The sequence below is a fragment of the Odontesthes bonariensis genome, chromosome 10 (assembly GCF_027942865.1).
Source record: "Odontesthes bonariensis isolate fOdoBon6 chromosome 10, fOdoBon6.hap1, whole genome shotgun sequence".
In the NCBI taxonomy this organism is placed as follows: domain Eukaryota; kingdom Metazoa; phylum Chordata; class Actinopteri; order Atheriniformes; family Atherinopsidae; genus Odontesthes; species Odontesthes bonariensis.
The window spans coordinates 35,639,867-35,711,955 of record NC_134515.1 but is presented as its reverse complement, the minus strand read 5'-3'; the positions used below and the strand labels follow the sequence as shown (position 1 = coordinate 35,711,955).

The following is a 72,089-nucleotide window of genomic DNA, read 5'->3' as shown; positions in this document are numbered from 1 at the left end:
GATGATGGACTTAACAAAACAGTTGATACTGGGTTATGCCTTAAAGAAAAGATGCATTAAAACACCTGAAACAGAGCCAATCAGTTTAAAGCCATCGGCTGAGACAAAAGCTAAAAAGCCCAAAGAAGAATCTCTGACCAAAATGTTAAGTAGTCTAGCTGTGGTGTTCGTTAAACATGCACACCAAGTGATGGAACAAGCCGCTGACAAACTTAAAACTCGGTCACAGAAAAAGCCACAGTTTCAGGAGGAAACCAAATTCCTCCAACACCAACTTAAAGCCACTGAGAGGGCATCCAGCCAAGCTAATGCCCAAGTAACAGAGTTAACAACACAGGTTGAAAACTCCAACCAACAAATTATTCAACTCAATGAAAACAACAAAAAGCTTGAACAGCTACTTCAAAACTGCCAACAAGAGTTGATTTCAACCCAAGTCCAACTGAAGAAGGTGGACCAAGCACAAAAACAGTCCCAGCAATCTCTACATGTGGTTCTGCAGAAAGTGCAGGATTTAACAGCCAAAGTGCCAACTGATGACAAGCATCTTAATGTTGAGCAGGAACAAATGCAGCTGTTGACAGAACAGCTAAGCAAAGCTAAGGATGAGCAAACCGCCGCTCATCCACAGCAGGAACACCTATCAGATAAACCAGAAGGTGTTGAGATAGACCTACGTCAGTCTTTGGAGACTGGACATGAACAGGAAACACATGGCTTCCCCCAGGAAGACAGAGGGAACCCTTTTCCTGAAGTGAAAACAGCCTACAAGAGCTCAATTATTTCACCCCCGTCTTCAACGACAACAAATTCTTTCGGATCTGAAAAGATCGTTTATGATCCAGGTAAACCGGATCAATCATTTCCTACTCTAGGACCCCACGTTCCACAAGCTCCTTCTGACGAAGAGCTTGACAAAATTGCTCGCCATGTGCCCAGATTCGAACCGACTCTTGGGACGCCACATGACACCCGAGCATATTTGGACGACATTGATTTCTTCCTGCGAAGGTTTCCAAACGCATCAGTTGACAACAAATTCTACTTGATTAAGGTTACATCTAGCCGCGAAGTCAGTAGATTCATTGAACGTCAACCCGATTACATCCGGAACGACTATACACTCCTCTGCCAAACACTCGAACGCGAGTTTTCAGACGAGCTGACCCCATCTGGCTTAACCGCTGCCATGATGGTTAAACAGGGACGGAATGAGCTGCCTCAGCAGTATTATTACCGCCTCCTCAAAGCTTATTTTGGTTTCAGCAACAAGGTAGGAATGGAAGAAGACATGAGTTTCAAAACTCTTTTCCTTCAAAACCTCCATCCAACCACCAGCTATCACTTAGGAGTTATAGCTAACCCTCACACTGCTACCATTCAGCAGCCACGTGAATGGGCCAGTCTAGGTTTCCAAAAACATAGAAAAGCTAAACAGCCAGAACCCATCACCACACAGACCCAGAACCCTGGTTCTTGGTCCCCAGAGTTAGAAGTGGGACAAGGTGGCAGACCTCCAGCAGAGGTCCCCCACTGGCCACATTCTCAACGGCCTAAGAAAGGCTCCAAACACAACTATTCCAAATCCTCACGGCCCAGCCATGAACCAACTCACTGCCACAGTGAAAACCACAGTGTTCATTCAAACCCGCAAAAAGACATGTCTTTTCAAAATCGACATGACCAGCAATCCGCTCGAAACCGCAACTGCAATTATAGACTTCGGTCTCGCTATAAACCATCACACACTGCATGGTCACAACCATCACCAGATCAGAAAACAACTGAGATGAGCAGAGTCATCGACAAGGACCACATCAAATCTCAGCAATGGTCTAGTGAAATAAGTGCCATCAGTCAAGATGATATTGATAGCCTGAAAAGTCTGCTACTAAAAGAAAAGAAAAAGTTCAGAACCCAACCGTGCTAACAGAGACTTAGAAATGCTAGCCTGTTCCTGGAGGTAGGACCATACACTCCAACAAACATTCTAGTAACCCCGAATACCAAACCTTTAACCATAGCTAACTCTTAAAGGAAGCAAAGAAGCTTACCCTCAAAATATCACTTACCCAATCACGATAAAACTACTCCGTAGTATCATGATGCCTCAAGATTGAATCCAGGACACCTCAGTGTTCAAAACTTCAATTTTCAAGTCTATCATCATCTGGTGACACATTCAACTTACCTTATTTCACCCATGTGACATCTACAAATGGGGGAAACTGGTCTACAACTGAATTAAAAGCAAATTAGCAGTGAAACACTGACAACAGCTTTCACCATGGATCCTTTTAGTTAGAATATCACTCGTTGCTACTGTACAGTGAAGCCCTGTCCAGGACCGCCGCCGCGACAAATATGTTACACATTACTGTTCGTATAAGTCCTGCGAATATGCTCACACTCAGGTAGTAAACGTGCTCATTTCCTAACTATTAAGAAACACCACATTCCTAGATCATGACTCTAACAATGAGTAAAATTCTCCCCTAACATTGATCTTTTTCCAAAAGAAATCGGCATGCTTTTTACTAGGATTTTCCATTTGAAATTATATAGGCTTAGAAACCTTTACTTATGAACATTATCTTTAGCTATTAGACATTTACTACATAGGTTAAGTAAGCTTAACAAAATTACGTTTATAGCCATTGTTGTGTCAGAATTGTATTAGGCTGTCTCGAGACACCCACCATAACCCTCTTGAGAGTCCTAGCAACCACCAGACTCGGACACACTGGACTTCTTCACCTGCGATTCGGATCAGCCACGAGTTCAGATCCGATTCGAATGGGGGAATGTAGCAGTCACAGTGCCGTGTGGATTAAGAGTTTTTCAAACTTTGACAAAACCAACATTCCTGTGGGGGATGTTTACGTATGTGGATATAAACCAGATCTTCATTTTCTTTCCACAAAGGAAAAAGAGACAGAAACTGCCTAATTTACAACACCCTTAAGAGCTTTTGGGGAGTCGAACTCACTCTTGGAAAAGTGGGAGACTTACTATCTTATCTAGACCATAACTCGAAAGTTGACACTTTAACACCGCTTTTCACCAGCAAACCGACCAGATGGCTACACATGAACTGAGAAGACTCACTTTTAGTCGAATCTTAAAACTATATTAAATGTGTTTGATAACCGTGTACAATTTCTTTCAGGTTTCCAGCTTGATCACAAGACGCATATAGAGACAATTTGTACGATTCTGGCTTAAATATTGACAAAGAACTGATTTTGGTGGAAAACGCCCAACCTGCCTGATGGAACCACATTGCCCCCTAGTGGTCTGCAGTGTTGATTAGTTGAACATTTAAATCCCAGAGGACTCAGTAAAATGGACAATATATGCAACTAGTAACTTCTAACGATGTCCCTTCGGTATCTATTTGGTATTTGTTTAGTGTCCCCATTGTTAACACAGAAATTAGCATTGTGACTCACTATTCATATGTCACGATTTCATAGATATTCATCTGAATTTTGAAAGTCATAATTGTCTTTATCATGTGTGTTATTTTGATGTCTTTATATTACAAGTCTATGTTATATCTTTAATCTGCATATCTTAACAAGATGTGGTGTTTTCAGAATCAACGAGACAAATGTTCTATGAGATGGGAGTAATGGAGAAACACAGAGTTCTTTGTCTCATCCAGAAATCCCCCTATAGCACAGATCACCTTACAGAGACATGCACACAGTTCAAGCATGTCATTGGCTGAAAAAGTAGTGTAAGCCCCGCCTCCGAGAGTCAAAACCCGGTGCCCCGCGAAATACACTTCTCTTGCTCTTGCCCTCTTGCCTTCTTGCCTCTCTCGCTTTCTTGCCTCTTGTTCCAGAAGGGTTCCAACACAGAGTTTCAGAAGGAAGAAAAGAGAAGAACAATGGAGAATTGATCAGATGAGTTGCTCAGAGAGATTTGAAGAGCGCGGAAAGATGAGAGTATGAGCCGTGGAGAAGACGACGGAAGGGAGGAAGGAGAAGGACGGAGCAGGACCCAAAGAAAGAGGAGAGGATGAAGCCCCCCCATGACCAAAGAAGGACCCAAAGAAAGACGAGGAAGACCCGAACAAAGAAACAGATTGAAATACTCTGAAGATGCACGTTTTACGTGTTTTTGTTCGTCCCTCGTCATCCACGTCCTTCTACGTCGCACGTCCTAACCTCCGCTGTTTCACGCCATCATCACCTTTTCCTACCAAGAAAGCCAACTCCAAGCAACCTTTTATTAATCTTCTGTGAACTTAAGTTCACTTCATCAGAGAAAGCAGCAACGGACCAACTCTGACACAACGATGGATTTGATCATCCCACAGTAAAGCCCTCGACATCATCGTCCCCGTTTCCCTGTGAAGAGAAGCAACTGAGAAGCTAAAAAGGTCAGCCACCACAGCCAGGAAGGCCCAGAGAGCGGAAGAGAAGTCCCCTCGGACCCCGCGTGGCCGCTACCATGGTCCGAACCGACTGAACAGAACTTCAGCACAGTAAGACCGACCCGTTTTCACCTTAAAGTGGGTTTGATGGATGTCTCGAGGCTTTCACAGAATGATAAATTAATCCGAAATGTCAGTATTTAGATTCAAATAGTCAGCCAACCCAAACTATTTGAATACATCCAGTATCTCCCCATTCCCCATATTTTATTTTATATTCACTAAGTGTTTTATATAATCACCCATATTCAATGCATCTCCTGTTTGTTTAAAGGTTCATGTCTAAGATCATATCATTGTAATAAACAGTTCATATATCTATATATATGTTATAATCACAGATTGTGTCGTATGCTTTCTTTACGTAATGTCTGTCCAACCAAACGAGAACTTCACGAAAGTAGCGAGATATGAGACTGATTATTAATTGATTATTAATTGATTATTAATTGAATATTAATTTAACACCAGGATCGTAAGATTTCGAACAGTTTTCCTACCTGACTGTGACTTAAAATTAAGTCAAAACCTAGGTTGGTGGTGCCCCTGAATTCGAGGTAAGGTTTATTTGAGACTGTAAGAACATCTCATAAATCCTTATATTTAATAGGTATATAAATACCCGGTAACGCTACAGTATCATCAGCATAGCAATGGAAATTTATGCCATGCTGTCTAATAATGTTACCTAATGGAAGCATGTATAAAGTGAAAAGAATCGGTCCAAGCACAGAACCCTGAGGAACTCCATGACTTACTCTGGTGTGTGAGGAAGATTCTTCATTTACAAGAACAAACTGAAATCTATCAGATAAATATGACTTAAACCAGCCTAATGCAGTTCCTTTAATCCCAATAACATGTTCAAGTCTGTGTAATAAGATACTGTGATCGACCGTATCAAATGCAGCACTGAGATCCAACAGGACAAGCACAGACACAAGTCCGCTATCAGAGGCTAAGAGGAGATCATTGGTAACTTTCAGCAGTGCAGTTTCTGTGCTATGATGCACTCTGAATCCTGACTGAAACTCTTCAAACAGATTATTTCTGTAAGTGATCACAAAGCTGAGCTGCAACTATTTTTTCAAGAACTTTAGACATAAAAGGGAGATTGGATATAGGTCTATAATGAGCCAACACTCCTGAGTCAAGAGTAGGTTTTTTAAGAAAAGGTTTAATTACAGCAACCTTAAAAGTCTGAGGTACATATCCTGTCAACAAAGACAGATTGATCAAATCCAATATGGAAGTGTCAATTAATGGGAAAACCTCCTTGAACAGTCTGGTTGGGATTGGGTCTAAAACACAAGTTGATGGTTTAGAAGAGACTATTGCTGTCGTTAGTTCAGAGAGATCAACTGGGCAGAAGCCGTCTAAATACAAATCAGGTTCTAAAGATACCTCTAAAGCTGCTGTACTTGATGATACATCACTGATAATAGTGGGAAGGACTCCATCAATCATCTCTCTGATAGAAACAATTTTATTAATAAAAAAGCTCATGAAATCATCACTGCTCAGAGTTAAAGGAATAACTGGCTCAGCAGAGCTCGGACTCTTAGTCAGCCTGGCTACAGTGCTGAAAAGAAACCTGGGATTATTCTTATTCTCTTCAATCAATGATGAATAATAAGCAGTTCTAGCTTTACGAAGGGCTTTCTTATACATTGTTAAACTATCTTTCCAGACTAATTGAGACTCTTCTAAATTAGAGGAACGCCACTGTCTCTCCAGCTTTCTTGCAGTCTGCTTTAAAGCACGCAGCTGTGAATTATACCAAGGAGCCAACCTCTTCTGACTGATTACCTTCCTTTTCAGAGGGGCAACATTGTCCAGTGCTGTACGCATTGAAACTATAGTGCTGTCAACAAGAGAGTCAAGTGCTGCTGGAGTAAAGTTTAGGTAGTCGTCCTCTATCATATCTGCACATGGCAGTGAAGAAAAGGATGATGGAATTAATTCTTTAAATCTGGTTACAGCATCCTCTGATAGACACCTTCTATACGTAAATTTCTTCTCAGAAACTGTATAGTCAAGTAATGTAAACTCAAAGGTTATCAGAAAATGGTCATATAAGACAGGGTTATGAGGGAACACTGTTAACTGTTCACTCTCAATGCCATAAGTCAGCACAAGATCAAGGGTGTGATTAAGGCAGTGAGTCGGTCCGTGAACACTCTGAGAAAATCCAATAGAGTCCAATATAGAATTAAAGTTCATATTCAGGCTGTCATTTTCAACATCTACATGAATATTAAAGTCACCCACTACAATGACTTTATCTGTACTCAGCACTAACTGGGATAAAAACTCTGAGAATTCAGACAGAAACTCAGAATAAGGGCCAGGTGGACGATACACAACAACAAACACAAGAGGTTTCTGGGATTTCCACTTTGCGTGGGAAAAACTGAGAATCAGAGATTCAAAAGAGCTCAAACTAATCTTGGGTCTGGGACTGATTAGTAACCCTGATCTGAAAATAGCTGCCACTCCTCCTCCTCTGCCTGTGGTTCGAGGAACGTGAACATTTAAACAGTCAGAGGGAGTTGCTTCATTAATGCTAACATGATCCTCCTGCTGCAGCCAGGTTTCTGTAAGACAAAATATATCAATATGATGATCACAAATCAACTCATTCACTAACAGAGACTTCGAAAGGAGAGATCTGATATTCAGCAAACCACATTTAATAGTTTGATGTTTTTGTTCAGTTAAAGTTTTTGTTTTAATAATTTCTTTTTGCACAAGAGGATTTGCTCCTTTTGTGTTAATCGATTGGGTGGGTAGCAGCAGGTGGGAAGCTGCAGAGAAGTGTGTAAGACTACAACTCTGCATCCTGGTCTGAACCCTGGGTTGTCATGTTTTAGGGTGGCAAATAAATTCATCCATATTTCTAGAAATGAGAGCTGCTCCTTCCAAAGTGGGATGGATGCCGTCTCTCCTCATCAGACCAGGTTTTCTCCAGAAAGAATGCCAATTATCTATGTAGCCCACGTTGTTTGCTGGACACCATCTAGACAGCCAGCGATTGTAGGACGACATGCGGCTAAACATGTCATCACTGGTCAGATTTGGCAGGGGTCCAGAGAAAACTACGGAGTCCGACATTGTTTTGGCAAAATTACACACCGATGCAACATTAATTTTTGTGACCTCCGATTGGCGTAACCGAGTGTCATTAACGCCGACGTGAATAACTATTTTACCATATTTACGTTTATCCTTAGCCAGCAGTTTTAAATAGGATTCTATGTCGCCCGCTCTGGCCCCTGGAATGCATTTGACCAGGGCTCTCAAGTTTTCAAGTTTGCTTGGAGTGAGATTCGGGCGGGGCAGGGGCCGGGCCGTGTGCGCGCGGGGGGGGGGGTTCTTTCGTTTTTTTTTTTGGGGGGGGGGGGGGGGGGGGGGGCTGGTCCCTTGCAGTATTCCATCGCCATAAACTAGCTAAAGAACAATTGTTTTATTTATACCAAAATCACAAATCTTCACTTTTACACTAAATTCTGCTATATTTTAAAATAAATTGTTTTAGGTATGCAAAGTCTTAACAAACAAAATTTTTTTATGAGTGTTGTTGTAAGTGTTTGTGGCAGATTTTGATGCTTGATGACTGATATTGGGGGCTCCCATTTAAAGCACTGTGGCTCAATGTCAGCCATTTTCACAGTCATGATGGATGACAGAGTTCCATTCAGAGCCAAAGTGTTCCTGGTCTTGGTTTTATTGAGCCCCACCATGGAAAAAACCCTCTCTGCATCAGCATTTCAGTGTGGCAGAACTAATACCAGTTTGGCAATTGTAGATAGCCTTATTGGGAATCTGTTCATACCAGTCACCTTTGAAAAGAATTAACCACGGAAGCCTAATTACACTCCTACATATTTTTCATTTTTCATTAAGTTGCTCATGTCAAAGGGTGTGTGCTGAATATTTAGGTCTACTACTCCAACGAACACTTTAATCGGCAGGTATTGGTCTTTTACAAGGAGTAGGAAAACTATAGTAACTAACAAAAGATTAAAATAAATGAAGATATGACCTGCTGATGATCCTGACGGTTCTCTTCCACCTCCAGCTCGTCTACAACTTCTGCACGCATTCAGAGCATAATAGGCTATGTCCGCTGTGCATTCATGGAACGCGTGCTTGCAGCTGAAAGCTATTTCAGACCTCACCCGGCAACAAGAAATTCTGTTTTCTGATTGGCTGAGAAATTCTATTTTGTGATTTTCCGATGGGTTGCTAAATCAAGACAGCTGTACCAGAGCTATAGTTCTGAGCTGTACGAGCGCACCTGCCATTGACTCGTTTATAGTATAGGCCATTATAATTTCTGTGCGACGAAGTTGATAATTTCTCAGCGTGAAAAATGGCATGTGTGGCGTGTGAGCGTGTGAACTTGTTGAAATGCGTGTGTCTCACGCTCATTGCGTGAGACTTGAGAGTCCTGATTTGACTATGGCCGCTGGTGTCTCTAATGCCACGTTTCTGACTATAGAGCTGCCAATTACCAGGGTTTTGTCCTCAGCGGGTGTGTCGCTGAGTGGGGAAAATCTGTTTGAAGCTTGGACAGGTCGATGGTGAACAACGGGCTTGACTTTAGAGCTATGCCTCTTCCTGACAGTCACCCAGCCACGTTGTAATCCTGGCTGCTCAGGTTCTGCTAGGGGGAGGCTAATTGAGCTAGCTACGCTAGGTGGCTCCACACTGGCAAAAGGGACCTGGCTCGCTATCGGTTGATTTTCAACAGTGCAGAGCCGAGCTTCCAATTCAGATAACCTCGCCTCCAAAACTACAAAAAGACTACATTTGTTACATGTACCATTATCGCTAAAGGAGGCAGAGGAGTAACTAAACATCTGACACACGGAGCAGGTGAAAGCAGGAGAAGGAGGAAGAGAACCGGTAGCCATGCTACGCTAGAGAACCAGACACACCGTTAAAAAGTGAGAATAAAGATCTGTAGGAGTGTGTTAGAACAGAACGGTAAGCTATAGAGTTTAACTATGCAAAATTGTGTAAGTTATAGATCGAAATAAAGTGATTATCAGTACTCCAAGCGGAGCAAGAAATTCCACAGTGCACAAGCAAGGTAACAGGAAGTGATGCAACACGTCTTACCGCAAAGCGTCACAGCGTCAGATCTGCAAGGGACCAGATACATGAACATTCCAATGCAATGCGGACCAAACTCTGACACCGGTCATACAGAGACCGAACAGCCCATATCAAGGAGTCCGGCACTCCATACTCCCGGAGCACCCCCCACAAGAGTCCCCGAGGGACACGGTTGAACGCCTTCTCCAAGTCCACAAAACACATGTAGACTGGTTGGGCGAACTCCCATGCACCCTCCAGGATCCTGCCGAGGGTATAGAACTGGTCCACTGTTCCACGGCCAGGACGAAAACCACACTGCACCTCCTGAATCCGAGATTCGACTATCCGGCGGATCCTCCTCTCCAGTACCCCCGAAAAGACCTTACATGGGAGGCTGAGGAGTGTGATTCCCCTATAGTTGGAACACACCCTCCGGTCCCCCTTTTTAAAGAGGGGGACCACCACCCCGATCTGCCAGTCCAGAGGCACTGCCCCCGATGTCCACGTGATGCTGCAGAGGCGTGTCAACCAAGACAGCCCCACAACATCCAGAGCCTTGAGGAACTCAGGACGGACCTCATCCACCCCGGGGCCTTGCCACCGAGGAGTTTTTTGACCACCTCGGCAACCTCAGCCCCAGAAATGGGAGGCCCCACATCCGAGCTCCCCAACTCTGCTTCCTCATCGGAAGGCGTGTCGGTAGGATTGAGGAGGCCCTCGAAGTATTCCCCCCACCGACTCACGACGTCCCTAGTTGAAGTCAGCAGAGCCCCGCCCTCACCATACACGGTGTTGATGGTGCACCGCTTTTCCCCCCTGAGCCGCCGGATGGTGGACCAGAAACTCCTCGAGGGCGTCCGGAAGTCGTTCTCCATGGCCTCCCCGAACTCCTCCCAAGCCCGAGTTTTTGCCTCAGCAACCCCCGAGGCTGCGTTCCGCTTGGCCTGTCGGTACCCATCAGCTGCTTCCAGAGTCCCACTGGCCAAAAAGGAACAGTGTTCACTAACTAGGAATTTGCTGCGGCGTAAGGTGCAAACATGTAACAGGGATATAATGATAGAAAATAAAGAATAAAAATATATGTATATAAAATGTACAGGGTGTGTACAACAATACACAGTAACCAATATACAGAGCAACAACAGTGCAGCTTCGTTAGTGCAATTTTAATGATGGTAAAGTAAAGTAAAGTGACTGGGGCAGGTTATGAGGTGATTATGAAGTGTTTATAAGTCTGACTGCAAGGGGGAAAAAACTGTTTTTGTGACGGGAGGTTCTGGTCCAAATGGACCGAAGCCTCCTGCAGGAGGGGAGTGGTTCAAATAGTCCATGTGCAGGGTGAGAAGGGTCAGCTGTGATCCGACCTGCTCGCCCCTTAGTCCTGGAGACGTGCAGGTCATGGATCGATGGGAGGCTGCAGCCGATCACCTTCTCAGCGGAGCGCACAACTCGCTGCCGTCTGTGTCTGTCCCTGGCAGAGGCCCCGGGATACCACACCGTGATGGAGGAGCAGAGGATGGACTCGATGATGGCCGTGTAGAACTGCACCATCAGCTGGGCCGGCAGCTTGGCCTTCCTCAGCTGTCGCAGGAAGTACATCCTCTGCTGGGCCTCCTAGGGAGCTGATGGTCGACTCCCACTTGAGGTCCTGGGTGATGGTGGTGCCGAGGAACCGGTGACAGTCCGCAGTGGTGATGGGGGGTGTCAGTGAGGGCGAGGGGGGGCAGGGGGGCTGTGGATTTCCTGAAGTCTACGACCATCTCGACTGTCTTCTGAGCGTTGAGCTCCAGGTTGTTGCTGCTGCACCAGGTCACCAGCCGGTCCACCTCCCTCCTGTAGGCAGTCTCATCGCCGCCCGAGATGAGTCCGATGAGGGTGGTGTCATCCAGTGTTGTGCCAGTTCACAGCTTTTCTGAACTAGTTCAAGTTCAGTTCATACATGCTCAAAGTGAACAGTTCACATTTAAAGTTCACAATTTTAATTCTGAACTAGTTCAAAGTTCAGTTCATTTTACTTTTTTCGTGAGATATTCAAATAAATACTTTTTTTCACACTACGAGCTAGAAATCACTATACGTTCTTTGAAACTGCTCATTGTAGACATTTGCTCATGACACTGCAATTGTGGGTTTCTTACCAGGTGATGAAACTTGCAGCAGTACAGACAAGGTAGACCAGTTCTATACTTAGTGCAATGAAATCTACCAGCATTTAATTAAAAAAAGAATATATAATATGAAATGCCGTCGGGGTCTTGGTTTGCAAGAGTGTAAAATTGTTTTAAATGTTCATAAGGAGAATCGGTGTCTGTCTCCGTGCCATCACTTCCACTAGCCTTTTTTTTTAATTGCAGCGCGCTCTCTCTCTCTCTCTCTCTCTCTCTCGCTCGCTCGCTCCTCCAGCCCTCCGCGCTCTCGTCCATTGCCTGCTACGCGCCGTTGCTATGCCTACCCCGCTCTGCTGCAATTCATCACGGGTAAAGTCGTGCGGAAGCCAGAATGTTATTCAACTATTCTCAGCCGGACACTACGTTGCCCGCAATGCATTGCGCACACAATGTCAAAACCATTTCTGTCTGGTGATACATGATTTAAGCGGCACCAGCGAGAATACAGGAGGGAGGAACTTTCTCTCGTTGCGTTTCAAAAGAGAAAACAGATGTCACTCAGTTTTCAATGGAAAACAAATTCCAACGTTCATTTACAGTGATGTCTGCCGTTCATGACACATAATGTGAACTAATTCGCGTTCAAGTTCTTTATTAAAAAATGTGTTGCGTTCAGTTCAACGTTCACGAAAAAATGAGCGTGTTCAATGAACGCGTTCTTTTGAACTCGTTCACACACAACACTGGTGTCATCCGCAAACTTAAAGGATAAGACCGGTTTTTTGACATTGGGCCCTTGATTTCACATTATAACATGATGTTCTACTCACCCCTGCTTGTTGTTGGTCATTTGGAGCTGTTCCGAAGATATTCGAGAGGCGTCTGGCTGCTCTCTTGAGATATTCGGCCATGAAACGGTTTCCTATGGGCAAGTTTATACAGGCACAAACTATGCTGTTTATAATTTATTAATTACTGTACACTAGCACTGATAACGTGGAGGGGCGGCGCTTACTTAAAAAAATCCGGGTTACTAATTTTGAATTTTAGCCGAATGAATAAATAGGCAGCAGGTCTGTGGGCTGTCTGTGGTAGTAGCACCACGATGACGTCAGTAACACCCACTTTACGACAAAAATTCAAAATTACAGTAACCCGGATTTTTTTAAGTAAGCGACGCACCTCCACGTTATCAGTGCCAGTGTAGAGTAATTAATAAATTATAAACAGCATAGTTTGTGCCTGTATAAACTTGCCCATAGGAAACCGTTTCATGGCCGAATATCTCAAGAAAGCAGCCAGACGCCTCTCGAATATCTTCGGAACAGCTCCAAATGACCAACAACAAGCAGGGGTGAGTAGAACATCATGTTATAATGTGAAATCAAGGGCCCAATGTCAAAAAACCGGTCTTATCCTTTAAGAAGCTTAACGGAGTCATGGCTGGAGGTGCAACAGTTAGTATACAGGGAGAAGAGTAGAGGTGAAAGTACACAGCCCTGTGGAGATCCTGTGCTTAAGGTCCGAGTTGCAGAGACACTCTTCCCCAGCCGCACGCGCTGACTCCGGTCCGTTAGGAAGTCTGTGATCCACCTGCAGGTGGAGTCAGGCACGGAGAGCACAGAGAGCTTGTCCTGGAGCAGAGTGGGAAGAATCATGTTAAATGCAGAGCTGAAATCCACAAACAGGATCCTGGCGTAGGTTCCTGGGGAGTCCAGATGCTGCAGGATGAAGTGCAGGGCCAGGTTTATGGCGTCGTCTACAGACCTGTTGGCTCTGTAGGCAAACTGCAGAGGGTCCAGGAGAGGGTTGATGATGGATTTGAGGTGGGATAAAACCAGACGTTCAAAAGTCTTCATGACTACAGATGTAAGAGCCACAGGCCTGTAGTCATTGAGTCCTGTGACATGTGGTTTCTTGGGGACAGGGACAATGATGGAGGACTTGAAACAGGTTTGGACGTGGCATGACTCCAGGGAAGAGTTGAAGATCCCTGTGAAGACCGGGGTCAGCTCCTCAGCACAGTGTCTCAAGGTGGAGGGAGACACAGAGTCAGGGCCCGCAGCCTTGTGTGGATTCAGCCTCCTGAACAGCCTGTTCACGTTCTCTTCTCGGACTGAGAGGGCAGAGGGGGGAGGGGGGCAATCCAAGGTGGATGAGTTCAGGGTGGTGTAAGGGGTGGGGAGGGGTGAGAGGGCAGAGGGGGCAGGGGGGCAATCCAAAGTGGTTGAGATCGGAGTGGTGTGGGGGGTGGGGAGGGGTGAGTCCATAGCCCCTTTCACACTGCCGAATAACCCGCGTTTAATTCGCGAATTTAGAGTGTCCGCTGTTGTGTTCACACTGCCGACCCGGGCTGCCGCGTCAACTCGACTCGCCTTTCGACCCGCGTCGGACCCTAGTCTTTTTGCCGAGCCGAGTTTGATGTGAACACAATTGACGCGGGTCGGACGTGGGCGTGACTTGAGGAGTTTAAAAGACAGAATGGACAGCTGATTCAGAACAACAGCGACAGGTGAGGACAAGTTTTACTCTGTTTTAGCCTACATCAAGTTCGAGACATTTTTTAATATGGCCAACTGGGGAGACAAGGAGGTCCGCGAGCTCCTCAGCCCCCGAGCAGAGGACGTTATTTACCGCCACATTTCGGGGACGGTGAAAGATGGACCTCTGCTGGAAGGGCTGGCGAGAAAGATGGGAGAGCTCGGTTTCCCACGCAGCAAGACGCACCGTAAAGTAACATCTCCATGAACTGCATTGCAAAAATGAGTTCTCAAGGTGTCCCGCCATCGTTTGTTTGAAAAATTTGATGCAGACAGGTGTATTTAAAGTGATACTCCGGAGTAGATTCAACCTGGGGTCATTTGAACCGTGATATCCAGCCAAGTAGCCCACCTGCAGTTTTTTCGATATTGGCTGAACATCAGCTGAGTTACAGAGTTATCCCGAATAGCTTCGTACAAGGGTTAATGGATCCTGGTCCGTATCTCCAAAATTACCACACTAAAATCACATGCCATGACACCAAACTTCTACAGTAGTACAAATATGGTCTGTACTCACCAAACGATGCATTTGGAAGTTTGAAAATAGTCCAGGAGTTTATTATTATCAACACAAGCCTGATAGCTTCTCTGCAGCTAAAGCTGCGTCGACGTCACTTCAGAGAGCTGGGAGCTTCAAAATAAGATGAAGGTTGATCTACTACTGTAGACAACAAAGCAAGGCTGCTCAGTTTCTCCATTGATAAAATAACTTCACAACTCTACAACATAAAAATTCATAAAAAAACATGTAGAATATAGCATATACTTTGTTGTCTACAGTAGTAGATCAACCCTCATCTTACTTTGAAGCTCCCAGCTCTCTGAAGTGACGTCGATGCAGCTTTAGCTGCAGAGAAGCTATCAGGCTTGTGTTGATAATAATAAACTCCTGGACTATTTTCAAACTTCCAAATGCATCGTTTGGTGAGTACAGACCATATTTGTACTACTGTAGAAGTTTGGTGTCATGGCATGTGATTTTAGTGTGGTCATTTTGGAGATACGGACCAGGATCCATTAACCCTTGTACGAAGCTATTCGGGATAACTCAGTAACTCAGCTGATGTTCAGCCAATATCGAAAAAACTGCGGGTGGGCTACTTGGCTGGATATCACGGTTCAAATGACCCCAGGTTGAATCTACTCCGGAGTATCACTTTAACCCTACCTCCGGCGCATGGCTTGTGACTACGTCATTGTACACGCCCAGCATTTTATGTGTTTCGTGTGACGCTCTGCCACTAGGCAACTCCCCCTGAACTCGGCTTCAGGCGACACGGGTCACCCTGACACGCCAAGCGTTCACATTGCTCGACGCGGGTCGAAGGTGCAATTTGGACCCGCTAAGGTAGCGGGTCGCAGTGTGAAAGGGGCTCATGACTTCAAAGCGTGAGTAGAAGTCGTTCAGGTCGTTGGCCAGTTTCAGATCGTCTGAGGAATGAAGTGCTCTGGACTTGTAGTTGGTGATCTCTTTCAGCCCCCTCCATACAGTGGCAGAGTCGTTAGCAGAGAACCGCTGCTCCAGACGTGCATTGTACCTGGATCTAGCCTTCGACATTACCCTGCTAAATCCATACTTCGCACCTCTGTAGCTGTCTCCGTCTCCCTCTCTGAAAGCAACCTCCTTCTGTCGACGGAGCTGTCTGAGTTTTGGTGTGAACCAGGGTTTATCATTGTTGAAGAAGACTCTGGAGCGTGATGGGATGATGCTGTCTTCACAGAAGTGTATGTATGACGTCACGGTGTCCGTGTATTCGTCTAAGCTGTCTGTAGAGGCCTTGAACATGTCCCAGTCTGTGGTGTCCAAAGCACGTGCGTAGCTCCTCCACAGCTTCACTGGTCCACTTTTTAGAAGTCCTCACTACAGGCTTTGAGAGCTTGAGTCTCTGCCTGTACGCGGGGATCAGGTGGACCATGACGTGGTCTGAGAGTCCCAAAGCCGCGCGGGGCACAGCACGATAAGCACCCCTCACTGTAGTGTAACAGTGATCCAACGTGTTCCCCTCTCTGGTCGGGCATGTGACAAACTGTTTGTACCTTGGTAGTTCATGACTGAGATTCCCTTTGTTAAAATCTCCGAGGATTATAACTAGGGAGTCCGGAAAAGACCGCTCCACGCACATAATCTGGTCCGCAAGAGCACGCTCAGCCTCGTGCACGTCCGCGCTCGGCAGGATGTAAACAGCGGCCAGAATGAATGAGGAGAACTCACGTGGAGAGTAGAACGGTTTGCAGTTAATGAAGAGATATTCCAGAGAAGGAGAGCAATGCTGGGAGATCACTGTCACATCGGAGCACCAGGCGTTGTTGATGTAGAAGCAGACTCCTCCACCTTTTGTTTTTCCTCCGGAGAGTTCCCGCTGTCTGTCAGCGCGGAGGAGCTGGAATCCCTCGAGATGGAGTGCGCAGTCCGGGGTCTGTGCGTTTAACCACGTCTCCGTGAAGCACAACACACAAGAGGAGGAAAAGTCACTGTTCCTTCTCATCAGCAGCGCTATCTCGTCCATTTTGTTTTGGAGTGAGCGGACGGTGGAGAGAAAAATCCCAGGTAAGGCCGTGCGGGTCCCCCTGTTCGCGAAGGCGCACGAGCGCACCAGCTCGCTTCAGCGACGTCTCGCTCTTTTGGCCAAAAAGTGCACTAGTTCTGCTACAGGCCCAAGAAAAACTGGTGAAATGTCCATAGGGGTTGTTGCTCTGATATTTAGAAGCTCCTCACGAGTGTAGGAGCACGAAGACACACGAAAAATGCACAAAAATAGACAAAACAGGGAGCACCAGAACGCCAGGGCGACCGTACGTGGCGCCATCTTGTTCCAAGATGGCGCAGTAAACACAAGCAGTGTTTACTGCTGCATCTCTTTCCCACACATCATTGGACTTTTTTTTAAATGCTACTTAGGAGATTAACTCATATCATATTATATTATACTGCTGCTACTGCTTATGCACTTCTGGTTCCATGCAATCTGAATTTCGTCGCCTGTACCAGTGAAATGTGCGATGACGATAAAATTGCATCGAATCTTAAACTTTAACCAATGAGTAATATTTGTTCAAAGCAAGCCAAATTTCAGTGTGTGTCTATCGGCTGCACACACACCAGCTGGGTGTAATGCTGATAGGATCCATATATCTGATTAAATTTGGACAAGTATTTAAATATGTCTGAATGAAAGAACAAAATGGTTTGCCCATCACGTTGCTCTTATCTTAATGAACATGTAGAAGAATAACTTTTTATATAGCACCTTTCCCAGATAAAAATCACAAAGTGCTTTACACAGTAAAACAAAATTGCAAAGAGAAAACAAGTTCATATATAGATACAAAAAGTGACATCGGGCCCATCAACTAAAAGCCTGTCTAAAGAAGAATGTCTTCTTTAGTATGCATGAAAGCATAATTACTGACAAGTATTCAGACTTTCGAGTGCTAAAACAGCGATGTAAAAATATCATACACAAGGTTCAACAATGAAGGTGTTGCTTAAAGGCCTACAGAAAGCTGACACTACACCCAATACATAATGATAATACATACACAGAGGAACAATAATGATCATTGGACCCTACACCAAAACATTTCATAAACGCATGAAATTTGCGATTTTGAATTTGCCGCTTGGAAATCCTTCCTGGAATTCCAGACTGGGGGCGGGACTTCCGTGTGACGTCACAGGTGCCATGGGTTTTCCTGGCTGCCGCTTTGTAGTATGCTTGTTGAGTGGTGAAGGCAATAAAACGTTGGGTTCATTGCAGTTTTTATTGCGAGTAGATGTACGAAGTGCTGCGGGTGCGTGTGTTGCCCTCAGCAGCTCACACCACCGGGGACAGAGGAGGCAGAGAGTGTCTGTGTCTCCCTGTCCGCCTGCCTCCTCTCTGGTGAAATCAGCCGGAGCCATCCCGCCGTGTTGAGCTCCCTGTGGTGCGGACGCTCAGGGGGAATCCACCTGGCGGAGAGCGGACACACCGCGGGATGGTTGCCCTGAAATCAGCCGGCAGAGCGTGTGTCCACGTCGGGGCTCTTGATGATCGCTCTGCCGAGATTTCCACTCTCCACCTGGCGGAGAGTGTGTCCGCTCTCCGCCAGGTGGATTCCTGTCCGCACCGCAGGGAGCTGAACACGGCGGGATGGCTCCGGCTGATTTCACCAGAGAGGAGGCAGGCGAACAGGGAGACACAGACACAAGACCGCGGGTCTCTCTGCTTCCTCTGTCCCCGGTGGTGTGAGCTGCTGCTGCTGAGGATAACACACGCACTTCGTACATCTACTCGCAATAAAAATTGCACTGAACCCAACGTTTTATGTTTCCAAGCGACGTCCCGCGGCACACATCGAAATTTGCCGTGAAGAAGCTGTCCAGGTCTGGCAAACTGCTGGCTTCGCTACTAGAACTACTGGTGATTGTTCCAGCAGCTGTCACTCGCGACGTCACGCACCTGTCGTTCCAGTTTGCCAAATTCGAGTCAAATGTGGTGATAGTTTATTGGGCCTAATCAGGACTATCCAGGGGCCTAAAATTATTTTAAAATCATAAAAAAATTCCATGGTATATAAGGAATCGATCTGCTATTTCAGTTTTGTGCAAAAAAATCACCTTTCTGTAGGCCTTTAAGAAGAAATTCAGTAGGATTAGAAAAATACACCTAAATTGATAAAGGTAGAAATGAAAAAAAGTCCATGTGACTCTTAAAGAACTAAAGCTGAACTAACTGTGTTCTTTTTTGGTTGTAAATCTCTAAATTACCGAAGGCATGCAAAGGAGAAGCACATTCATAAAGCCAAAAACCAAAAAGGATGATTAACTCCGGATGATTTATTGGGAACCGACTGATCTGTTGCGATGTAGTACGATTAGTCTCGTACCTCCCGCACTGTTTAAAGAATCGCTGTCCAACAAAAGGCGAAACCCTTTTTTTGTTTGAACAAACTGGAGAGGGATGATCCGTTTTTGTAACGTTGTATTAATTACCGACATCAATTTACACATAGAACTGCTACCTGCAGCTGCCGTGTAACCAGACTTCCGCATTTCCATGCTTCTTAAACGTGACCAACATAAGTCATGTGACGGCAAACTGACCAATAAGAGTGGCCAATTGGCAGTAAGTCCACAGCCCTTTTACATACAGCCGTTTCGCTTCCAATTCGCCCCATTATACAAAATTTGGCTGCAGTTCAGTTGATTTTGTCTGGGGGCGCTGGCGAGCGAGTGCAGAATGAGATTGGCCATAGGGCTGGCGCTAATAACTCAAAAAATGTCCCCGCTAGCGGCTGAAACCTGAAAATATTACTGTGATTTCTGACAGAGGGATGTGGATTTATATCAAAAGTACAATAACCTGGGAGTTATATCTTTCTGTTTTCTTACAGGTCTGGCATTTGCGAGTCAGTCTCCGCTAGCATCTAGCTAACGGAATCTGAAGAACGCACGGCCATCTGCCTAATTGAGTGGTATGAAAAAGTTTGGGCACCCTTTTAGAAAATCATTTCATCGGTTTATCTCTCGTTGAGCTTTTGAAGCAGCAATTTCATTTCAACATATGTTAAACCATAGGGAAAGACAAACATTGCAGTTGTGAAATCGTTTTAATAGGTGTAATTCTCTCAGATTACTTATCTACCTTGTAGCCTATAGACAGCCTGATTCAAATCTATTCATACATTTTCAATGATTGTAAGATCTCAAGATTGGTATGGCCATTTCAAGACATTGTACTTGTACTTTTGCATCAACTCCTGGTTGAATTTTGATCAAATGCAATGCAATCACTGTCCTGCTAGAAGCTCCAAACTCGGCACAGCTTAAACAGCTTAAACTTTGTGACTGACTAACATTCTCTCTAAAAATCTGCTGATTTTTTGAAAAAATTAGCAAAGCCCACAACTTTAAAATGTTTTATAGTACCTATTCTAGCCACGCAGACCCATAACAGGATACACGAGCTGAAATCTGTAACTATTTGAGCTAACACCTCTCTGCTAGCTCAGCGCTAGGACTGACCGTGCCGTAAAGTGATGTCACTCGTGATGCAATACTGACAATAAATGTGTATTTTAAAAAAATCTAGTGAGTCTAAAAAATCAAACCAAGTGCCGTTTGAAAGGATAATTTATCCTGCCTTTAGGAAAATTAAAATGAAAAAATATAAAAAATTCTATCCAAAGCAATGGCTGCATCTCAGGTGGATCTCATAGTATCACCAGAGAGTTCTGCCTGCTCTGCACTGCTTCGTTGGCGCCGCCCTAGAGTGCAGTACTATGGAGGTAGATTTGTTTCTTTATTATTCAATCAAAAAAAAGGTTGCTTCAATCAAAAAATATATTTTCAATCAAAAAAACCCGTTTCAATCAAAGAAAAAAAGTGTTTGAATGCAAAAATATATTTGAGACTCAAAAAAATGCATTTGAACACTATTTTTTTTTGCTTGAAAATGTTTTTTTTGATAGAAGTGAAGGTTTTTTTGTTTGAAGCAACTTTTTTGATTGAAGTATTGTTGTTTTGTGTTTGGGCCATATTATGGGTAGGACATTTGTGTCTTTATAATTCAATCAAAAAAGAAGTTGCTTCAAACAAACAAAAAATATTTTCAATAAAAAAAATCACTTCAATCAAAAAATAAACCTTTTCAATCATAGAAAAAATGTTTTTGAATGCAAAAAAATATTTGAGACTCGAAAAATTGCACTTGAACACTTTTTTTTTGATTGAAAATGTTTTCTTTGATTGAAGTAATCTTTTTTGTGTTTGGACCATGTTATGGGTAGGACATTTGTGTCTTAATTATTCAATCCCAAAAAAGTTGCTTCAATCAAAAAAAAAACATTTTCAATCAAAAAAAAAATATTTTCAATCAAAGAAAAAACTGTTTAAATGCAAAAAAAAAAAAAATCATTTGAAGTGTTTTTTTTTTTGATTGAACTTTCTTTTTTTTTGAATGAAGTGAAAAAAGTTTTGAAGTCGTTTTTTTTTTAAATCATTTTGACACAAACGTACCGCAGTGGGCGGGTGCTTCCCCATTGGTCAGACATGTTTGAGTGACAAGTGTCTACACCAACGACGTCTTTCTGACAAGCAAGTCATGGTCGCCACTCGCCAGCGAGCCAGGAAGCAGTGGTCAGGCAGTGGTGGAGTTGTTGGTAAGTAGATAAAACCGTATTAAAATGATTGGTGTCACGTTATTAGCCTACCTAATAACGTGACACCAATCATTTTAATACGGTTAAAAACTCTTTGATTTTTTTAAGTATCATTAATAATAAATGAAGAACAAATAAGCATACCAAAATAAATACATACATAAGTAGTTTAAATAATAAATGGAGAGAGAGAGAGAGAGAGAGAGAGAGAGAGAATATACCAGGGGACATGAACAATGAGGATTACACTGAGTTAAAGATTTCAAAGTGGGAGACTAGATTTATAGTTTTGATAGCTTTCTTGTTATTAGAGGATATTGACTTGAAATACATCTGGAGTTCTATCATGAAAGCACAAAAATTGGGTTTCACTTTGGCAAATTTACATTTGTGGATGTAATACTTAGCATGAATTAAAATGAGATTAATTCAAAAATATTCTTTTTCAGTCTGAGCATCACTCTTTATAAAACCAAAAATGACATTTTGCAGAAGGAGCTCAAAATCACAGCATATATTATCTAAAATAAATCTACAAATATCTTGCCACAGCTTACGGGTATATTCACATTTCCAAAACAGATGAATAATGGTCTCAGTATGAGTGTCACAAAAGGCACACTTCAGATCAAGATCAACAAAATTGAATTTGATAAAGAATGATTTAACCGGGTAACATCTATGAATAATTTTGAATGACACTTCTTTAACCTTATTAAGCACAAAGAAATTTTGAGGAAGAGACCAAATTTTATCCCAGCATAAATCATTTACACAACTATTCCAGTGGGATTTGTATTTACCGGCAGTTTGCTTTCACCGGAATGGAGGCGTGGCCTCATGTGCCACTGTCTTCTATAGGGAGACGGAGCATGCGCAGTGATCCGAACTCTTATGAAACACCGTAATGAAGCACAGAGTACATCCAGATCTGGAGCATCTCGAGCTGTCGCTGCTGGCACGTAGTCTGCCTACAACACTTCCTTGCCTATCCGAACGGACGTAGGAAATGATTTTTTCTTCGGGCTTGACATAAATATCGCCTTTAGTGAGCCAGCACAAGGTAAGACGAGTCTTTCTGTCAGCTTTGGTTGTTTTAGGTTGATGGGAAACCAGCTACACTTCTATAAACAGCGCCACCGGTTACACAAGCATCGCAACGATGACCCCGTTTTGGTCGGCGTAGATTTTGTTTCCTTGCTGAGGAACTTCCAGTTACTTTGACTTTTTTTGCATCTGTTTAAATCCAAAAGGCCAATTTAAGATGTGAAGCATGTCTTACTTGTACTATTAGTTGGTATTGATTGTGAAGTTCATGGTATCAGTCCTCCATACAGTATAGACACGGTGACCTAATTTTCATTTGGAGAAGTAATGAGAGTCTGAACTGTTGCCTGGCACTTCTGATAAAAGCCAATTCTTTAAGGAAAGGGTAAGAAAGAAAAAGATTATTCGACGACTTTTTCAACTGTATTGTTGTTCATTGGGAAGTGCATACAAGAATTTATTAAATATCCAGAAATAGTTTTGGTGGGTGCCCTGGCGATGGTGTAGTCCTGTAAACTCATTTGATTAAAACAATAACAATAAAACGTTTTGAATAATTGATATAATGGTCTGTCAATTGACAACAGCCATCGAGGCCATCTTCATACTGTAGATTTGTATATAGCTAATGTTTATTCACTATTTTTATTTTATTCTATTCTATTTGCTTGTTTTTACTTTGATTTTTTAACATATCTTTATATTGTATGCTGCTGCAACACAATCATTTCCCAAATTGGGATGAATAAAGTACTTATCTATCTATCTAGCGTGAAATTATAAGCCTCGAGTGATTTTAACATCTGTCACATTAAGAATTGCTTGAAAAAGAGACTTTTCACAGGGCGTTGCAACTGTTGTAAATGTGTGAATTGCCAAATAAGATGCACACTAATGACATGCTTTTCATGTCTCTAACCAGTCAGTCAGTCAGTCTGTCTGTCATCCTTAAATATGAAGCTTGTTGGTTTGATCCTCCCACCCGCCTGGTGTTTACATGTATAGAGAAATAAGCACTGCATATAAAGAATACACAGGCTAAGGAGAAGTACTGTGGGGTTGTGTAAATCGAAAACATGCAACAAGTTTAAAGATGTCAGAAGAGTGAACCGTGTAATCCATGTCCATCAAACTTACTGTGACATATAGTCGTATCAGTTATGGAAACAGCAACTCATTTTATTATTCCCAGGCAATAATGATGACACATTATATAGATGTCAATGTTGAAAACTCCTGCATAAGATGCATCCACACTGCCTAATACCGCTTCAGACTCACTGGGCAGGACTAAGTTGTTGCAGTAAGAGGTTGGGCCAGTAGAAAGCTATCAGGGCTTAGCGCTACATGTGCAGTAGGGCTACAGTAACGGATTGCTGCTGAAAGTGTAGGTGATATGTGATGACTAAAGAATGACTGTGAAGCACCGACCAACTGAGAGCAAGTTAGCAGTGTGGAGCATTTCTTATCATTAAAATGATTCATTAAACTGTTGTCATCATCATGTATCCTGTGTTATTTAGCTCTTTAAGTTTTTAAAGGCCCTTAAAGTCTTTTTCTTTCTTGTGCGTGTGCTTATTGCAGTTGTACACGTCCCTGTTCTTTATCTTCATAATGCTTTGGAAACACTGGTCTCTTGTTGATTTATCGTGACTTGTTCAGTCTGTAACACAGACACATTTTGGTAGATCTAGTGATGAGTCCTTCTGGCAACCCAAACGTCACGCCGTTCTGCGAATTAGCCATTTGAACCAGCAGCCACACGTCTGTCAGGGACACTCTGTTTGTCTGCTGCCATCAGCTGTTCGGGTTCCCGTCCTTGCTTCTAAATCCACATGGGTGATGGAATCTCACTTTGTCACTGACCAATAAATGTGCTGCGAGCTCCTTTTGCAGAGAGAAATAACAGACTGGTCCGAGGGAGAGGATAAGAGTTTTATATGGTTGCACAGTCACCAGACGGATAACAGATGACTATATGGAGCCCGGTGTCCTGGTTAGGGAGTGGAAAATGAAATGAAAAAGGATTTCTGGCCAAACTAAATGCGTTATTACTTTACCCATGCTCCAACTCTCCAGTAAGTGTCTGGAATTTTGTATTTGGCAGGCAGATAAATATCACTGAAAACATGCTTTTACTTCATCATGGTTGGTGGAGGATTTTAACACATGTTTGGCATCAAAAGGCAGCAGAAATGTAACAGATAAATCTTTTTGTCTCACCTGTTGCACTGACTAGATAAGTTGACGCCATAGAATTAGCCTAATAGAATGAATGAATGAATGAAAACTTTTATTGCGGACTCAATGTTCCATAAAAAACACATAAAACAGACAGTACAACACAAACACCAGGTAATTAGGACACAAACACATACAAACATCTATACCAGTGCTTCCACATTTCAGAGAAGTATCTCGTATCACTCTGCAAAAATTACAAATAAAGTGCTAGCACTTGTCCATCTTGGTAGCTTCAGAAAAATCCTAAAGGCATCATTATATGCCACCTGCAGCTTCTTCAGCTTACCTGCATGGTATTTACACCATAGGTTTGCTGTATAAAAAGGAGTGCAGTAGGCTCTGAAGAGATTGACCTTAACTTCATCTGTGCACATATGGAACCTGCGTGCCAACATATTAGCTTGTGCATACAATTTACGACACTGACGCTGGATATCTTCATCATCACACAGGTCATCAGTGATGATGTGACCCAGATACCGCACTTTACTCACTACATCAAGGGAGTCGTTTGATAAAGAAAACAAGGGAAAGTTTTGTTTTTGGTCCTCCTTAGTTCTCACAATAACAATTACACTTTTTTTATGATTGAACTTGATGTCAAATAAAAGTCCATATCTGGAGCACACATTAAGCAATTGCTGTAGCCCAGCACTATATGGGGACATAATAACCAGGTCATCAGCATAAATGAGATGATTAATTATCCTGTCACCCACCATACACCCAGTTTCACACTGCTTAAGATTTTTGGATAGATCATCCATATATACATTTAATCAAACCGGGGATAGAATACCACCCTGTCTCACCCCATTAGTTACATAGAAGGGTGTAGATATACTACCACCCCATCTTATTTGCATGGTTTGATTGATATACCAGAATTGCAGGATCCTAATCAGGTAGGATGGTGTACCTCGCTGTTGAAGTTTGCGATATAATTTCCCATGGTTTATTCTGTCAAAGGCCTTAGAAGCATCTAGAAAGCACAGAAAAACAGTAGAACTATGTCTTCTGTACTTGTTTATGATTTCTTTGAGAGCATAGATACACTGGTCAGTTCCAAGTTTGCTCTTAAAGCCAAACTGGTTGTCTGTGGTTTCAACATAATCACTGAGCCTAACTAAAATAATCATCTCTACCACCTTAGAAATAATGCTAGCCAGGCATTCGATCTGTTTTAGTGCATTCTGGTTTAGCTGCTTCTGACATTGAGCCAAACACGTCCATAATCCAAAACAATCGCACTGCGCCACACGAGGTTACCTGTTACAGATCGGCACAGATCACAGCCAGTATTCTTTATTATAGTTGCTTGAAACTTTTTTTGGCAGGTTAAAACTGTTTTTATTTTTTTCATTTGCTTGTTTCTTTCACTTTTTTCATAGTTCCTCTTTTAGGTGACGTATAATAATCTCTTTTTGTTGTATGTGGGCTTTGTCCTGCTTCTGCTTCTACTAATAAACTATGTAAAAGCTGACATTTTGTGACAAAAGCCTGTGCTCGATATAAAAGCCTTCTCAGTTTTTCTTTGTGTAGATGATCCTGTGGATGCAGATCAAAGACAGAAATTTAAAGTTGACATAGGAGGTGGTCAGTGGTCCAAAGCTGGACTTAAACCAGGGTCAGTGTGTGCTATCGAGCCAGCTGAGCTCACATGCATACTGCTCTTTTTTTTGCAACGACACAGGTGACATTTCAGATTCTCCCTGATCAGTAGTCCAGAAGCCGTAGTTGGACAGATTGTGGTGTTAAAAACTTAACTTTTTATGTTGCTATGTTTGCAGATTAGAGTTGAAATTGACTTGAGGGTCTCTCCAGAGCCAAATGCCTAAAAGTCTTTGTGCTGACAACAGAAACTGTTTCTATTCTGAGCACATCACACACTCTTGGCTACTGATACAATGTGGACTCTCCTGCTGAGAGACATTCAGTTTTGTACCAGCGGTGATTGTATTGTTGAACTTACACCGTCGCATTCTGTTTGGTGATTAAAGTAGTTTCATTCAGCCATATAAAGAAGCTTTTCTTGCAACCACACAGTCATTTCCAGATGTTCAGTGTTTGACTGTTTGAGTATTCTGCTTTTCATCGATCCTCCTCAGAACAAGATGACCCCGAATTCCATCCACTGGTTCCGGAAGGGACTCCGTCTCCATGATAATCCCGCACTGCAGGAGGCAGTGCAGGGGGCCGGCACAGTGCGTTGTGTTTACTTCCTGGACCCATGGTTTGCAGGCTCCTCCAACGTCGGGGTCAACAGGTGGAGGTAAGACAAATGTTTAGTCTTTTATGTATTGTATTTTTTTTTTATATTCATAGTAGTCACTGATTATGTTGTGCCATCATCACAGTTTGATCATGTTGTGGAATCTTTTAAAAAGCTGTGTCCTCTGTATCTGAGGCTCCCAACCAAAAAAATAAAACCTATTTAGCTAATCACTTCCCTGTCATTTTTTCTTTTCATTCCGGGTTTGCACTTCTTGTATAATTGAGGGTTGTCGATATTACGCCTTTAAAAGTCATAATACACATGTCAAATGCTTAAATATACGTGTAAAACTAGAGATGTAGCTTATCTGATGGATTTGAGGAAAATCATCAATTAGAAATGGCACATTTTCTGGCAGCAGATTATTGAATTTCAATTTGTTCCTTCTTTTTTACTGTTTGTTAATATATATAAAAAAAGTTCTGTAATCAGTCCTTTTTACAGACAACTGTCAATACTCATGGAACAGACACTGACAAAATGGCATCAAAGTAACACCACTTTTGTTTTCTGAAGAGCTTGTGCATTTTTTTGCACGTCCCTCTTGTACTATTCTTCCCCACTTTTGGGACTTGAATCAGATTTGGAAATGTGTGCAGAGCAGGTTTTATTACTTTTGACTACACATGAAGTCAGTAAGTCATCGAGCTGCTGGAGGCTGTGAGTCTCACAGGATAAACTGGAGGAATAAGTAGCACAGAGCTGCACTGCTTCAAAAAGCAACACGACGTCACCATTTCTCTACATTTAATCATTGCTTGGTTGTCTAAGGAAAACTTGAATGTATCACCTTCATGCATGGGAAAAGTGAGTTGAATTAAATAGATTTGCATAATGGAAATTAAGACTTCGTCAGACTTTTTTCGTCTCCTTTATTTGTTTGTGTTGAAAGCATCACAGAGGACTTAACTGTTTTTATAATACACACCTTCATTTTATTGGATGTAACAGAAGAAATGTAGATCCAGATTTACAGCTGTGATTTGGAGGCATCTGCTCAGCTGGTTTCACAGCCAAAAATTGTCCTTTTGTTTAAATCTCTTCCCACATAATCCTTATTGTAGGTCAGCCTACAGGTGGACTGCTGGGCTCTGTGTCTGGATGCTCTGTGTCTTCCTTTAACAAAGATGCTGGGAGTCAGGAGGCTTACAAGTAGGTCAGGAGGATATGTGTAAAGACTTTAGGGGAAAATACAGGCTCGACCCCATGTTGAGGGAATTTGTGTTGGTGCACTTGAGCATGGTGTCTGTAAACTGCTATACTCTGCAGGGAGGATATCATTCCAACTTAAACCCCTTTCACACTGCCGAATAACCCGCGTTTAATTCGCGAATTTAGCGTGTCCGCTGTTGCGTTCACACTGCCGACCCGGGCTGCCGCGTCAACTCGACTCGCCTTTCGACCCGCGTCGGACCCTAGTCTTTTTGCCGAGCCGAGTTTGATGTGAACGCAATCGACGCGGGTCGGACGTGGGCGTGACGTGAGGAGTTTAAAAGACAGAATGGACAGCTGATTCAGAACAACAGCGACAGGTGAGGACAAGTTTTACTCTGTTTTAGTCTACATCAAGTTGGAGACATTTTTTAATATGGCCAACTGGGGAGACAAGGAGGTCCGCGAGCTCCTCAGCCTCCGAGCAGAGGACGTTATTTTCCGCCACATGTCGGGGACGGTGAAAGATGGACCTCTGCTGGAAGGGCTGGCGAGAAAGATGGGAGAGTGCGGTTTCCCACGCACCGTAAAGTAACATCTCCATGAACTGCATATACAATTCCATAAACGATATCTCAAGGTGTCCCGCCATCGTTGGTTTGAAAAATTTGATGCAGACAGGTGTATTTAACCCTACCTCCGACGCATGGCTTGTGCCTACGTCATTGTACACGCCCAGCATTTTATGTGTTTCGTGTGACGCTCTGCCACTAGGCAACTCCCCCTGAACTCGGCTTCAGGCGACACGGGTCACCAACACGCCAAGCGTTCAACATTGCTCGACGCGGGTCGAAGGTGCAATTTGGACCCGCTAAGGTAGAGGGTCGCAGTGTGAAAGGTGCTATTGCTTGCTGGCCCGTTCCTTCTACAAATGACTAGTCCATCATGAGAACACTCAATATAGAGGGCAAAGACCCAGAAATATCCAGCTGATTGTGATTCTAAAAATGTCTTGGCAGGACACGCACGCCAGTGACGCATGTGTTTGTTAGTTAACCACACATTCCCAAACTGAATTTATAGGTCACTTACTGGTCAAAAGTATCTCTTTATTTGTGTTAGTATGACCAAAACATGTGATGTCAGATGTGTGTCAGAACTGAGAGGTCGAAAATTTCACCCTGAAGTATAGGCTTGATAACACTGGAGAACATTTTCGTATTTTAATTCTAAATTTCTCTCACTTTTTTCGTATGAAGGTCTCGTACGAACACGCCACGTCAGATTCAACAAACGCTCTTAAAGGACAAGACCGTTTTTTGACATTGGGCCCTTGATTTCATATTATAACATGATGTTCTACTCACCCCTGCTTGTTGTTGGTAATTTGGAGCTGTTCCGAAGATATTCGAGAGGCGTCTGGCTGCTCTCTTGAGATATTCGGCCATGAAACGGTTTTCTATGGGCAACGTTATACAGGCACAAACTATGCTGTTTATAATTTATTAATTACTGTACACTAGCACTGATAACGTGGAGGTGCGTCCACTTAAAAAAATCCGGGTTACTGTAATTTTGAATTTTTGTCGTAAAGTGGGTGTTACTGACGTCATCGTCGTGCTACTACCACAGACAGCCCACAGACCTGCTGCCTATTATTCATTCGGCTAAAATTCAAAATGTGTATTTTTAGACACAGAACTGCTCGTGCAACAGTGACTGGCCTCGTACAAAACCAATGTGACTGCTAAGGACTCTGGCTCTGACTGCTGCACCACTCTAAAATTGGGTTCCACTTATCTTGTTGATTTCAGTGTGTGTTAATATTTCACTGGAGCTATGTTTAAGGTCCTTGTTTTCTCATTAGACCCTGCACCTCTGTGCTTTCCTGGCCCAAATTTACAGTGTTTGAAAGCATCACATATAAAGGTCAGAGACGATTAATGGAAAGAAAAACAAGAGAGCAAGCATGCTGAAATCTGAGATCTCTCCGTCATGGGCACTGCTTCTATGACTAACAACGAACTTCAGTCTGTCCTGATAACTGGAACTAATATCCTCTGTGTTTTTACAGCTCAAGATGTACAATATCAGTGCTAAATAGCAATTTATTTACTTATCTGAAAAATTGTACTTCAAAATTCCGTTAGCATGACTTAACTGACTGATGCAGCGGAGCCACTGTGGAAGCTGCACTCTGTGTTCCCCTTATGCTGATATATCTCATAGAAGCATCTTGTTGTCAGGTAAATGTAAGAATCATTAGTTGTTTTCCTGTTAAATGGCAAATCTCAGCACGTGACATAGTTTAGCGTGTCAGTGCTTAAAATGTTACATGATCGTGACCTACTTGTGGGAAGGCTTTTCCGTGTGACCTGTTACCCAACAGATAGACGTAGCTGGAAGACATTGGAGGCGTAACTAAATCTAAAAGGACCTCCCAGTTCAGTGCTTCTGTCGTAAGCACCAACAATGCAAAACAAAAACAGTCGTCGTTCATTATCTGCAGAAATATGCAAGAGTAGCGTAAAAGGTTTTTCTGCCACTGACCCAGGTTACCAGCTATCTTACTGTGACAGTTCAGTGTTAAGGTTTTCCATCCCAGCGGAGCAGAAAACCAGGTCAAGAGTTTTTAAAACAGCTATTAGTGATTCACAGATGTTCTTTCCTTGCTCTGGTACAGCCACTTTGTTTTGTTTGACGTGTTCAGTCATGTTTTAGGTGTAATCGCAGGTTTTTATTTTTAAAGAAGTCTTGAGAATGCAGTAAAACCGTTTGATGTGTCGTCACACTGTTGCTGACCCGGCCCTCTGCGTCAAATGGCTCAGCGAGGACATCTGTCCTAAAAAGCTGAAGTTTTTCTTTGGGATTTGGAGGAAGATTTTCTGATCAGACAGAAAACAAGGTCAGCCTTTCACAGTTGGTTCTGTGACGGGGAGTAACTCTGCTTTGAGATCAGTGCTCTGTTGCATGTGTGGATGGATTCATTAAACGGATCTTGATGTCATGTTAGGTTTTCCTTTGATGACTTTTTTTTTTTTTTTTATAGGGATATTGGTAATTTTTTATGGTTATCTTGCTGTCGGTGTGTTGTTTTTGTTTGCAACTTTTATGCTTGCTTGTATCACAGGTGTCAATTTAAAAAATAAAAATAAAAATAGTAAAATTAAAATTGATTATGTAAAATTAAACTTTCCCAAAAAAGCATCTTGAAAGCTCAACCTGAACATTTTTCATCTGACCCGTCTATGAAAAGACCAAATCACCCACTCAGGCTTTCTGTGTTTAGCGCACGCACAGGCCGGAACGTGCCTTAAGTGCCACCCAGCTCGGCCTGTCTGCTTGTGGATTGGGATCAAATGGAGCTTTGCCTGTCAGCAAGACCTCCTTTGGTTTTAATGATCGGGCCACTGTTAAGACAGGAGGGAGCGGAACTTAGCAAAACGTGCGTGGGTGCTTAGCTTCAGCAACTGTCTGCTTTGTCTGTGACCCTGCCTGATTCTGCTAATGATCAGGACTCCAGGTCAGACACAACAAGCTGAAGCTCATGGTGTTTAACCCCAAATGATAAAGTGCTGCATGTTGATGGGATTATGCAAGCTACATTACCATAAATACCAATTGTTTCCTAAGAAGAAAATGTTTTTTTAATGATGTGGAGAGATACTTTTCTGTTGGACCGAATATTTTGTCTCCTACATTCTTCACGAGATCCGACGATGCCAAATAATAATGCATGTGTGTTTCTAACATTTTTATCATTTTCCAACACTAGATGACTTGTAGTTGAGCAACATGGACCACCTAAAAAGCTGAACTTGGTATTGGTGAAATGCATGAAACTGTGAAACTATGAAATGACTTGTGAAAGTAGCTGCCAAAACATACAGATTGACTTGTGCACATATGGAAAATTTAAAACCAAATGTTCCTGCGCTGACTTTCACAATGACTACCCCAAGACATGGGTAGTAATGGATCAGGTCCCCAGATCTTTCACTGGGATACAAGCAGCAATGCGTTAATGAACACAGGGTGAACACGCCTTGCATTCAAAGTCTTCCTTATGTGAAAGTACAAAAATATTGAGATGAAAGTTCCCGAGCAGAATGGCTCCACTCAGAATTCCTTTGTATATGTATGGAGCTTTTTAATGTGGTAAATTAGAAATAAGGCCTTATTTCAGTCACTTAAACACCACTTTTATGATTCTTATATTTCATATTCATGTTTTTATTTTCATTTTAGCTATATTGTCACTTGTTTTTCTACCAAGGCCAGTGTGCAGGAAATCTAAGACAGCTATGTGGGATTCTACAGCACCTCTTCAACCTTAGCCTATGTCAGGAGAAAGATTATTGTCCAGGGGTTGGTGGACCAGCCACATGATGCCATAATCTACCTGCTTCAGTAAGCCTACTCATCTGGACAAGGCAGACAGCACTGTGAGGATCATTTTTCTTTTATATCTCCGATATTATTAACACATTTCAGCGTGTACTCTTGTGTAAGAAGCTGCAGAAAGTCCAGGTTGATGCCTCCACAACCACCTGCATTATTGGTTGGCTGCAAAGCTGGTTGACCACTTTGTGGTATGGTGTGGAAACCATCACTTCATCTCGAATGGTCACAAGACAAAGGAGCTGACTGATTTTAGGTGGACCAGGAAGAAGACAAACACTGACTCTATCTTGGGAGAAGAGTAGGACTACGGAAACGTGGGCGTTCTCCTTCCCAACGTGCTGAATTGGAAATGCAACACTGTCCACAAGCAGAGGCAGAGCAGCTTCTACTTCTTGAGGAACCTAACTTGTAGGTCCTTCAGTGTTAGCACCAACGTGTCGCATATCTTCCGTGGTGGAGAGTACAATCTGCTTTGCAGCCATCTGTTGGGGTTGCAGCATCAGAGCCAGAGACTCAAAGAAACTGATAAAGAAAGCTGGGTCTGTGCTGGAGACTGTTCTGGGGCCGCTGAAGCTGATTATCCAAAGAGGATTGTGGCAAAAGCTGCTGAACATTATACACCCTCTCTATAACATACTGATCAAACAATCATGTTTAGCCAGAGGCTTGTTTTGCTCCACTGCAACAGAGGATGTTACAGTCCATTACTGCCCATAGCAACTGTTTTACAATAACTAATATAAATCATATTTGTTTCGATTTTCTAAGGCTGCAAAATAAAACAAAAAAACTAAATATGATCGTTATATTAATGTTAGGATTTGAAACGCACGTCAACCACTATCGCTAGAGTCGAGCAAAGCAAATGCAACAAACAGAACAAGTAAGCTAATCAGTTATTACAACCTGGCTAAGAGTGCCTTCAGGCCTGGACATGTGCACATTGACTGTCGGTGTGCCTTCCAAATAAGTCGGAAGCAAATGGTTTTAGGGTTCACACACTTCTGTTGCGGTGCTTTTTGTACGCTTAGCAGAACTCTAGAATAACCATTCCTTTTATCATTTCTTGTGACTTGGAAGTATACCTCCCAGGATCAACTCTCTTTTCATCTCTTTTTCTTTAGATTTCTCCTCCAGTGTTTGGAGGATCTGGACGCCAATCTCCGGAAGCTCAACTCCCGCCTTTTTGTAATCAGAGGCCAACCAGCCAATGTGTTCCCGCGGCTCTTTAAGGTCAGTATGGACAGATATTTAGCAGGATTTCTTATGACCACATTTCAAGAAAATCATTGACAAAAGACAAAATAGTTGCTGGTTCCATCTTCTGAAACTTAAAGGCATGGTTGGTAATCCTGTTCAGAAACACATTTTGTAATACTGGGTGAAATGGTCCGTCTGTCCTGAGAGAAATCTATACAAGATGTATTTAGAAAAAGGGACGAAAATAATCAGACCTCTGTGGCAGCTGCAGGACTGAGAAAAAGCTGACCAATCCGAGATCAGCGTCCCGCTGATCTCGGATTGGAGCGCCTACAAAAACCAATCAGATGCCTCTGCTTTCTGCCTACGCCCCCCTCTGTCGGCTCCCTGCTCCGTGTGCGCATGCGGTTCTACCGGCTTTGGATGACGCACTGACGGAATGGGGAGGGGGGGGTGGAGCTTAGAGGAGGGGACACTTTCGAATCTTGCTAGCTCTCTTGCTAGCTCTCTAGGATTACCTACCATAGCTTTAAGCATTGGTGGTTTTTGGGGTTTTCTGCTTTGGGAACTTTGATGGGAAAACGTCACTTCTCATGTCTGTCTCAGGAGTGGAAGATCTCTCGGTTGACCTTCGAGTATGACTCAGAGCCATTTGGTAAGGAGCGAGATGCTGCCATCAAAAAGCTGGCCATGGAGGCAGGGGTGGAGGTCATCGTCAAGATCTCCCACACGCTCTACGACCTCGAGAAGTGAGTTCTAAAACCGCACACACACAGACAAACAGTATTTCCGAAAGACAGAATATCACACACAACACGGTGAAACAGCCGTTTCTGCCATCGTTTTTCACCCAGATCTTTTTGGAGTCGGATTGAGTAAATAGTTTATTCCTATTTCATAGTCTATTCTTAGATGAGGTCATTATATAAGGGTTTGATCCCCAGGTTTAAAATACAAGATTTTCAGTGTTGTGGGATCATTGTATTGTTCACAATACACAACTTGTTTCTCTTGTCTTGGTCTTAGTGGGTTCCCACTACTCAGCTTATCTGTGACAGGGGGTCACACACCACAAGGTTTTTTTGCCAGACTTAGTCTATGACTAATCTGACCAATATCTCTCAAGCAGCTGAAGATGCCATGTAGACAGATCTCTTGTCATTAACATGACACTTTGATACATGTCGCTCCTGTTTCTTTGTTTTGCTTACCTGGATGTTGAGAAGGTGCCAAATTCTCTCCATGGCTTCTCTCTTTTGAGTTTGTCACTCAGTGGGTCTACATGATGAGATTAATTCAATTGCAGCTATAGTTGGGTTATGCTCCTTATTTGAGCAAGGGTAATTCTCCTTGGGTATATGGCGGTGAATGAATCGAATCATAGGCACAAAGCATGTCATACCCCGGTATGATAGGTGGGGCTGTACCCATTCCAACTGTTGCTAATAGAGCCACTTCCTGTTGACCTCTTCACCACCAACAACAACAACAAACTCAGGCATTGGAGAAAGATGGAGAACGCAGAGCAAGATGAAGCTACGTCCTTCTACATTTGGTCTGTGATGAGCTGCTTGTTGCACAAACGCGATGCCCAACGGAGCATTCTCCATCGCGTTGTTTCTTTCTTTCTGACGGCGACAACAACAGGAATATCGTCTCCTTTGACTTCCGGTTCACGACCCCGGGAAAGAATCTCGAGCATGCGCAGAAGGCAAAGTCCAATTCACCACGTGCTTCACCTTCTACAAGCAGGTTTAGTGTCACTTTCAACCGAGTTATCTTGGGGCCTTAATCCAATCGCGAGTAACCCGATCCGATCCAATTTCTTGTCAGATTAAGGTGTCTACATGCACTTAATAACTCAGTCTTATTGTAATTTAGCCCTTAATTCGATCCTTTCAGCAATTCTATTGATGTTCCTAAACATACTGTAGTTTCTCCACCATGTTCCCTGCCTTGTGTGCCATGTTTGTTTGGGATTTGGCTTATTTTTGGGGGTTTTCGCCCAGTTTTTCCCTGTTATGTCCCCCCGACCCTATCCTTTGGCGCTCTCATTGGCTATAACGTCTCACTGATTTATTTATATTGGAAGGCAGGTGTATTAATATCCTACAGTTAATGCAAAATGGAAATTCAGTGCTTCACATTGAGTTTAGGGAGCATAGTATCCAATATTATTAATTCCTCTGGTCTTCAGATAGTAGACTGATTAAACCGATCAGAGAAAAATATCTGCTTTCTTAAAACAGGACAGGAATATCCTTTTTTTTTGTATCCATAAAACCTATTATTAATCACTGATCTGCACCTTCCAAGGATCATAGAGCTGAATGGGGGGCAGCCTCCTCTCACCTACAAGCGTTTCCAGACCCTGATCAGTCGCTTGGACCCACCTGAGATGCCCGTGGAGACTCTGTCGGACGCACTGGTGGGTCGCTGTGTCACTCCTATCTCCGAGGACCACAAGGAAAAATACGGGGTCCCATCCCTGGAGGAGCTGGGTGAGCTAACCAATCACTTTAATAAAAAGCAAACTTAGACATTAAGTGTGCAGGTGTAGAACACACTGGCTCCACAAAAAGCCCAGTGAAACAAAATATGACCAAACATCATCCTCGATAACGTTGAGTAGGAATTTTTAGTATGGCATTTAAATGTAAGTGCCCAAAAGATTAGACAGATTACTAACTTTGCTATAGGGTTTGATTAAGGTTTTAATTAGCTGTTTGCAAGATAAAATAATTGGATGCTGTTGGAAATGTTTCCTGAATTATGATGCCGACAAAGATACTACAAAAATACACAAAGATACTACAAAGATACTACAGTGGCTTGCAAAAGTATTCACCAACTTGGGTGTTTTTCCTATTTTTTTGTGTTACAACCCGCAGTATATATGGATTTTTGGGCGGAAAGTCCAAAGTGGTCCAAAGTGGAAAAGTAAAGTGGGAAAAAGAGAAGGAAAAAAAAAAAAGGATTTTAAAAAAATCACAAAATATGGAAAACTAGAAAGTGTTATTTGTACATATATATTCAGCCCCTTTGCTATGAAATGCCTACATAGGATCTGGTTATAGAAAATATCTGAAAATACTACAGAGCACAGTTAAATTCATCAAGAAAGAATATGCCAGCGCAACAAACCTGCCTTGAGAGGAGCACCCACCAAAACTCAAGGAAGGCATCAGTCAGGGAGGCAATATAGAGACCAACGGTAACCCTGAAACGGCTGGAAAGCACTACAGCAGAGGCTGCATGCTCTACTTTTCTATTTTGAATGAATAAATCCCAAATGATCCACTTAAATTTCAGGTTGTTAAGCAGCACAAAAGCTGGCCTTTGTACATTAGATTACGTACTATTATTTTCTGATTTAAAAATGTACAACATCTCATTCATATACTCCTCTGTTTGACTTGGGTTAGAATTCTGTTCCCTACCAAGAGTATTTTTCACTTTTCCTGGCAGATGATTTGGTCCTCAGTCATTTTTCACTAGCAAAGACAATAGGAAGGACTTCAAACCACTTTTCATTGGATTTATTTTTTCTTTCATGGCAGCACATCATCTTAGAAGAGCCATGAGAACCTAAGCTGGATTTCCCTATAAAGCAGCACACTGTTAACACACCTAAATATACCTCTAACTCCTTACCAGCAAAGCTACAAACAGGCGATGATTACAGCCCTTGGTTGCAGCTTGTGTTCGGATTTTAACCTAAACTTGATTCTCTGCATCCTCTTGAGTAATAAATCATTTAAAAAGGTCAGAAACAATTTAAGTCTTGCCTGGCGTGACTAAGATTTAACAAAGATCCATCAGTAAGAACTGGCAATAATATCACTTCCATATTAAAAACTGTACCTGTTTAAAGGTACATGTTCTGTAAACCTTTCCTGAACCATCTTTTAGTTTCTATCCAGGCGTCTGGTTTCCATTCACAGGCTGTTAGTCCATTCATGCAGTTAATAAGTCTTTAGCCATCTGCCATGTACACCTGTGTAGTTCATTCACTAATCCGTGTAAAGTTCAAGATTTGAACTCCCTAAATAAGTTAGTGCAGATGTCTGGTTTCCATTCAGAGGGCTACAGTTCATTGACAGTGATCCCACCATCTGGTGCTCGCACATACACCTGCCATCCCTTGTGGACTTTTTGGAATCCCTTTCTCTTTAAAGAAAAAAATAGCATCACCAGCTCAAAACCAACAACAACTAAAATGTCTTGCATTAGTTAAAAAGATCAAGTAAGAGGGCCTGCTGATAGTGTGGGTGTGAAACAGCCTGGTTGACAGTGAAAGGGAAGTGATGCTGATGAATGTTTTCAGGCTTCGACACAGAGGGCCTGCCATCGGCTGTGTGGCCAGGAGGAGAGACTGAAGCTCTGACCAGGATAGAGCGCCATCTGGAGAGAAAGGTGAGTTTTACACCCTCTGTTCATTGGATTCCATGAGCAAATCCTTTGGAAACGATTGACTTATTTTTGTATTTGTATCTGAATCAAACACGATTGTAATTCCAGTAGAAAAAAAGCCCAGTTCTTGCTTGACATGTATTTAGGAAACATTCAGAATGGCTCTTTTTTTTCTCTTTATTTCAAGATTAATTGACAAATGTATTTATTGAGAAAAAAAAAAAAAAAAAAAAAAAAAAGAGCAATTCATGTGAATAATTCTACATTACTAAAATAGTTCAGAACTATGTCACAGCTGCTTGTACAGGATGATGTCCAGCTTTTCATGACATCATTTATATGCATGTTCATAAACTATTCACTTGTTATACATTTTAATAAATGTCTCTGATGGAATCATTCTCTTTCTTGCTGTCTGTCTGTCTCTCTTTTTTTTTTTTTTTTTTTTTTTTTGTTCAGGCATGGGTGGCTAATTTCGAGCGTCCCAGGATGAATGCCAACTCGCTGCTCGCCAGTCCCACAGGCCTCAGCCCCTACCTGCGCTTTGGCTGCCTCTCCTGTCGCCTTTTCTACTTCAAACTCACGGACCTCTACCACAAGGTGAACCTTAAGCAGCTCCATTGTGGCTTGATAAGTGTAACATTGATTGGTAACAGCTCCTATGAGCAATGTGGAACATGTTTCTCTGACTATCAGGGGCTCCATTTTCATCACAGGAAGAACTAAAAGGGAACTTGAGGAGCAAAGCCCTCCACCTAGGTCACTCCTAACCCACCATGAAAAATAAGTATTTTTCCAAAGCAATTAGTGAGAAACGGGAGATATTCTCTACATCACATTGTAGGTAGGTTTATAGTATAATCTTATGAATGATTATTAAATACTTTATATGTCCACAACAGAGCTGGCTGGTTTAATGATGAAACATAGTTTAATTCAATCGGCTTTCAAATGAATACTTAATTACTAACATTTACATCCATTTGAACTGCTTCCTTTTTTTAATTCACATGCACATTTTTATCACCTCTATTTTTGATTATTCCTCCCCTTAAGAAGTCCACATCACTGATAGTCGTAAAGGATGAATTCATCTTCTATAACATGACAAAAGTGTCCAGTGCAGCTGATGAGTGTTTTAGAATCAGAATGACCCCATCTAACTGGATCAGACTGCAAATTGTGTGCACTGTCATAGCTGCTTTAGAGATCTTCCAACTAAATGCAGATATGTCTCATGCTGCTTCAGCAGAAGTCAGAAAAACTCGATACCTTATACCTTCCTCCGCTGTTTTCTAAAAATAAATGTCCTATTTTCTGTTTGTGTTTACATTTCTTCAGGTGAAAAAGAACAGTTCTCCTCCGCTCTCCCTATATGGCCAGTTGCTTTGGCGTGAGTTTTTCTACACGGCGGCGACCAACAACCCCCGCTTTGACAAGATGGAAGGAAACCCCATCTGCGTTCGCATCCCCTGGGACAAAAATCCCGAAGCTCTTGCCAAATGGGCTGAAGCCAAGACAGGCTTTCCCTGGATAGACGCCATCATGACTCAGCTAAGGCAGGAGGGCTGGATCCATCACCTCGCCAGGCATGCTGTGGCCTGCTTCCTCACCAGAGGGGACCTGTGGATCAGCTGGGAGGAGGGGATGAAGGTGAGGAGGAGGCGAGGGACTAACATTTAGTAGGATTTAGATGTTGCTGATCTCCACAAAGCGTGCAGGTTGACTGAACAAACTGTATGTTTTCAACTGCTAATGACTAAAGAATGATATGATTGATTTATTTCTTAAATACTTGTCTTGTCGACAGTCAGTACCATCAGACCATTGGTGCTTATCTCTCATTTAGAGACAGTCCTGACACAAGTCACGTGTTGAACTGGTCTTCTGTCTACCTGTTGCCTTTTAAATGTGAACAAAATGGGATTTGTGCACACCAACAAAGTCGTTTCACAATGTAATGATGGCGGCAGTTTGCATGCTAATCTGGTTTCATTGTCTAGCTCAATAGAGATGTCTGCAATTCGTTGTTGGTAGTCACTTCAAATACCCAAATATATTGGTTTAAGCAAATAACTTATTTGTTATTCATTTAAAATTGACTAAATCTACTTTTCAAGAAAAATGTTTTTGGTCATTTAGTGAACTGGCAAACACACTTCCATTTAAGAGACCTGAAAGCATGATCACAGACACAGAAACACATTGAGAAACATCTGCGTCGAGTTTAAAATATCGGTCTGTTTCTGGTGGTCCTGCAGGTTTTTGAAGAGTTGCTGCTGGATGCAGACTGGAGTGTGAACGCCGGCAGCTGGATGTGGCTGTCCTGCAGTTCATTTTTTCAGCAGTTTTTCCATTGCTACTGCCCCGTGGGCTTCGGCCGGCGCACCGACCCCAACGGGGACTTCATCAGGTGGGTACCTTTCATGGTATCGCCCCTTGGTGCCTAGAGCTGAGCCTCCCAACCTGGATGGGAACCCTTGTTCCCTCTGTCTCTCTGGACTGCACATATGTAGAAACGTTCCTACCATGCCACCCACTGTCTGCTGTAGGACTGCTTGCTATTGGCAGGTCGCGGATCTTCCTGGCAAAAGGGTTGTGGTCCTTTTTGGTGAAATGAGGGGGTCTTCCTACTGGGCCAGCCCAGAGTGTGGCACTGTGGCTGTGGGAGGGGACAGTCAGCAGGGGGGGCTTTGGGCCCGCTGACCACTTAAAAGTTAACCACCACAGTCTGGGGGAAAGGGGGAGCAGCTGTGACCTCTTTTCTGGAGGGGGGGGGGGGCTGGAGCTGTGAGGTATAATGGAAGACTTCTGTCATTGACAAAGAACTCTTAGGCTAACCTTAGTTATTCAGCTTCAATTCTACAGGCAGATATAAATTGAGGGCACATGCATGTGGACACTGAGCTTTAAAAAGGGGCTATTACATGCACATTAGGGAACCATGGGAATGTTTCTAATTGTTTTTTTTTTTAGCCACTTCTGCCCTCATTCGATACCTGGTCAAAGAGCCGGACAAGCAGAAAGTCGGTTTGTAACTAATCCTTTAACTTCATCCTGCTGTAGAATGAAGTTAAACCAGAAATCCAAAAACAGATTTCTCAATGGCAGAACCTTTCCACCATTCACCTTCTCAGGTCAGTGTTTGGGGGGGGGGTCACACTCGCGTGTTACAGTAGACGTCTCCTAGCATCATCAACCCAATCCACAGTGATCTCTGTAGTGATGGTGCAATCTCCGTAGCAACCAGAGTGCCGTCTGTCGTGTGTGCGTGTCGGTCCACAAGGCCACACCACACTGGTCCCCGCCCCTCTCTCACTATGCTGCCGCCCACAGTTCCACTCGCCCCCCTTCCTCTGTCCCGTCTCCCCTCCTCTGACTCGGTAAGGTCGGACCAAGTGGAGTAGGCAGGTGGCTTCTCTTTGTCACATGGAGCAAATCCACGACAGCCCAGGGAAACGCTACTGGGAGATGTTGAGTTCTCTACTTTGATGCAGTTAGTGTTTGATTGGCTTCATCTCTTGGAGGAACACACTTTTTGTCTGCGGTGTGGCTGCTGTCACACCATCTCACAGTAAATGTTGCTTTGGTCTTCACGGTGCACTCTGATAGTAACTCACTTCAGTGCCAGAATCTCTAAAAGTTCATTAAAGACTTTCAGACTTGAAGAGCAGAGATTTTGTGCTCGTACTCTCATGTACTGTAGTATTTTGTGCAGTGTGGTGGTTGTTTGTACTTTTCATTTTGGAGCAACTATTTTCCCCCGTAAGCATGCTCTTATTGGTTATTAGAGTACATATGTGGGCTGGAAAACTGAAAAATAAATCTATTATAAGATACAAAAGGTATAAGATACAACAATATTGTTAAAAACACTGTATTTATTATCAATAGAGATTACAAAAAATACAGCTGCACGGAATTTTGAATGCATCTTAACACACTGAATACCGGCGGTTTTTACAGAATTATGTCGTAGAATCCCAGCGTTCTAAACCATTTTTTTGACGTTTTTTGTACAGTCACAGCATATTATGTGATAGGGCCACTGAAACATGTTATGGCTCGTTTGAAAGCTGAGACTTTAAACTCTTTGTGGGTCAAAACTGCGTGTCTCTAGGTGCCGCCATTAGCGAGCTATCCTTAGCTAAACCAAGGCGGTATCCACCAAAATCAACAACAAACTGAGATATCGGGGCTTTTGTGAAACGTGCGCTCTTTCAGCCTGTCGCACTTTAGATACTTACATATCCGGGTCAGAGGATTTGCGTCGTGTCGCATGTTGCAAAGCTAACCTGTTCATAAGACCGCCTCCTTAGACTTGTCGCGTGTCTTCTTCTCCTTCTTGTTGTTTGTTTATGTTACTTTACCGCCACCCTCTGGAAACCAACACGTGCGATTGGACAAAATGCGGAAATGCACAACAATCAATGCAGCGTTATCAAAATTGTTCTTGAGTTGACGCAAAGCCATTGGCGTAATGATCAAAATGTCCAGATGATGACACCAGTTTTTGACTGCCATCTATGTCAGTTCTGTTCATCACATAATTACAAAAATCACACAGAATGTGCATTAGAATGTATAGATTCAGAATCCATAAAAAAACCGTAAAAACGTATTTTTACCATGTGGGAGCCAACGCATGGGCAGTAAAAACGTAGTTTTACGTGACTTGGGAGTCAATGTGTTAAGTTATTTGAAAAGAAGAGTTCACTAATGGCAACACAGCAGTTACAACTATTAGATATTTTTTTAGAAATTCTTTTTCTCATAACATTTTCATTTCTGCAAAAGTTTGACTCCCACCCCTGATTTAATTTTTACCCATTGGCACAAGCCAGCAAATCTAATGTTTCCGTGTGCTTCCAGGCGATACTTACCTGTCCTCCGAGGTTTCCCTGCCAAGTACATCTATGACCCATGGAACGCCCCAGAGGCTGTGCAAGCTGCAGCCAAGTGCATCATAGGCGTCCATTACCCAAAGCCCATGGTGCACCACGCAGAAGCAAGCCGGCTCAACATAGAGAGGATGAAGCAGATCTACCAGCAGCTGAGCCGATACAGGGGACTGGGTAAGAGATCAATAAATTGCTCAACATTTGAGCAGCTTGTGTTCCCCTTTGAGGTTGTAATTGTAGAACAAGTTTGACAGTATAAGCAGAGATCATCAGACCTCCGTGTCCCTCCACCACCTCTTCTTGCTCTTCCGGACTCCAAGGCATTCCCGAGCCAGTCGACAGATACACTATATTGCCAAAAGAATTCACTCACCCATTCAAATAATTAAATTCAGGTGTTCCAATCACTGCCACAACCACAGGTGTATAAATCCCAGCACCTCGGCATGCAGACTGCTTCTACAAACATCTGTGAAAGAATGGCTCGCTCTCAGGAGCTCAGTGGATTCCAGCGTGGTACCATGATAGGATGCCACCTGTGCAACAAGTCCAGTGGTGACATTTCCTCGCTGCTAAATATTCCACATTCACCCTATGGATTAAGAATGGGATGTCACTTAAGTTCATGTGTGTGTAAAGCCAGATGAACCAATACTTTTGGCAACATAGTGTATAATCCAACAAGTCCTGAGTCTGTCCCAAGGCCTCGTGGCCAGCCCCCGGTAGGGCTTGAAACTCCTCCCTTTGGAGGCATCTAGAAGGCATCATGACCAAACCGCCTGAAGTGGCTCCTGTGGATGTGGGGGAGTAGCAACTCTTAATTTCAGGCTCGTATATTAACTAGTAAATAAACAGCTTCCTGTTTTGGCAAAGCAACAGTCTTGCAGAGTACCAATCCATCCGCTAATATCCTGCTCTATTTTACTCCCAACTCATGAACAAGACCCTGAAATACTTCAACTCCTCCGCTTAAGGCAGCGACGCACTCCAAAAGGGGAAGGAAAATCCACCCTTCTCTGACTATGGCCTCAGGCTTGGAGGGATTCATTCTCATCCAGGTTGCTTCACACTTGGTCTTCACTCAGGGAGCATCATCAGCAGTAAGCAGAGATGCAATCCTGAACTGAACCGGAAACTCTCCATCCCCTGGCAGCACCTCCAATTTCTGTCCATAAATGTTATGCAAAGAGTGACAAAGGGCCCCTGCTATGCAAGGAACCAGCCTGATTCCTGCATGGAATGCAAACCAGGTTTCTGCTCTTCTTGTACAGGGCCACTTAAATCAAAGGTACTTGTACCCAATACTTCCAAAGCACCTCTCAGAGTACATCATGAGGGTCATATCCCTTCTCCAGTTCCACAAAATGCAACCTCCCACGCACTCTCTAGTATCCCTGCGAGGGTAAAGAGCTGGTCCATTGTTCCATGGTTAGGATGAAAAACCACATTGCTACTCCCAACTTGACGTTCAGTTGTCTGCCTGACCTCTTCTCTCCGGCACCCTTTCACAGATATTTCCAGGGAGACTGAGAAGTGGGATCTCCCTATAATTGGAACATACCACCTTTTTTAAAAAGGGTCACAGCCACTCCAATCTTCCTGTCCAGAGGCTGTCCCAGACCTCCATGTGATGCTGTACAGATTATCATAAAATCCAATCCACCCCCAGAGTCTTTTCCACTTCCACGACCTCAAAAAATAATCAAGTCCCCCGAACTGCACTGGCTCCCTTATGGAAACTGTATCAGTGGGGTTTTGATGATCAAAGTATGTTGATGTAAATATATTAAGTCATGCTAATCCTAAGAGAATCTGTCTTGGAATCATTTTTGATTTCTCAAAAAAGAAATGTGTATGTACATGTTTTTCCTTTTCAGGCCTGTTGGCGTCAGTACCATCCACCAATGGAAATGGGAACGGAGGGATCATGGCATACTCTCCTGGAGAGCAGCAGCCGGGGACCAACAACAATAACTCACATTGTGAGTGAAGTTTGAAATGAAACACATTTTCTTCAATTAAAGATGCAGTCGGCAGGTTTTCAAAATTGCGAGTCTAAAGTCGGAAAATTTGAACTGATACAACTTTCAGGTCCCTCCCCCAACCTCTAACAAGCTCCGAATCGCCCCCCAAACCCCTCCCCCTCTGTGGACGAGGTTGTGCACGTGAGTTCACACCAGTGTGAGCGCACACAAGCTGGGGCAGACTCACGCTCAGCAGCGTGTGCACAAGTTGTGATTGACAGGTAGGATTCCTCCACCCTAACTTGATTGGTTAAAAACAGCCGGGAGCGCTCGGTTTTTGCAAGCATGATTACAGGCTTCAGAGGGAGCTACAGATTTCGTTATTTTTCCTAAACAGCCTATTTAATATTCTACTTCCAGAATCCCATGACAGTTCAAGCTAATATGACTAAAAAAAAGTTGCCGACCGCAGCTTTATTGTTCCTCTTTTTGCAGTTGTTATTGTTTATAACTGGTATGATGCCTTCCTTTGTGTTTTTTCTTTTTTTCAGTGCCTGGAGTGTCAGGAAGCTCGGTTGCTACGGGTAACGGTAGCGGAAACAACCTCCTCAACTTGGACAGCGAAGAACAGATTGGGCCAAGCAGTGTTGGACAACCGCAACAGCGAATGCACAAACTGCGCCAAAATCACCAACAGCATGGTAGAGCACTCGTTGACATGGACTTTTCCTCATATTTTCCATTTGATTTATTTATAAAAACCTGTAGGAAGCACGTCTACATATTAAAGCTGTTTTCAATCATGTTTTTCTTTTGTCGAATGGAGAAACGCGTCAGAAAACTGTCACTGAAAATAAGTCTAAAAAGTTATTGTTTAAAGCGATTTCAAACTGTGGCTCTGCTTTAATGAAATCCAGATTTTATAAACGCAGTGTCGTCTGACAAAAAGAACCAATCAGGTAACGTCTATCCAGCGAATTTGGCTAGATCGTCTCCTCCAGAAATGATTTTCATCCAGTCTGCAGTCACTGCGTTGGACGTATATGGTTTCAGAACTTAATTCTGGTCCCTTGCATGTATGCTGGGACAAGGACAGCTGTATCACATGACCAGGACGAGCTGTAACCGTGATTGCTAATAATGTCAAAGGAGCTATAATCATTCATCCTGGTGATTTAGCACACAAAACCAAACAGATCAACATTATTGCAACAGCTTGGTTGGAAGTGATTGGTGTTTAAATGACTGTGGATGTCATCATTATGAGCAAACCACAAAGTTGATTGTGCTTTCTGCAGGATACCACTCAGTGCCAGACGCCAGCCAGACCATCACCAGCAGCCGACTCTTCCATGAGTTTGCTGTGCCTCAACACCCAGGTGGGCTTTTATGTGCTGCCAACCCTCATACAAGAGTATGCTGGAGCTGTTCCTAAAAACTCGTTTTTGATTGAGTAAACATTTGAATTAACTGTTTTCAATGAGATGGTCAAATATTTTTCCTCTTTTGTAAGTTTGAGTGTTTCCACAAGAGGCAACACTTTTACACTAATTTTACTCTCTCTTCTCTTGACTGAAGTCATTGCTCTCACATCCACCAGATTGCGTTTTTCTGATACTGACGAAGGTGTTCTTGTTTTCCTGCAGGACATTCAGGACTCCTCCTGCACGCCAGGGGCAACGTCACAGGAAAGCGGGCGCGTGAGTCGGAATGTGAAGAAGACTCGGCGTCCTGCTCTGTGCACAAAATGCAGAGACAGAGTGCTCAGGTCAGCGTCTGCTTATCATAGCAATGACTACAATTTTTATCAAAAGTTCTTACATGTTCTGTAGCATATGTTAAATGAGCCAACAGGCTCATTTAACATATGCTATCCAGTTCTTACATCTTCTGTTTTCAGTCAGGGATTTTGCACTTTTCTTACCTGTAAACAGTCAGTCTGGGGTACATTAATATACATTTTTATCTTAATTACTACTTGTATTTGTCAGATAAAACAATGCGCTTCCTAAACATAACCCAGTCTGCAGGAACTTTACTGTGTGAAATAGTTTTTCCCCAAAGACAAAAAGAGGAGGCGCACAAACATTAGTCTTCTTTTGAAAAACGCTGTTGCTCCACTTGCATTATTGATCAGGCACCTGTGATTGGTACTATGTCACAGTAGATGGTAATTATATGTAGATCAGTAGTATTAGCGAAGATGTACCTGAATCTGAAACCAAATGCTCTCAGATTGTATTTTTCTGTATAGTAAACACAAGGAATAGGACCGCTGTGTAGGCTGCTACACCTGGCACAAATCCAGCCACAATGATGCATCACCTCCCCTGTGTGTGTGTGTGTGTGTGTGTGTGTGTGTGTGTGTGTGTGTGTGTGTGTGCTTCCATAGAAACCATTCAGGCATCACCGTATAGTTCCCTTCAGTGGGTGTTATTGTTTGACCTAATGAATCGTAAATTCTAAACTTCCACACACATTGGTGTAACCCCCAAAATAAATTGATGATTAATTTGGAATCTGGAAATTCAAATGGAGACTGTTCCAACTCATTATATCTTTGCCCTCCAGCTACCAAGTAAACATATTCCATAATTTCACTGTTTGTTGACAACAGAGGGATGTCAGGATGTCATGAAGCTGTTCACAATAAAACAAAATACAAAACCAGCTTTTTTTTTAAAATTCAGCACCTCAGCTATGCAAAACAATGCTTTATGGAATCAGCAGGAAATATGGACGCACACATTCCTCACTGAAGCCGTTTTATTTACTTAAAACTTCTACAAACATTTGAACACAACTTGTATCTCTTCTGCTTCCGTCCTTGCAGACCTAGCGCTGGTGGAGTAGAGACGGTGATTCGCCACTAGAGGCGCCATTTGCCCAGCAGATGGAGGAAAGCCCGACGTCGCCAGCTGTGCTCCAATCGCCCGCAGCTCCAGGCATGACCGGCTGCTCCTCAATTACAGTGCAACTAAAAGTCTTGTGTCAGAAACTCCCTGGGGTAGAACTCAAAGGTGAAAATGTGAAATTTGGCTCGGTACACAATTTTTTATTTTTTATTTTTTTTAAGGGCTTTTAAATTGGAGTGGGGCAAAAAAGAAGTCGCGACCTTTGGCCTCTTGTAGTTGAACACAAACAGGTATGACATTAGAAGAATGTGCAATGAAACAAAACACCTCAAACCTACAGCTTATTTGTAAAAAAAATGTTAGAAATTTAAAAAAACAACAACTTTGTCTTAAGACTGCTGCCACCACCAGCCAGTATAAACTGTACAGACACCGAAGAGCAGCTATAAATGTAAGGAATGGAATATTTAGTCTTAAGCATTAAACACTTTGCTTGCTCTTGCTTACACCAAGACAAAACCAGGTTGATAGTTTCAGGGTCTCCATAGAAACCTTTTATACATTTATTGTGACTAAAACATGTGACTCTGTGTGCTTCATCTCCGATGTAGTTGGAGTAAATCAGACACCACCTGTAAACCCGAACAATCAGTCCCACTCCAGGAATGTCTGATCTCACAGTTGAAATGTGCTGTTTAAAGTTTTTTTTTTTTCTACTCTTCTTTTATTAGTTTGATCAAAACTTGTAAATAAATCCGTTAGATAGTTATTTCCTAGATGATAAGAATCTGGACATCCAAAAATGAAGTGCAGGTTTTAATGTTATTTATATTCATATGATTTAAGTTATCAGTGTGCATCTGTTGACGAGGACAACCAAGTGGGTCATTTCAGGGATTTCATTTCAGATTAAAGGATGCTTCATTCCTCAACTTCTGTGACTAGGTTGCGTGTTGATAGAAAGTTGTCAAATACTTGAGTTCCAAATGGTAAGAAAGAACAATATCTTCAAAGCTCAGATACTAAAAATCATGATAGATTTCATGTTGACTTATGCTGCCATATGGTTAGTGTAAAAGATTGTATGATTTGTATCGGCAGCTAAGAACAGTGATTCAAAGTTTTCTGGTCAGTGTCTGCACATAAATATACATTTATTTATATATATATATATATATATATATATATATATATATATACACACACAGTATCTCACAAAAGTGAGTACACCCCTCAGATTTTTGTAAATATTTTCCTATATCTTTTGATGGGACACTGAAGTTCTGACACTTAGATGCAATGTAAAGCAGTCAGTGTACAGCTTCTATAACATTTACTATCCCCTCAAAATGACTAAACACACACACGCCATTAAAGTCTAAACCACTGGCAATAAAAGTCAGTACACCCACAAATGTGAGGGGTGTACTCACTTTTGTGAGATACTGTGCATGTATATATGTATATATATTAAAGCTGCAGTCGGCAGGTTTTCAAAATTCCGAGTCTAAAGTCGGAAAATTCGAACTGATACAACTTTCAGGTCCCTCCCCCAACCTCTAACAAGCTCCGAATCGCCCCCCAAACCCCTCCCCCTCTGTGGACGAGGTTGTGCACGTGAGTTCACACCAGTGTGTGCGCACACAAGCTGGGGCAGACTCACGCTCAGCAGCGTGTGCACAAGCTGTGATTGACAGGTAGGATTCCTCCACCCTAACTTGATTGGTTAAAAACAGCCGGGAGCGCTCGGTTTTTGCAAGCATGATTACAGGCTTTAGAGGGAGCTACAGATTTCGTTATTTTTCCTAAACAGCCTATTTAATATTCTACTTCCAGAATCCCATGGCAGTTTAAGCTAATATGACCAAAAAAAAGTTGCCGACCGCAGCTTTAATGCTTGTGGTGGTTTGTTAACCATGCATATATATTGGTTAACAAACCACCACCATGAGGGAGATGACCCATTCTTGGTCTTCAAACATGTTTACAGTATTAAATAGTTTTCCTCAGATCATTCAGGCCGACACAAGAAAACAAACTTTAGGAGGCAGATCTACGACCAGAAGAGTAACTTTTTTTCAGTTTTTCTTTGGAATGAAATCACTTGTGTGTACATCAGAGGTGCACATGTAGTGTTGCAGCTGTAAAAGAGAATCAGGAGTTTTTCAGGTTTTCCACATTTGGATGGTTTAAATTTGGAACTAAAAGCTTTAAAGTATTTTTATCTGTCCATCTTCACATTCATCGTTCCCCACTTTATTATTAGTGTACATACACAGTTCACAGCTGGTGACTTTATGCCCTTTTTTTTGTTTGTTTTTTGGCCCAGTCAGTCACATTTTCGCCTTTTTGTCCCCCCCAAAATATCTTGATAGCTTGACCCTTTGACATCAAGAAAACAAATGGCTTTAGAGTATCTCTGAGGCTTCTTTGGTGTCGTAAAGTTTTTTTCTGTGCATCGCATTGAACAACCAAATAACACACTGTATGGTCAGAGTTAACTTGAGGGCATAGACGCAGGCAGTTGGTTGCAATCTCCTCTCGCGTGTGTCACATTTTTCTAAGATTTCTTATTTAAAAAAAAAAAAAAATTATAAACAAAAAGGATAGAAAAATGTAAGTTGAGTCGACACGAAAAAGTCAGGCAACAGCATCTAAGTGAGCCTTATTCTGTCACCAAAACGGAAACCAACATTCCTCAGAATTAGATGTACCCTCCTGATGAAGATCAGAAACTACTGGACAAGGACTTGAACAGTGTAGATGTATGGCTGCTTGTGACATTTTGCAACTCAATTAGTTTTTAAATTGAGATCTCACTAAACTCAAAAGGGTAAAGGAATAGTGGCCACAATTTGATACAATGGTTTATATTAAACAAAACAGAAATGAATCAAAATGTCCCACAACAACAATGGAAAGATGATAAAACACCCTCCACCATCACCATTACTCCTGCACAGAAGGATGCAGTCGAGTTCAACCAGAGAATGTATGATTCCCCCTTAGAAATACACCCAACAGCCTCTCCTGCTGACAGTCGTACCTACATCCCACACACACAAACACACACACCCACACACCCATTCAACACTGATGGCTTGATATGAACTTTACAGACGAGTGCTGGAAACCTCCTGTCGATCTTTGACAATGATGGCCTTTTAGAGATGGTCATGCCCAGAATGCCAAACAGCTGGAATGGTATAACCGCAATATCAATTTTAGATGCATAGACACATTTGTTATCGTTTATCATCAATTACATTCCAGTGCAAGCCTCTTACAGACGCTAAAACACCTCACAAACGGCATGCTTCATGCAAAATGCTTCCCACACACTGACAAATACACACGCGTGAATCTTTCATTATGGTTCCTATTCCTGTAAGTAAGTTTAAGTTTTCAATAAGAGCTGGAGAGGCTGTTTGTAGTTGGCTGCTGCTCCTGGAAGAAGGTTCCGGTACTGCCCTCGGCTTCAGGAGCAAAGCTGGGGAGGGGGAAGCATGAATGGGAGGGAGGGGAAATGTAGTGTCTCTGTATTACAATTCTGTATGTTCTCAAAAGGATTTGAACGTTTTTAGCTTTTTCGTAACTTTTATCACTATGGAAAAAACAAGCGAGTTTTATTCTGTCATGTTTCTTTTGTGTGTTTTTTGTTTCCCTTCTGTGACATAAAGGAGAAACGCATCCCATCTATCATCTCCATATTATTATGCTCTTTCTCTGTCTCTCCTTGTGTTGTGAAAGGCGTTTCTTGTGCTTGATTGAGTTTCATGACAGGAAATAAAAATTGTTACAACTTGACATCTTTCAATGTGCTTTGCGTTTTGTTTTCAGCTTCATGCAAATGAGCGAATGCACTGTTCAGACTTTTTGTGCTTTGCATCAACAGCTTACGTTTTGTGTGATAAACAGAAACAAAAGCCACCCTCCAAAAGGGAAACATCCGACACATTTCCAACAAAATATTAGTTTCTGTTTAGTTTCTATGTCAGGAAGTCTTGTTCCCACGAACTGTAGGAAGCAAATGATTTCAGATAAGAAAGTCCCTGACAAAGTGTTCAGCTCCCCTCAGTTTCCCAACACTTTCTTTTGTGTATTCAATGACAAACATATACATTTTGAATTTCTGTTTATAGGAGATTCACATCAAATGTCATCTCAATGCACTTTAAAGATACAATCCAATTCATGCCAACTACCATCAAAGTCATTGTAATAAAATCATAATCCAATCAAATTAAATTAATTAGATTTCATAATTAGTCCAATTCATACAAAGCCAATTCAAAAAGAAGTTGCCTAGCTGAGGCAACCAACAGATTGCATCTAAACTTCTCTTTGATCCAATCCCCCATCCTGAGCGTGCACCAGGCAGTGGTGGGGTTGGAGTTTGGGCTTTCCATTGGGCAGCTCAAGGACAGAGACTTGATGTGTGGCTTTCAGAAAGTCCTGAGACAAACCTTAGAGTTGATGTGGCAATATAGTTTCACCAATTTCAAAGCCTTATAAAAAGCAATTTGTTGAGCTCAATAATCCACCACTGGCGTATGAGTGTTACAAGACAGACACATCAAACATCTGTTGGCATAGATTCTACTCTGAGTTGCAACTGAGCTGCTGTTACTGAAGAGGGTGACCATATGACATTAAAAAGTATACCATGGGAAAATGATGTTCTACATACACTATATTGCCCAAAGTATTCACTCACCTATCCAAATAATTAAATTCAGGTGTTCCAGTCACTTCCATGGCCACAGGTGTATAAATTCCAGCACCTCGGCATGCAGACTGCTTCTACAAACATCTGTGAAAGAATGGCTCGCTCTCAGGAGCTCAGTGAATTCCAGCATGGTACCATGATAGGATGCCACCTGTGCAACAAGTCCAGTCGTGAAATTTCCTCACTACTAAATATCCCACAGTCAGCTGTCAGTGGTGTTATAACAAAGTGGAAGCGATTGGGAACGACAGCAGCTCAGCCAGGAAGTGGTGGGCCACGTAAAACAACAGAGCGGGGTCAGAGGATGCTGAGGCTCATAGTGCATAGAGGCCAACTTTCTGCAGAGTCAATCGCTGCAGACCTCCAACCTTCATGTGGCCTTCAGATTAGCTCAAGAACAGGGCGTAGAGAGCTTCATAGAATGGGTTTCCATGGCAACTGCATCCAAGCCATACATCACCAAGTGCAATGCAAAGCGTCGGATGCAGCGGTGTAAAGCACGCCGCCACTGGACTCTAGAGCAGTGGAGACGCCTTCTCTGGAGTGACCAATCAGGCTTCTCCATCTGGTAATCTGATGGAGGAGTCTGGGTTTGGTGGTTGCCAGGGGAACGGTGCTTGTCTGACTGCATTGTGCCAAGTGTAAAGTTTGGTGGAGGGGGGATTATGGTGTGGGGTTGTTCTTCAGGAGCTGGGCTTGGCCTCTTAGTTCCAGTGAAAGGAACTCTGAATGCTTCAGCATACCAAGAGATTTTGGACCATTTCATGCTCCCAACTTTGTGGAAACAGTTTGGGGACGGCCCCTTCCTGTTCCAACATGACTGCGCACCAGTGCACAAAGCAAGCTCCATAAAGACATGGAGGAGCCAGTTTGGTTTGGAAAAACCTGACTGGCCTGCACAGAGTCCTGACCTCAACCCGATAGAACACCTTTGGGATGAATCAGAGCGCAGACTGTGAGCCAGGCCTTCTGTCCAACATCAGTGTCTGACCTCACAGATGAGCTTCTGGAAGAATGGTCAAAAACTCCCATAAACACTCCTAAACCTTGTGGAAAGCTTGCCCACAAGAGCTGAAGCTGTTATAGCAGCAAAGGGTGGGCCGGCGTCATATTAAACCCTCTGCATTAAGGATGGGGATGTCACTTCAGTTCATGTGCATGTAAAGCCAGATTAGCGAATACTTTTGGCAATACAGTGTATCTGCTGACATTAATTGATTCGTCACTAAACATGCCACTGTTGAAGTGGTAAACTTTATGTCAACTTTGTTGGATTAAGCTATCAATACAGCAAATTTTCTTATCACTTCTTACATGGTAAAAACTTCCCACACCCTGAAAGTCTAACGTTTTATCCTGTTTTCATTTCTGCACACACACAGTTTACCCATTTCCTGCTCTTTCTCACACACACACACACACTTTTGTCTTTCTATACTTTTGAGGACTTTTATTGACATCTACGTTTTCACAGTCAAATGCTTTACTGCTCCGGGGTTAAGCCTTACCTAATTCTAAACTTTACTGTTAAACCTACTCTCAATTTTTCTATGGTCCTTAGAAGTGAGCTCTAATGAAAATGGTTTCTCAGTGCACAAATGTCCTCACTAAAATTCCAAACTCACGAGGAGAACACACATGAAAATACACACTACCCCCTTTGTACTGTTAGCCTTAACCACAAAAGATTTTTGTTTGTTAGTCAGCAGATGCAAAGTAGGTTGTAGCTTGAACATATTGCAGTCCAGGTAAGGATTTTTCCTTTTGGAAATAAAGTAATCACATAATGGAATATCTAAATACAGATTAGATTCCTGACATAACATGGAAGTAGATGAAAATCTCTTTTTTATATATATAATTTAGTATAAAAATGATGATGCAAAACAGTGATGCAACTACAACAGTCACATCGGTATTCACCTCTTCTTTTCAAAAACGATTCAACTCACTCACTCACTGCTTATATTTCATCTGGTAAACTAGGTAAGATCAGAGTTAACAGAAAACCTCTGCCAGAAGCCGTCGGAAATAGAGATGACTGAAAGTAATAGCAAAGAGGAAGATGTGGTCAGATGGAAAAGGGGAGGGAGAGAGATCTCTGTTTAGAGAGGCATAGCTGGCAGCAATGTCTGGTTTTGTATTGTCAAAGCAATGCAAGCACATAAAAAAACCCTACAACAACAGCATGTAAACAAATATAACGGAACGATATAAGTGTACATAGTTTCTATTTTATTGAAGTTTAAAGCTTGAATGAAGCTTGTGGACACAATGCTGTCTTTACTCATCATGATCCCACTTAGTTGTTGTTAGTGAGTATAATAGAGAATCAACAACTATGAGCCATGTTCTTTGGCTGTATCCTTTGAGCAGTAGATGATAGCATGCTCACGTGGCTGTGCTAACATGCTGACATTTTACAACAAAATTGTTCAGTTCTTACAGTTTTGAAGTCACTCTGCCCATAAAGCTAACAGTTATGTAGGCTGATGGATAAACTGACCTAGCAATAGCATCAGAGGATGACCAGCGTTGTTGTAAATCATCTTTACATGGACATAAATATTGTTACAACATTTTATGTGAAATAATATCTATGAAAATCACAACTTTAAACCTAATGACGAAGCCAATGAAAATGTCTGGGGTAGATACCTGAGCTGGACTGTTTTCTTTATCCCACTTTCACTTTTTTTTTTTTTTTTCTGATCATATTATTGTAGTTAGGGCTAGCTCCATATATTTCTCTTTGGGATAAATTAAGTATTTTTCATTTCATTCACTTAAAGGGATAGTTCGCCTCTTTTGACATGAAGCTGGATGACATCCCATATCAGCAACATCATTTATGAACATCTTCTTACCCCCTGCTGCGTCCTGTGAGCAGAGTTCCAGCTGAGTTTTGGTGTTGATGAAGGTAGTCCGGCTAGTTGGCTGGGGCCACAAAAATAAAGCGTCTTGCTTCTCAAAACAATATGCGTTCAACAGAGTAATACATTTGCATCACAAAATCGTTCTCCAGAAAAAGTCAGACCTCACAATCGCTTGGCGCTATTTTTGCCTCCCTTCATATCAATGCGTACAGCTACCTGCCGATAGCCGCACCTCTTCCGGTGTTTGCTGCTCGGAAGCAGGGGACTGCTCAGTCTGCACTTCAGTCTGCACAGTTTACACAGCAAGCAGTGATACGAAGGGAGAGAAAATAGGGCCAAGCGATTGTGAGGTCTGACTTTTTCCTGGAGAACGATTTTGTGATGCAAATGTATTACTCTGTTGAACGCATATTGTTTTGAGAAGCAAAATGCTTTATTTTTTAAACCCCAGCCAACTAGCTGGACTACCTTCGTCAACGCCAAAACGAGGCTGGAACTCTGCTCACAGGACGCAGCAGGGGGTAAGAAGATGTTCATAAATGATATTGCTGATATGGGATGTCATACAGCTTCATGTCAAAAGAGGTAAACTGTCCCTTTAATTCTATTCATATTCATTGTGCCAATTCACAAAAAAAGTCTTTTCAAGGTACAAAATGACCCAGTTGTATAAACTCCAATTTAATCTCCATCAATCCATCCACTATCCTCTGCTTATCTGAGGTCGGGTCTAGGAGACGACGGGTCCGGAAGTGGAAACCCAGACATCCCTCTTGCCAGCTGCACTCTCCAGCTCATCCAGCATCCGGCATCCCGAGACATTCACTGGCCAGAAGGAATATAAAATCCAGCCATCCCACTTGTAAAGATATGTATGAAAATGTCAAACTTAAGTAAAAGAATAAACACTGAACATTTCAATCGTAGTGTCTGGGGTGCTGTGGATGTCATGGTTGATGACAGCCCCAGTTAAAACCCTAAAGTAGACCATGGTGACAAGCAACCTGTATGTTCTGCCTGGTTTGATTATTGATAAATGATTAATGATTGTTTTTGTCAAAAGAGATGATGGCAATGAGGAAAGCATAGCCAACGCACATCAAGCGGGCTGTCTGATAGCGAGGGCTTGGTGCTCAATAATATTTCATTGTTTTTGTAGCTGGGCTGCACGGTGGTGTGGTGGTTAGCACCATCGCCTCACAGCAAGAAGGTTCCAGGTTCAACTCTGGGTTTCTCTCTGGGTACCCTGGCTTCCTCCCACTGTCCAAAAACATGCATGTTAGGTTCATTGGTGTCTCTAAAATGTCCATAGGAGTGAGTGTGAGCATGTGTGCTTGTTTGTCTCTGTGTGGCCCTGTGATGGCGGCCTGTCCAGGGTGTACCCTGCCTCTTGCCCGAGGACCGCTGGGATGGGCTCCAGCCCCCCCACGACCCAACCAACAGATCCAGCGGGTATAGAAAATGGATGGATGTTTTTTGTATCTGTCATTGTTAATTTAAGTGAATACTATAGCTGGAAAACTTTTCCTTAAGATTTATTATTGCTGACAACTGACAACATATCCTTAATTGATCCAAATAGCTTCCAAACAGGCCTGAGGAATGTTTGCCAGGGCAGCCCACTGCACTGAGCCACTGCCTTACCAAATAAACATGACAGAGAGCATAAAATCCACCCCTTAAAAACATACTAACTCTAATACACCAGCAGCTCGTTGCTGCAAGACAAGGCAGTTTTATTGATAAAACACTTTACAGACTGACTGCTGCAGTAGGCTACTCCTCTACTAGTTCATTTCACTTAAAATCGGAGGCTTGATAGTTTCTGTATTATCTCATTTTAATCACGTTAGCCTGGAGCAGGAAAGTTTTTTGAAACCACAATTCCTCGTAAATAGTTGAATATGTAACATACAGTATCTATTTTTGTTTAAACCATATTTAACCCACGCTAAAACCTAAACCCGCACTAAGTTTAGGCAAGATTTAGAGACATTGGGCCTCATGCAACAACCGTTCGTACGCACAGATTTGTTCTTAAGTCGTCCGTACCAGTGATTTAAGAAAATTTGCGCATTCACCAATCTTTTCGTATTTTACGTTTTCTTTCAGGTACGAACAGAATTTACGAGTGATCCAGACCTGTCGTAGGAGTTTCCTAAAGTAGTCCGCTGTTATTCAAATCAAGTTTGCTTGACTAATGGATTGAATCTGTATATAACAAGGTCAATGGGAAGCGTAACCAGCGGCTGTCTTGCTACTTTTGGATGCCTTAGCGCGTCAGGCTCTTGGAAGAGACCGTGTAGATATCCATGTGGAGACAGACGAATGGCTGACATCGCGATTTAGATTGCCAAGAACTGTGGTGCTACAAATATGCAGCTTTTATCCACCCTTGGATTTTTGGCCACAGGAACCTTTCAGAGGGAGATTGGAGACAGATCGGGGGTGTCCCAGTCCTCTGTAAGTCGTGTCCTCCCCTTGGTCATCAAAGCTCTCATCAGTTTATCACCCATGATACATCACATTCCCATACACCGCTGTCCAACAAGTACAAATTAAGAGGGACTCTCATGCCGTGGCTGGACTGAGAAACATAATCGGAGCACGAGACACATATACGCATCAAAACACCCGTGCCTCTGTCGTGGAGCGCACTGAGCTGAAGGCCAGGTGGGTGTGTCTCCATACAGCGGTGGGGGCAAACTGCTCTATAGCCCAGAGAAGGCATGCCAGATTTGCACAATATTGCCATGAACGAGGGTCTCCACCTGAACCAGCCCAGGCAGACCAGAAGGTGTGGTGCTAGAAGACCCCCCTCATGGACCACCCCATCAAAGTGCCATCATGATGAGGCAATAACTGGTTGCACAGCTTTAGTTGCAGTCATCGAGCGCCTGCCCATGGCTAGACGTTTTTTTTTAAGCTATTTTCATATTAAACCATTTCTTTTTTATTTCGGTGACATTATGAACCACAGGTGACACAGAATTAACAGCACTCGTAATAACTTCCCATTTCTTGGCTTTAGCAGGTCCCGTAATTCCACTGCTGACACTGCTAAAAATTACAGATTTTCCTTTCTGGATCTCTGAAATCAGAACTTCAGTCTCAGAGCCCCTAAAGTTGTTCTTTTTGTGCCTTGATGCCATTCTCATGACTCAACACTCAACACTTCCTGGCACAGGAGAGAGGAAGTCTTGCCTTATATGGTATCATTTTGATCGTGGAATATGCAAATCTACTATCCTCATGCACGTGAACTTAAATACGCATGGGTGGCATTCATCATTTACGCAGGTTGTTTACACACTTTTTGCGAAGTTAAGAGCGTTTGTTGAATCTGACGTGGCGTGTTTGTACGAAAAAAGTAAGAGAAATTTAGAATAAAAATATGAAAATGTTCTTGCATGAGGCCCAATGTCTATGATTTGCCACTCCCTCAGAGCAGAAATTTACGTAATTCAAATCAGACCAAGTAAAAGTGACCAATACATGCTCATTTGTATATGTGTCATCATAACAGCCAAAACTGTTAACATTACCCATTGATTACTCCAACTGATAATATTTTTTGATAAGAGCATAATAATTATAATAATAATTATCATCCTTATCATAAGAATCATAAAGATAATAACAATTTTAGATCTCAGTGTGCCACGAACAATGTTTGGTTACATTCAGGCACAACTTATCAGCTTATTTCTCCTTCCCAAAAGAAAATGGGGCAATAAATACCATTGAAAAGGGCCAGATAATAACCACCTGGTTAAGGTTAGGGATACATCTTGATCTTGTCCTCGGAATTTAGAGCATTTGTGTTTCATCTTACACATGCACACATACACAGTACAGCTGATACAGAACAGATTACCCAATGATATTCTTACCATGGCATTAAGAGTATTTATATATATTTATATATTATACTTTGTTAATCTTTGACTTCTTTGTCATCAGCACCATTGTATTACTGCAGAGATCTGGGTTTGTATTCCATTATAAAAATATCAGAAGTGATTCTTTGTTTCTATGCTTTCTTGTGACTAATACACACCAGGAGTAATACTCTTATATATTGATGATTGGAATTATTTGAGTTTTGCCACTGGATCCATGGATATTCAGTAACACAAATAACAAACAGTATTTTTGTTACTACGTGACCAAACAGTAAAACAGTGTTGTGGTCTGCTTTCCATTTGTGTGGGTGAGTGTTGAGTGAGTCCTTATCTGCATGCATTAAAGTTGGAGATTCTGCATTGTACCTGAACTCAACAACCAACAATACAAGGATACAAAACAGTCATGTGGAATGACCTTTCCATGCAGTAATTGTGATGATTTTTTGTCACTCTTTCTCACTCTGCTGCTTTGTTGCACCGCCTCCATCTGCTTGCCTGTTTTTCCTTTTGCAAATATGGAAAACCATCAAAGATCTTTACCAGGAATTAGGTACAGATAACAAGATTTTAGAACTTAAACTTCACCACTGAAACTGCCTCATCAGTCTGGTAAAATCTTAAACTTTCATGTAATAGCAATAAACTCCCATCTGATTTAGTTTCATATCTGTATCAAATATCTGTTAGTATTCCCTGTAATTTTCTTTTTCTTCTTCCTTTTGGTATGTTTCTTGTTGTTGTGTCTCCGTCCACCCCTCCCCCTCCCCACCCGCCCCGCAGGTCCAATTGCCGCTGTTTCTTCACCTCAGTGAAAGGTAATTACGGTATGCCAGTAAACACTAGAAAATTACATACAAATCTGGTCAGCTGGAATGTAAACGGTCTAAACAATCCTGTGAAAAGAAAGCGGGTACTTGACCATCTTCAACACATGGAAACAGGCATTGCCTTTTTGCAAGAAACGCATCTTCGTACGTTAGACCACTTTAGGATCAGAAAGGGGTGGGTGGGGCAGATGTTCCACTCTTATTTTCATTCTAAAAGCAGAGGTACTGCGATTCTCATCCATAAAGATGTTCCCTTTTCTGTATCCAGCTCCATTTCAGACCCTAATGGTCGCTATGTGATGGTCTTTGGCACCTTGTATAATACAGCCCTTGCATTGGTTAACGTCTATGGTCCTAACTCGGATGATGTCAATTTTTTTAATAACCTCTTTAGTTCTATACCAAATTTAGACACGCACCATCTAATCCTTGGTGGTGATTTCAATTTAGTTCTAGACCCTACTCGTGATCGTTCCTCCAATAAACCATATATTGCCTCTAAATCATCTAAGGTAGTTAAATCATTCTTGGAGACCTACAACTATGTGGACCCTTGGCGTTTTAAATTCCCTAACTCCAGATCCTACTCTTTCTTTTCTTCTGTGCATAATTCGTTTTCACGGATTGATTATTTCTTTATTGACGCTTTTTTACTGGGTTCTGTTGCAGTCTGTGATAACCAAGGTATTGTTGTTTCAGACCACTCACAAACTCAAACTTGAGCTCGCTTTACAGGAAAGACCCCCAAATAGGTCATGGCGCTTTAATTCTCTTCTCCTCTCCAATCCTGAGTTTGTCACATACGTCTCTAACCAAATTGACACGTTTCTTTTGACCAATCCTGTGGCTGATACCTCTTCATCTATTCGCTGGGAAGCTTTGAAGGCTTTTCTGCGGGGACAGATTATTTCTTACACAGCTCATGTAAATAAACGTCGCAAAAGCAGAATCTCTGACCTCACTTCCTCCATTCTCCGTCTAGATCAGCAATATGCGGTAAACCCTACTCCCGAGCTCCTTAAAGATAAGATCACAGAGTTTGACCTCCTAACAACTCAGCGTGCAGAAGAATCATTACTTAAATCTCGCCAAAAATTGTACGAAGACGGGGATAGACCTACTAGACTTTTAGCCCATCAGCTTCACCAAAAAGCTGCCTCTCGTACCATTTCTTCTATAAAGACTGGCTCTGGCTCTGTCACCTCCGATCACAAACTCATCAACAATGAGTTCAAGAAATTTTATTCAAGTCTTTATACATCTGAATCTCAGCTTGACCCAGAACAATTTATCAATTTTTTTCAGTAATCTGGATATTCCCATAGTAAGCCCTGAGGATGTTTAGTTTCTTGAAGAAACTATCACCCCTGAATTTATAAAAAAAATCTATCGCTTCAATGCAAAGTGGGAAAGCGGCAGGGCCGGATGGCTTTCCAGCCGACTTTTATAAAACATTTTCAGACAAACTAGTTCCTCTTTTGCATGCGATGTATACTGAATCTTTTCAATCAAAAACTCTTCCGCCGACTTTGTATCATGCCACTATTTCACTCCTCTTGAAAAAGGACAAGGATCCCCAGTGCTGCTCTTCTTTTCGTCCTATAAGCCTCCTTAAGCCTGATTTATACTTCTTTTAACTGCCCTTGCGCTTGCGTTAATGGCTCGAGACGTTTATACTTCATTTTGCTTTGTCGGCGGTTGCGTGTGCTGCGTGGCGATTCACCGCCAGGACAGTAGGTGGAGTAGCGGGTTTTTTCAATGACAAGCCTACTACGATGAAAGGAAATTCACCGCCAGGACCTCTTCGGCAAGTCTCTCTTCGAGTGGATTCATGCTTCTTCTTCTTCTTCTTCTTCTTCTTCTTCTTCTTCTTCTTCTTCTTCTTCTTCTTCTTCTTCTTCTTCTTCTTCTTCTTCTTCTTCTTCTTCTTCTTCTTCTTCTTCTTCTTCTTCGAGTGAGAGGTGTGTGAGAGGAAGAGCGGAGCGAAAGAGAGAGAAAAAGTGTTTTTTGTCATCTTTATTCTCTATTCTTGGTTTTCTTTGTTTCAATGTTTCATTAGTTGTGTCTTTCTGAGTACTTTGTCTTGTGTGTTGTGAGTTTAGTTTAGTTTTTTTTTTGTAGCGTTTGTTGGGTGTGCTTCCCAGCACTGCTGGGAAGCCGCAATGGCGGCGGGCGGCTTCTCCGCGCTGTCCAGGCAGCACGGCATCAGGGTAGGTGCCGGCTCCCTGTGCAGCGTGGAGGACGTGGCACTGGCCGTAGGGCAGGTGATCGGGCACAGCTCTGTTAAGTCTGCTGCCCGCATGAACAAGGCTGTTGTCTTGTTTGTGGCGAAGGTGGAGCAGGTTAAACTGCTAGTAGAAACGGGAGTCACAGTGAATGGGATCTTCGAGCCGGTGATGCCGCTCACGCAGCCGGCCTCGAAGATCGTTCTGTCAAACGTGCCCCCGTTTATTAGTGACGAGTTCCTAATTAAGGAACTCTCCAGGCACGGGAAGGTGGTTTCCCCACTGAGAAAGGTGCTGTCGGGCTGTAAGTCCCCACTGCTAACACATGTGGTGTCTCACCGCAGACAGCTACACATGATCTTAAACGATAAATCTGGGGAGTTAAATCTGAGATTTATTGTGCGTCTGGAGGGGTTCGATTATACTTTGTTCGCCACTTCCTCCACAATGAAGTGCTTTGGCTGTGGCACAGAGGGCCACCTGATTAAAGCCTGTCCCAGCCGCGCCGCTCCGGCGGGCTCCAGCGGAGCCGCGGCTGCCGACCAGCCCGCTCCTGGTGCCGCGGGGCGGGGGGCTGATGCTCCCGCCTCCGGCTCTGGTGGAGCCGCGGCGGCCGGCCGCCCCGCTCCTGGTGCCGCGGGGCAGGGGGCTGATGCTCCCGCCTCCGGCTCTGGTGGAGCCGCGGCGGCTGGCCGGCCCGCTCCTGGTGCCGCGGGGCGGGGGGCTGATGCTCCCGCCTCCGGCTCTGGTGGAGCCGCGGCTGCCGGGCGGCCCGCTCCTGGTGCCGCGGGGCGGGGGGCTGATGCTCCCGCCTCCGGCTCTGATGGAGCCGCGGCTGGGCGTCCGGGGGGGCAGACACAGAGCCAGCGGGGGGTGAGCCGCGAGGGGTGAAGTTAGAGGCAAGGCAACTGAAACGGGTAAGGTGTGTGAGACAGGTAAGGTAAGTGCAACAGGTGAGATAAGTGAGACAGGTACAATAAGTGAGACAGGAAAGGCGTGTGAGACGGGTCCAATAAGTGAGACAGGTAAGGTGTGTGAGACAGGTACGGTGTGTGAGACAGGTAAGGTGTGTGAGGCAGGTAAGGTAAGTGAGACAGGTAAGGTGTGTGAGACAGGTAAGGTAAGTGAGGCAGGTAAGGTAAGTGAGGCAGGTAATGTGTGTGAGACAGGTAAGGTGTGTGAGACAGGTAAGGTGTGTGAGGCAGGTAATGTGTGTGAGACAGGTAAGGTGTGTGAGACGGGTCAGGTTGCAGGTGAGGTGAGTGTCCTCCCTGCAGTGTGTCCAGGTGCTTTAGCTGCTGAAGCTGGACTCATGGAGACCTGTGAGTCTGGGGAGAACTTTGTTTCTGTAAAACGTCGTAGCAAACGCAAAAATGTGGTGAAGGTTGTGGGGGGCTGTAAAACCGGCCGGCTGGAGGCTGGAGTGAGCGACGCAGGCAGCAGCGACAGCGAGGGCGGTGTGTCTGACTGCAGCGAGCTGTCTCTCAGTCAGACAACCGCCAGTCAGGAGGGTGACCTGTATCCTGCTGAGGTGTTCCAGACCTTCCTGCACCAGACTAAGGGCATGAAGGGCCTGCGGCTAGAGCAGCGTTTTCCAGATCTGCTAAAGTTTTACGTCTCAGCGAGACGCCTTATTCAGCACAAAGCTTCCTCAGGTCTCACTGATCGGGAAATTTACAGACTAAGGAAACACATGATCAAAGTGAGAAGTCAAATCGGACTTTAATGATGAGGGTTTTAGAACTGGTTTTACTTCTCCATTTTACTGTCTTTAGTTTTAACATCTCCTTTACTATGAACATTTTAAAAATGGGGACGTTAAACGTCAACGGAGCCAGGGAGGCCAGAAAAAGGGCTCTGGTTTTTGACACAGCACGGAGAAAAAAGATAGATGTGATGTTTTTACAAGAAATCCACAGCGATGGCAGCAACGAGGCAGACTGGAACAGGGAGTGGGAAGGTGAAGTGTTTTTAAGCCATCACAGCACTCAGAGTGCAGGAGTAGGCTTCATCTTCTCCAGAACATTCACTCCGTTGTCTCTGGAGGTCGAGCAAATTGTACCGGGGAGGTGCCTTTTAATCAAAGCAAAGTTTGAACACCACACACTGTTTTTTGTAAATATATATGCTCCGACCAATGGTCCAGGGAGGGAGAGCTTTTTTAATCAGGTCAACGACAGACTGAACTGCTGTGGCTCGGAGGATTTTTTATTCTTGGGGGGGGGATTTTAACTGTACTGGAGACGCGGTTTTAGACCGTAACCATGCAGAGCCTCATCCAGCCTCCCAGCTCGCTCTGAGGCGGCTGGTCTGCTCCCACGGCCTGGTGGATGTGTGGAGAAGGACGCACACAGACTGCAGGCAGTACACATGGTCCCACCTGACAGACAATAGGATCTCCTCGGCCAGGCTTGATCGCTTTTATTGTTTTAAACATCATTTTAATGTTTTTAAGGGCTGTACGATCATGCCAGTCGGTTTTACTGACCACTCTTTGGTTTTATGTCATGTTGTTCTAAAGAATGTTTTACCCAGGAGTGCGTACTGGCATTTTAATTCAGCGCTGACGTTTGATAAAGGTTTTAAAGAAGCTTTAAGTTATTTTTGGGCCATTTTTAGACTTAGGAAGGGTGATTTTACGTGTCTCAGGCAGTGGTGGGACCATGGTAAGACTGAAATAAAACTCTTGTACCAGCAGTACACTCTCAATGTTACACGGGATGCCTGTCGATCTATACAGGACCTGGAGACTGCGATCGTGGAACTGGAGACAGTTGCCACTTCCACAGGAAATCGAGGATGTATTGAAGTCCTCAAATCTAAAAAGATGGCTCTGGCCAACCTGCTGGACACAAAGGTGCAGGGTGCACTGGTCCGATCCCGGTTCCTAAACATCTCCGAGATGGATGCTCCCTCTAGCTACTTCTTCGGCCTGGAGAAGAAGCGAGGTCAGGCCAAGGTAATCCACTCTCTGCTCTCCGACACAGGGCAGGAACTCACTGACACTGCAGATATCAGACAGCGAGCTGTGGATTTTTACGCATCCCTCTATGCGAGTGCATACGAGGAAAATGATGCACTGTTTGAGGAGTTCTGTGGTGAGCTGCCTCAGGTCTCTGAGGAGACCAGCGCACAGCTGGAGGAGACCAGCGCACAGCTGGAGCAGCCCTTACAGCTTTTGGAGCTGCAGGCTGCTCTGCAGGGCATGCAGGGACGGAGGGCTCCCGGCATCGACGGTCTGACTGTCGAGTTTTATAAGGCCTTCTGGCACATTTTAGCACCCGACGTTTTAGCTGTTTTTAACGAGAGCTTGGCTTCGGGTTCCCTGCCACTGTCCTGTCGCAGGGCTGCTGTCACCCTCCTGCCAAAGAAAGGCAACCTTCAGGAGATAAAGAACTGGCGCCCTGTGTCGCTCCTGTGTACAGATTATAAAATCCTGTCCAAGGCCTTGGCGAACAGGCTGAGGAATGCTATGGAGCAGGTCATCCACCGGGATCAGACCTATTGTGTACCTGGCAGGTCTATGGTAGACAATGTCTACCTGATTCGGGATGTTTTGGAGGTCTCCAGCTCATTGGGCATTGATACTGGTCTCATTTCGTTAGACCAGGAAAAGGCTTTTGACCGCGTTGAGCACAACTTCCTCTGGAAAACCATGGAGAGGTTTGGGTTCAGCGCTGGTTTTATAGCCAAGATCCGGGTGTTATACTGTAACATTGAGAGTATGCTGAAGTTCAACGGCAGTCTGTGTGCTCCTTTCAGGGTGCATAGAGGCATCCGGCAGGGCTGTGCTCTGTCTGGGATGCTCTATGCACTCTCCCTGGAGCCCCTCCTCTGTAAGATTCGCACACGCATAGATGGCCTGCTTTTACCTGGTTTTAAACAGAGCATTGTGTTGTCTGCCTACGCAGATGACGTCATTGTTCTGATCGGATCCCAGAGAGAAGTAGATATTTTAGTTGAACTAGCCGCCTCCTTTAACACTCTGTCCGCAGCGAGGGTGAACTGGAGGAAGAGTGAAGCCCTTGCTGTGGGCAGATGGTGTGATGGCCTCCCAGTTCTCCCTCAGCACCTGCAATGGAGCAGAGAGGGGCTGAAATACCTTGGCGTCTTCCTCGGGTGTGAGGAGATGACCAGGAGGAACTGGGAGGGCGTCACAGAAAAGGTTGTAGGCAAACTACAAAAATGGACATGGCTGCTCCCCCAGATGTCTTACAGGGGTAGAGTGCTGGTGCTGAACAACCTGGTAGCATCTCTGCTGTGGCACCGCCTGGCCTGCGTGGACCCCCCATCAGGTCTACTGGCTCAGGTACAAGCAAAGATTGTCGACTTTTTTTGGAATGGTCGGCATTGGGTGCCACAGGGGGTGCTGTTTTTACCGAGAGAGGAGGGGGGCCAGGGCCTCATCCACCTGGCCAGCAGGGCCTCCACTTTCAGGCTTCAGTTTGTCCAAAGGTTTTTAACAGGTCCGGCGGACTTGGTGTGGAGAGAAGTGGCCGGCTGCATTTTTAAACGTGCAGGTGACCTGGGACTGGATGCTGCTCTGTTTTTAACCGATTGCAATTTATTAACTTTAAACGGGTTGCCTCCTTTTTATCACAGTGTTTTTAAGTCATGGGTCCTTTTTAAACTTGACTCGCGACAAAGCTCTGCCTCCCTGTTCTGGCTGCTGCAGGAGCCACTGGTGCACGGGGCCCGTCTGGACGTGTCCAGCGGAGCTACGCCTGGACTGGGAACAGCACTGTGCAGGAGAAAGGTTCTGGTGTTCCAGCAGCTGGTGGACACTGCGGGGCCGGCGCTGACGGACTCGCAGGCCGTGGGCTCTCTCCTCGGCATCAGGTCCGCCAGGGTGGCAGAGCGGGTACTGGAGCTCTGGAGGCGGAGGCTCTCTGGCAAGGAGAAAGGCCTCCTCCTGGACTACGGCAGAGGGGTGGAGCCGGACCCTGGAGACCCTTTTCCTGGGGTCAACGTGAGTCCCCAGCTTGGGGAACTCAGTGGGCCTCTACTCGGGAACCCCGGGAGCATCGACTTCTGCACGGCTGGAAGGAGGACTCTCTACCACCTCTGTGTGACAGTGCTCAACAGGAGGGGGCTTTGCGACAGGGAGCCCACCGTGTGGACCGGCAGGTTGGGAGCCAATGGAGCCGGTCCACAGTGGCGGGTTCTCTACAAGCCTCCCATAAAGAAACGGACTGCCGACCTCCAGTGGAGGATTTTACATGGTGCCATCGCCTCCAATGCTTTTATCTCTGTTTTAAACCCGGCTGTGTCTAACCAGTGCCCTTTCTGTCTCCTTCGGGAGACAGTTTATCACGTTTTTAGCGAGTGTCAGAGACTCACAGTGCTCTTCACTCTTTTAACCACAGTGTTTAACCTATTTAATGAGTCTTTTAGCATCACACGTTTTATCTATGGCACAGGATATAAAAAAACAGACAAACAGAAGTTTCAGCTTTTAAATTTTATCTTGGGTGAAGCTAAGTTGGCTATTTATGTTTCTAGAAAGAACAAAGTGACGGACAAAGCGGGTCAGGAGGCGGCCTCTGTGTGGTGCTGCAACCTCAGGTGCAGACTGAGGCTGGAGTTTTACTTTTACAAACTCACAGACGACCTCCAACGTTTTAAAAGCATCTGGTGTTTTAACGATATTCTTTGTTCCATTGATGTTAATAATGAACTGCAGTTTGCACCTTTTCTTGAGCACTAATTTATCCTGTTTTACAGATTGACACAGTGTGATGTATTATGTTAAAATGTGAATAAATGTTTTTGTAAAAATCAAAATTCTTCTTCTTCTTCTTCTTCTTCTTCTTCTTCGCTTTCTACCTTGGCGTTTGAAAACAGCAGTCTTTTATTAGGGGATGAAACCGGAAGATGAACACGCCGCCGGATGTGATGTAGACAGTGGCTTGCGCTTGCGTCTTGCGTGAAGTTTAGAAAATTGAGGTGACACACGCAAGCACGCAAGGGGGGCTTGCAACCGCGCAAGGGCTTGCGTTGCGTCTTGCGTCACCGACCATAAATCAGGCTTAAATCAGGACTTTAAGATTCTGGCTAATGCCCTAGGTCTTCGACTGGAGATGATTCTTCCCTCCATCATTTCTAAGGATCAAACTGGCTTTGTCCGTGGGAGACAGTCTTTCTGTAATGTACGTCGACTGCTCAATCTTGCATACTCCCTCTCAACATATGGGTGCAGAGGCTGTGGTTTCACTCGATGCGGAAAAGGCTTTTGACCGCGTTGAGTGGGATTACCTTTTCTTTGCTTTAGAGAGGTTCGGCTTCGGTCAAAATTTCATTTCTTAATTTCACTGACAAATCCCTCTTTGAAGCACAACCAGGCCTCCAAATTTATTGGACTATATTTATTTCCGGACTATAAGTCGCATTTTTTTATGGCTTAGAAGTTTGCAGGTGTTCAGTCGATTTCTGCTACTTGTCGAGAATTGCTACTTTGTGGTTTTGCGCATGCGCCGAGACGATTTTCTAAGTTTAGTTTTCACGCCCATGTTTTGCTACCCTGCGTCTTAGCTGGTGTGTAACTATGAGTAACATCCTCAAAATCCTGATTATTTTCTCTTTTGGAAGACATGCAAAGTAATAAAACACTTATCGTATTAACAAGCAATTAGCTTAACATGCACAAATGGGGTGTCTGAAACATGACGTATATTTGAGCATGTTGAATAAGTGGAAGGCGCCTATGAAAGTTACGTTATCCACGAGGCAGCGGCTTTTCTCTCTCACAATAAATACACAATTTTTCTCTTCTATATAAAAACATTAATTAATAACAGCGATGCTGATTTTAGGAATGGAAGAGAACTGGACTACAGTTCACAAGTATATAGTATATATATATACAGTGGAAACCGCTTATAGTGGTCACGGATATAGTAATCAACCGCTTATATAGATCAAAAGGCTTGGGACGGAATCATTTCTATACAAATGCTGTTTAAATAATTCGTTTATAGTGATCAAGAAATCCCAAGAGAGTCTGGCTGCAGACCTGCACTGTCAGGACCCTGTTGCAGACCGTCACCTGCACTGTGAGGACCGGAAGTGCACTGTGAGGACCGGAAGTTGATTCGAAGCCTTTCAAAATAAAAGCGTGTGTATCGGAAGCACGTATTTTTAAACGATTTTAAACGCTATATTTTTCAAGAGGTCCTCACAAATGAATTAATTAGTTAACAGTACGACATAAAATCTATCAATTCCCGGTCTATTGTTTTTATTTGTATTGTAAACTTTTGTTTGGTCACTGCACACATTTTCTCTTAGGCTCATATTCATAAGCCAACATCTCACAAGATGCCATAGGCCTATACTGTACATTTTATTGTGTACTATAGAGTAAGTCACTGCTATTTCATTATCATTTCATTTTGACTTTATCGCACTGCTCTTTATATATATATATTTATTTCAATTAGTTTTTCTGTTGTATTATTCTGTATTTTTATCCTTAACCACCATAAATTTCATGTTTGGTTCTATGTCTATGCCAATTATGTTTTTGTGCTGCTGGAACACCTTAGTACCACTAAATAGTACCCTAACTCTTGATATCTACAGTATAATCTTAGTCAAATTATTAACGGATCAATGAGAAAACATAAAAAACACACCAAGTCACAACATGATCAAATGTTCTGTAGTGTTTATTCAGTCAAACATTCACAATATGACAAAAAATCTTTGTTTTTGTCGACTACCTGTTCACAAAATATCAACATGTCGTTAATATTGTGAAATATCATTTTGAAAGACTCCAGGATCGCTTCTCTTTCATCCTCGTCCAGTTCTTCGTTCCACAACCTCCCATACTGTAGAGCAGCCTCTGCCTGTTCCTCTTCCCCCATGCCCAGAACGTCAGGCAGGTCCACTCTGGCAGACAACAGTGGTTTGTTGGCCTCAGCCCACTCTGCTGCATGTCTGCAATTTTGAAGAATGCGATCTTCAACCGAGTCCTATGGAAAAGACAGAAAGAAAGATGTCTGTACTATAGCTGCCACACCAACAGTATCTGACCAATAGATACTGTGCAAAAGCTTACGCCTTCCACTGGTGTGTCCACATCAGCAAGTCTGGCTCTCTTGGAGACCTCTGCCTGCTGCTCTTCTTCCTGAGTACTCAACTATTAATATGAATACATGCATTATACATACTTTATACTCTTACCTGAATTTGTAGTCCAGTTTTCTCTGTCCAGTTGCCAGGATTTAGTGACTGGGATAGGTTTCTAAAAGACAGAAAGTGAGGTGTCAGATGTTCTTCACTGCAACCTACATTCCCTTCATTTTCCTTTTACCCTTTTACAAACCAAACCACAACCTGCCAGAAGTTAGTAGCGTTGGCTAATACTTATGAGTACAATCAAACAGACAAATACATTATGCTTACCTGTAAATAAAATGCCACCTTTTGTATGTGCCTCTAAGTGGCTCTGCAGCTTGGACAATTTTGCTGGTTTAAATCGTAGGCACAGAGGGCAGTGAAACAGTTTGCAACATGACGTGCAGCGTTCGATTTTGGGCGTAGTGCCGACGGTTGTTATTGAAATATGCATCTGTAAGAGACAAATAATGTCGTAATAAGTCAAACTAAATTATATATATATAAATGGCGCATTTAAGTGAGCACTATCGATACGATAACAACGCTAAAGACTAGCCAAAAGTAAAAAAACCTGATTCTTTAAAATTAATATAACTTTACAGTATATAGTTATTGAAATATGCATCTGTAAGAGACAAATAATGTCGTAATGAGTCAAACAAAATTATACAAGTGAGCACTATCGATACGATAACAACGCTGAAGACTAGCCAAAAGTTAAAAAAAAAACCTGATTCTTTAAAATTAATATAACTTTAGAGTATATAGTGTGCAACGTAACGTTCCAGTGAATAAAGACTGTTTCTGTTTCTTTGTATGAAAGAAAGTTGTTTTCACTCGACTTTTACTCACCTCGTCGTCTCCACAGTTCAAATGGGGAACGAAAAATACGTGCTCCTCGCTTGTCGCTTCGGGTCCTCACAGTGCAGGTGAAGTCACAGTGCATGTCTGCAACTAAGGGTCCTGACAGTGCAGGTCATGGGTCCTGACAGTGCAGGTCTGCAGCCAGACGCCTCTCAGAAATCCGCTTATAATGTTCATTTTTGGCCATTTTATGAATGTAAACATGTGCAAAAATAATTTTAAAACTACGTGTAGCTATTTTATTTTTTACTCCCTTGATTCCTTTCTGGACGTCTGCTTCTGCCTCGCTAGCTAACGTAACGAGTTGACACCGGGCAGCAAGCGCGCGAATCATGGCTGGAAAAAGGAAGTCATGGAGGAGCATGTGTCCGAGGATGGGTGCTGGAGAGCGGATTGAATGCGCGTGTGACCGCTGGAAGCTCCAGGCTGGTTCTTGTAAGATGGGAGGCCGGTGTTCATTCGATTTCTCCTACTTGTCTAGCCTGGCTGACGCGTCCACAATCTCGATGAGATGGTGGTCTGGGAACTAGGTGTGCATTTTCTCGTATTTGAGGCGTGGTTTACGAACGCCTAGAGCCGTTTATTGGGCCCTACGAATGTCTATCAAATGACGTCAGGTATTTCCCATGCTGCTTTGCGCGCGATTCATAGCCAATTGTATCACTTATACCAGATGACGACAGAAATTTGACAAGGAAGAAGAAAAAAATGGAAAATAAAAGTAAACTTGCGCTCTAAGC

General features: G+C 43.2%; 1 protein-coding gene and 1 long non-coding RNA gene across 2 annotated transcripts; one reads left to right on the top strand and one right to left on the bottom strand.

The window, feature by feature from the left end:
* Window positions 1-22,233: 22,233 nt before the first annotated feature.
* Window positions 22,234-51,603, top strand: LOC142390047 (cryptochrome-1-like). The gene is made up of 15 exons (XM_075475389.1): window positions 22,234-22,404; window positions 26,741-26,904; window positions 33,588-33,696; window positions 34,270-34,412; window positions 35,980-36,164; window positions 37,991-38,079; window positions 38,536-38,676; window positions 39,418-39,729; window positions 40,338-40,489; window positions 42,949-43,151; window positions 44,855-44,959; window positions 45,493-45,642; window positions 46,240-46,320; window positions 46,588-46,709; window positions 47,775-51,603. Exons 2-15 carry the CDS (start codon window positions 26,747-26,749, stop codon window positions 47,778-47,780), a joined length of 1,956 nt encoding a protein of 651 aa, XP_075331504.1. The 5' UTR covers window positions 22,234-22,404; window positions 26,741-26,746; the 3' UTR covers window positions 47,781-51,603.
* Window positions 51,604-70,142: 18,539 nt separating this feature from the next.
* On the bottom strand, window positions 70,143-71,397 carry LOC142390399 (uncharacterized). The gene is made up of 3 exons (XR_012770458.1): window positions 71,338-71,397; window positions 70,424-70,609; window positions 70,143-70,337 (listed from the first exon to the last, which is right to left on the bottom strand). It is a non-coding gene; the product is annotated as an uncharacterized LOC142390399 (long non-coding RNA).
* Window positions 71,398-72,089: the final 692 nt, after the last annotated feature.

Bases quoted from the DNA above. Each gene is read 5' to 3' on its own strand.
- LOC142390047 (XM_075475389.1), top strand. From the start codon at position 26,747: ATGACCCCGAATTCCATCCACTGGTTCCGGAAGGGACTCCGTCTCCAT. The intron at 36,165-37,990 runs GTGAGCTAACCA...GAATGTTTTCAG, and splicing joins CCCATCCCTGGAGGAGCTGG to GCTTCGACACAGAGGGCCTG. The intron at 45,643-46,239 runs GTAGAGCACTCG...TGCTTTCTGCAG, and splicing joins CCAAAATCACCAACAGCATG to GATACCACTCAGTGCCAGAC.